Source organism: Coregonus clupeaformis, chromosome 2 (assembly GCF_020615455.1).
Source record: "Coregonus clupeaformis isolate EN_2021a chromosome 2, ASM2061545v1, whole genome shotgun sequence".
Taxonomy (NCBI): Eukaryota; Metazoa; Chordata; class Actinopteri; order Salmoniformes; family Salmonidae; genus Coregonus; species Coregonus clupeaformis.
This window is the reverse complement of record NC_059193.1, coordinates 15,398,049-15,470,137: the sequence shown is the minus strand read 5'-3', so window position 1 is coordinate 15,470,137 and position 72,089 is coordinate 15,398,049. Positions and strand designations below refer to the sequence as shown.

At 44.7% G+C, this 72,089-nt stretch overlaps 1 protein-coding gene across 1 annotated transcript; it reads left to right on the top strand.

Moving 5' to 3' along the window:
* The first annotated feature begins 44,448 nt into the window (after nt 1-44,448).
* LOC121536341 (solute carrier family 25 member 48-like) lies at nt 44,449-56,812 on the top strand. Its single transcript, XM_041843618.1, has 7 exons — nt 44,449-44,587; nt 45,857-45,900; nt 46,711-46,782; nt 47,523-47,775; nt 49,268-49,558; nt 55,005-55,138; nt 56,175-56,812. Exons 1-7 carry the CDS (start codon nt 44,542-44,544, stop codon nt 56,277-56,279), a joined length of 945 nt encoding a protein of 314 aa, XP_041699552.1. The 5' UTR covers nt 44,449-44,541; the 3' UTR covers nt 56,280-56,812.
* Nucleotides 56,813-72,089: the final 15,277 nt, after the last annotated feature.

Below are 72,089 nucleotides of genomic sequence, written 5' to 3'. Positions count from 1 at the left end.
CAATTTTGTGAAGAATTGCGCCCCGTGTAATGACTCCGTCATACTAGCTATCAGAGGGAGAGGATAGCTGTATTTGATGGTGATCTGATTGAGACCACGGTAGTCAATACACGGGCGTAAACCCCCATCTTTCTTCTTCACAAAAAAGAAACTTGAGGACGCAGGGGAAGTGGACGGCCATATGTATCCCTGTCTCAGCGATTCGGCGACATATGTTTCCATAGCCGCCGTCTCCTCCTGAGACAGAGGATACACATGACTATGGGGAGGCGCAGCGCCTACTTGGAGGTTTATCGCACAATCCCCCTGTCGATGGGGTGGTAATTGAGTCGCCTTCTTTTTACAGAATGAGAGAGCCAAATCGGCATATTCAGGTGGAATGTGCATGGTGGGAACTTGGTTCGGACTTTCCACCGTCGTGGCCCCTATGGAAACACCCACACACCTCCCGACACACTGATCAGACCATCCCTTGAGAGCCCTCTGTTGCCATGCAATTTTGGGGTCATGAGATGTCAACCAGGGAAGCCCCAACACCACGGGAAACGCAGGAGAGTCAATCAAATACAACCAAATTATCTCCTCATGGCCCTCCTGCGTTTTCATCCTGAGCGGCGCCGTGACCTCCCTAATCAACCCAGACCCCAAAGGGCGGCTATCTAGGGCATGGATAGGGAAGGGCACATCCACTGGAACTATAGGAATCCCTAACTTATGGGTGAACTGGCGATCGATAAAATTCCCAGCTGCGCCTGAATCGACTAGCGCCTTATGCTAGGAATGAGGAGAAACCTCGGGAAACACAACTTTAATACACATATGCGCAACAGGGAGCTCTGGGTGAGTTGGGCGCCTACTCACCTGGAATGACTCATCAGTGCGCGGCCTACTGCCTCGATTCCGAGGAGACCCTCCCCAGCACAGAACAGCATTGTGTCCTCTGCGGCCACAGTTGGTGCAGGGGACGGCCTCTCTCCTGGTCTCTCTCCTAGTACCAGCACCTCCGAGCTCCATAGGGGTCGGCTCGGAAGTGCTGGGGGATGGAATGGACGGCCCCAAGTCCGGACGTCCGCGGGTAGCCAACAGGGTGTCCAGGCGAATCGACATGTCCACCAGTTGATCGAAGTTTAGGTTGGTGTCCCTGCAGGCCAATTCCCAACGCACGTCCTCCCTCAGGCTACATCTGTAGTGGTCGATGAGGGCCCTCTCATTCCATTCCGCGTTGGCAGCCAGCGTCCGGAAGTCCAGTGCGAACTCCTGTGCGCTCCTCCTCCCCTGTCGGAGGTGGAATAGACGTTTACCCGCCGCTTTACCCTCTGGTGGATGATCGAATACTGCGCTGAAGCGACGGGTGAACTCTGCATAGTTGACAGTAGTGGCGTCTATTCCCCCCCACTCTGCGTTGGCCCACTCCAGCGCCTTGCCGGACAGACAGGAGATGAGGGCGGACACGCTCTCGTATCCCGAGGGCGCCGGGTGGATGGTTGCCAGGTAGAGTTCCACCTGGAGCAGGAAACCCTGACACCCGACAGCTGTGCCATCATAAGCCCTCGGGAGCGAGAGCCGAATCCCACTGGACCCCGGAGATGAAGCGATGGGCATAGCTGATGGTGGTGGTATCGTCGGAGGAGGTGTAGGCCAACTTCTTCTTTCCCATCGCTCCACGGTTTTCACCACCTGTTCCATGGCGGTGCCGAGAGCCTGGATCATGGCCGCTTGTTGTTCTACACGCTCTTCTATTGATCCAGCTGGCACCACCGCTCCTGCTGACTCCATGTCTAATGGTGCGTAATTCTGTCACAGCGACGTGTATGCGGTAGGCGAAGTCAAGAGCAGGACACCGAGCTACTGGCAGATACTTTACTGGATACAGTGCAAATACAAAGTACAAAGGCAACCTCATACAGAGAGGAAATAATACGACCCACACACATGGGCAACTGCCGCAAAGACCAAAACAATTACGCACAATACACAATGAGAAACAGAGGCTTATAAAGGGAACACAATAAAACATAATGGGAAACAGATGTAAACAACAAAGACCAAACAAGACAAACACCGAGACATAGATCGGCAGCAGCTAGTACTCCGGGGACGACGAACGCCGAAGCCTGCCCGAGCAAGGAGGAGGAGCAGTCTCGGCTGAATCCATGACAGTACCCCCCCCTTGATGCGCCGACCCCGGCCTCGGGGACGGCCAGGAGGACGCGGAGCAGGGCGAGTCAGATGACTCCGGTGGAAATCCCTCAACATGGAGGGATCTAGGATGTCCCTCCTAGGGACCCAGCACCGTTCCTCCGGACCGTACCCCTCCCACTCCACGAGATACTGCAGGCCCCCCATCCGAAGCCTGGAATCCAAGATGGAACGGACTGAGTACGCCGGAGCCCCCTCGATGTCCAACGGGGGCGGAGGAGCCTCTCGTACCTCACTCAATCTCACAATGATCTTGGTTGCTGAACTAAACTCATCAAGATGATTCCAGTTTTCTCAACAAGGTATGCATGTAGACAGGTAGTAGTTTATTAACTCTTTTGACCTCACCCTTTCCCAGTCGCCTCCCACTCACAAGGCAGGCTATACGCTTGACCTCATCTTTACTAGAACCTATCATCCTTTCACTCCCTCCTCTCTACCTTCTCTTCCTCTGTATCAGCTGCTAAAGCCACGTTCTATCCCTCTAAATGTCAAGCTTCTGCCTCTAACCCTAGGAAACTCTTTACCAGCTCTCTGACGTCAAAAACTACGGACCAATATCTCTTCTTGCTTTTATTTCTGAAATACTTGAGCTTGCCAAGAGTGTGCAAATCACCCGACCTCAACAAAAAAAAATACAAAATTGAAATACCTTATTTACATAAGTATTCAGGCCCTTTGCTATGAGACTCGAAATTGAGCTCAGGTGCATCCTGTTTCCATTGATCATCCTTGAGATGTTTCTACAACTTGATTGGAGTCCACCTGTGGTAAATTCAATTGATTGGACATGATTAGGAAAGGCACACATCTGCCTATATAAGGTCCCACAGTTGACAGTGCATGTCAGAGCAAAAACCAAGCCATGGAATTGTCCGTAGAGCTCCGAGACAGGATTGTGTCGCGGCACAGATCTGGGGAAGGGTACCCAAAAATGTCTGCAGCATTGAAGGTCCCCCAAAACACAATGGCCTCCATCATTCTTCAATTGAAGAAGTTTGGAACCACCAAGACTCTTCCTAGAGCTGGCCGCCCGGCCAAACTGAGCAATCGGGGGAGAAGGGCCTTGGTCAGGGAGGTGACCAAGAACCTGATGGTCACTCTGACAGAGCTCTAGAGTTCCTCTGTGGAGATGGGAGAACCTTCCAGAAGGACAACCATCTCTGCAGCACTCCACCAATTAGGCCTTTATGGTAGAGTGGCCTGACGGAAGCCACTCCTCAGTAAAAGGCACATGACATCCCACTTGGAGTTTGCCAAAAGGCACCTAAAGACTCTCAGACCATGAGAAACAAGATTTTCTGGTCTGATGAAACCAAGATTGAACTCTTTGGCCTGAATGCCACACGTCACGTCTGGAAGAAACCTGGCACCATCCCTACGGTGAAGCATGGTGGTGGTAGCATCATGCTGTGGGGATGTTTTTCAGCGGCAGGGACTGGGAGACTAGTCATGATCGAGGCAAAGATGAACGGAGCAAAGTACAGAGAGATCATTGATGAAAAGCTGCTCCAGAGCGCTCAAGACCTCAGACTGGGGAGAAGGTTAATCTTCCAACAGGACAACGACCCTAAGCACACAGCCAAGACAACATTGGAGTGGCTTCGGGACAAGTCTCTGAATGTCCCTGAGTGGCCCAGCCAGAGCCCGAACTTGAACCTGATCGAACATCTCTGGAGAGACCTGAAAATAGCTGTGCAGCGACGCTCCCCATCCAACCTGACAGAGCTTGAGAGGATCTGCAGAGATAACTGGGAGAAACTCCCCAAATACAGGTGTGCCAAGCTTGTAGCGTCATACCCAAGAAGACTCAAGGCTGTAATCGCTGCCAAAGGTGCTTCAACAAAGTACTGAGTAAAGGGTCTGAATACTGATGTAAATGTGATATTTCAGTGTTTCTATTTTTAATAAATTATCAGAAATGTCTAAAAACCTGTTTTTGCTTTGTCATTATGGGGTATTGTGTGTAGATTGATGAGGGGGAAAAAACGATTTAATCAATTTTAGAATAAGGCTGTAACCTAACAAAATATTGACAAAGTCAAGGGATCTGAATACTTTCCGAATGCACCGTACATACAGCAATAGTTGAATAGGATGGTACTGACTAGAATACAGTATATACATTATTAAATGAGTAAAACAGTATGTAAACATTAAAGAGACCAGTGTTCCATTATTAAAGTGACCAGTGTTCCATGTCTATGTAAATAGGGCAGCAGTCTATAAGGTGCACATTAGAGTAACCAGGTGGAAGTCTGGTGACAGAAGTTCGGGGCAGGGTACTGGGCGGAGGCCAGCTAGTGGTGGCTATTTAACAGTCTGATGGCCTTGAGATAGAAGCTGTTTTTTCAGTCTCTCGGTCCCACCTGTACTGACCTCGCCCTCTGGATGATAGTGGGTGACATCGGGTGCTGTAGATGTCATGGAGGGCAGGCAGTGTGCCCCTGGTGATGCTTTGGGCAGACCGCACCACCCTCTGGATATCCTTGCGGTTTCGGGCGGTGCAGTTGTCATACCAGGTAGTGATACAGCCTGACAGGATGCTCTCATTGGTGCATCTGTAAACGTTTGTGAGGGTCTTAAGGGCCAAGTCGTATTTCTTCAGCCTCCTGAGGTTGAAGAGGCGTTGTTGCGCCTTCTTCACCACACTGTGTGTGTGAGGGTGGACCATTTCAGATTGTCAGTGATGTGTTCGCCGAGGAATTTGAAGCTTTTCACCTTCTCCACTGCGGCCCGTCGATGTGGATGGGGGCGTGCTCCCTCTGCTGTCTCCTGATTTGCCGAATGGAGGGCGGGGGAGGGCCTTGTAGCCATCCCGGAAAGGAGAGTAACAATGGTTGAGAGTTTTTGAAGTGCGAGTACTACATGCAATGTGTTGATAGAACACGTTTTCCTCATATTTGCTTTGTTAAAATACCCTGCTACAATAAATGCAGCCTCGGGATATGTGGTATACTCTCTCTGTGAGATATGTCTCACCACCATCACCTCTACTCTCTCTGTGAGATGTCTCACCACCATCACCTCTACTCTCTCTGTGAGATATGTCTCACCACCATCACCTCTACTCTCTCTGTGAGATATGTCTCACCACCATCACCTCTACTCTCTCTGTGAGATGTGAAGTGATGACACCAGCTTTGATTGGGCATGTCTGTACAGTAGCAGGCTATTCGTTAGTTGATGCAGTGTGTAGCGTGAGAGGCTAGCGGACACCAATTCAACACCTGCAGAGAGGCGTTAAGTGATCCGATCAATAGGCAGCGGCAATAGGAGTGGCTACGACACCCATTCAAACTATGCATGTTGAAGCAGAAGCACCCTTTCAAGCTATTTCCTTTTCAGGGGTAGATTTCAAGATATCAAGCTCTTTCTTTTTCAGAGAAGATTCACTCAGCCTTGTCTCTGAGCTTTAGACTAAAGTGAGTTTGTGAGATACTTTTTGGGATTCATTATATATAATCCATTTTGACTATAGTCAATATTAATGATGAACAATGATTCTGTTTACAATTTTAATCCAGTCCAATCCTTCTATAGTAATCTGTCCAACAAATTCTAATTGTAGCCTATGGTGTAGGAATGGGAAGAGGTTCAGGTTTTGTCCAGAATAGGTATAGGTCCATAATATCCTACAGTTACAGTGAGGGGAAAAAGTATTTGATCCCCTGCTGATTTTGTATGTTTTCCCACCGACAAAGAAATGATCAGTCTATAATTGTAATGGTAGGTTTATTTGAACAGTGAGAGACAGAATAACAACAAAAAAATCCAGAAAAACGCATGTCAAAAATGTTATAAATTGATTTGCATTTTAATGAGGGAAATAAGTATTTGACCCCCTCTCAATCAGAAAGATTTCTGGCTCCCAGGTGTCTTTTATACAGGTAACGAGCTGAGATTAGGAGCACACTCTTAAAGGGAGTGCTCCTTATCTCAGTTTGTTACCTGTATAAAAGACACCTGTCCACAGAAGCAATCAATCAATCAGATTCCAAACTCTCCACCATGGCCAAGACCAAAGAGCTCTCCAAGGATGTCAGGGACAAGATTGTAGACCTAGGCTGGAATGGGCTACAAGACCATCGCCAAGCAGCTTGATGAGAAGGTGACAACCTTTCTTCCATTTGCGATTTTTCGCAAATGGAAGAAACACAAACAAACTGTCAATCTCCCTCGGCCTGGGGCTCCATGCAAGATCTCACCTTGTGGAGTTGCAATGATCATGAGAACGGTGAGGAATCAGCCCAGAACTACGCGGGAGGATCTTGTCAATGATCTGAAGGCAGCTGGGACCATAGTCACCAAGAAAACAATTGGTAACACACTACGCCGTGAAGGACTGAAATTCTGCAGCGCCCGCAAGGTCCCCCTGCTCAAGAAAGCACATATACAGGGCCGTCTGAAGTTTGCCAATTAACATCTGAATGAGTCAGAGGAGAACTGGGTGAAAGTGTTGTGGTCAGATGAGACCAAAATCGAGCTCTTTGGCATCAACTCAACTGTTTGGAGGAGGAGGAATGCTGCCTATGACCCCAAGAACACCATCCCCACCGTCAAACATGGAGGTGGAAACATTATGCTTTGGGGGTGTTTTTCTGCTAAGGGGACAGGACAACTTCACCGCATCAAAGGGACGATGGACGGGGCCATGTACCGTCAAACCTTGGGTGAGAACCTCCTTCCCCCAGCCAGGGCATTGAAAATGGGTCATGGATGGGTATTCCAGCATGACAATGACCCAAAACACATGGCCAAGGCAACAAAGGAGTGGCTCAAAAAGCAGCACATTAAGGTCTGAAGGTTCGAGTTGCCAAATGTCAGCCTCGAAACCTTAATGACTTGGAGAAGATCTGCAAACAGGAGTGGAACAAAATCCCTCCTGAGATGTGTGCAAACCTGGTGGCCAACTACAAGAAACGTCTGACCTCTGTGATTGCCAACAAGGGTTTTGCCACCAAGTACTAAGTCATGTTTTGCAGAGGGGTCAAATACTTATTTCCCTCATTAAAAGGCAAATCTATTCATAACATTTTTGACATGCGTTTTTCTGGATTTTGTTGTTGTTATTCTGTCTTTCACTGTTCAAATAAACCTATCATTAAAATTATAGACTGATCATGTCTTTGTCAGTGGGCAAACATACAAAATCAGCAGGGGATCAAATACTTTTTTCCCTCACTGTATCTGTATCTAACAATTATAATGGTACACTGGAGGATTGGGTGGAGGTACACTAAATGACCAAGAGTATGTGGACACCTGCTTGTCAAACATCTCATTCCAAAATCATGGGCATTAATGTGAAGTTGGTCCCCCCTTTGCTGCTATTACAGCCGCCACTCTTCTGGGAAGGATTTCCGTTAGATGTTGAAACATTGCTGCGGGGACTTGCTTCCATTCAGCCACAAGAGCATTAGTGAGGTCGTGCACCGATGTTGGGCGATTAGGCCAGGCTCGCAGTCGGCGTTCCAATTCATCCCAAAGGTGTTCGATGGGGTTGAGGTCAGGGTTCTGTGCAGGCCAGTCAAGTTCTTCCACACCGATCTCGACAAACCATTTCTGTATGGATCTCGCTTCGTGCACAGGGGCATTGTCATGCTGAAACAGGAAAGGGCCTTCCCCAAACTGTTGCCACAAAGTTGGAAGCACAGAATCATCTAGAATGTCATTGCATGCTGTAGCGTTAAGATTTCCCTTCACTGGAACTAAGGGGCCTAGCCCGAACCATGAAAAACAGCCCCAGACCATTATTCCTCCTCCACCAAACTTTACAGTTGGCACTATGCATTCGGGCAGGTAGCGTTCTCCTGGCATCAGCCAAACCCAGATTTGTCCGTCGGACAGCCAGATAGTGAAGAGTGATTCATTGCTTCAGAGAACGTGTTTCCACTGGCAGTGTGGCCTACCACTTCGCGGCTGAGCCGTTGTTGCTCCTAGATGTTTCCACTTCACAATAACAGCACTTAGAATTGACCGGGGCAGCTCTAGCAGGGCAGAAATTTGACGAACTGCGACAGTGCCATGTTGAAAGTCACTGAGCTCTTCAGTAAGGCCATTCTACTGCCAATGTTTGTCTATAGAGATTGCATGGCTGTATGCTCGGTTTTAGGTGTGTGGCTGACATTTCCGAATCCACTAATTTGAAGGGGTGTCCACACACTTTTTATATATAGTGTAGGTAGTTATAGATATACTATAGGATTGGGAGGAGGTGGGTATGTATAGATATACTGTAGGATTGGGAGGAGGTGGGTAGGTGTATGCTGTACACCATGTCCTTGGCATGCTTGGTTGTTTCCATTTAGAACATCCTGGAAATAAATCTTTCGTTAAATAAAATCCCCAGGTATTTGCAATGGCGTATCACAGCAACCCATTCTGTCAGACGTTGTGTAAATGTCCATATGGTGGGGGGAGGCAGCATTGTGAGATCACAACCTCCTTCAGTTCCTTCCTGCTGATTCATAATTGGTTATCAACACAGATTCCAGGTACGTTAGGCATGGCTATTGCCGCATCCCAAACGACAGCCTATTCCCTTGTATAGTGCACTACTGTTGAGCAAAGCCTTATGGGCCCTGGTCAAAAGTAGTGAAATATATATGGGAATAGGGTGTAGTTTGGGACGCAGCCTGTGATAAAGCAGGGGGTGGAGAATAGCCTGCGGCCCTGATCATGATCTGAATTGCTAATGTTTATATTATGAGAAATCTTCCTGAGGAGATGATCAAGTGTCTGTAGACTCCACTGGAGTCTGCCTGTTTTCATTGTTCCAGCCTGCTCCTGAGGAGAAGCCAGAACAGTACGATCCATTACTGGATGGTAGTTATTCTCCTTTTCTTTCTCCAGCCAGCGGTTCTGAGTGAGAAGGCCTGTTCTAGGGTTTTTGCCCCGATAGATTGGAAGAGAGTGAGAGCGTACAGTAACTTAGATTAGATATTTCTTTGTTGTCAGATTTTCTTTACCTACAGGAAAATGCACTGTGATAAGGAGAGAGACATGGCACAGGCCAGACACAACATCAACCATACACATTCATGAAAAAACAAAGAAGAATGACAGCTTAAGAACTCTGACCCCTCCCTTCCACATTACATAGCTGTCCCTCTTCTACTCAATGTTACACATCCCCTTAATGTCGAAGGTCCCTGAGTGTTGCACATAATGTAATTGCACAGCCCTATCATTTCAATGTCCATGATTATTTTACACAGTTAGTTACATTTCGCTTACTTTTCACTATTGCCCGTTCCCAAATGGACGGCAGGCAGGCAGGCAGGCAATCACAAGCAGGCAGGCAGTCACAGGCTCCTTCGCCATCAAGTACATTTTGAGCAGTCACAACGATGCAAGACCTTCTCCGATCCTCTGTGGTCTCTTTATGACGATGCAAGACCTCCTCCAATCCTCTGTGGTCTCTTTATGACGATGCAAGACCTCCAATCCTCTGTGATCTCTTTATGACGATGCAAGACCTCCTCCAATCCTCTGTGATCTCTTTATGACGATGCAAGACCTCCTCCAATCCTCTGTGGTCTCTTTATGACGATGCAAGACCTCCTCCAATCCTCTGTGGTCTCTTTTAGCATTTTGTTAATGGTGGCTGTGTGGCTGCAGCAGTCCTGTCAAAATGTGCTTGATGGCGAAGGAGTCTGTGACTGCCTGCCTGCTTGTGATTGCCTGCCTGCCGTCCTGCCTCTACACTGCAGCATGAGACAAGACTAATGGTATAGCAGGTTGACTTCCATTTCCCTCCCTTCCTCTACTTCATTCTCTCACACACTCTCCATCTTCTCTCTCTCTCTCTCTCTCTCTCTCTCTCTCTCTCTCTCTCTCTCTCTCTCTCTCTCTCTCTCTCTCTCTCTCTCTCTCTCTCTCTCTCTCTCTCTCTCTCTCACACACTCTCCATCTTCTCTCTCTCTCTCTCTCTCTCTCTCACACACTCTCCATCTTCTCTCTCGCTCTCTCTCTCACACTATCCATCTTCTCTCTCTCTTTCTCTCTCTCTCTCTCTCTCACACACTCTCATCTCTCTCTCTCACACTATCCATCTTCTCTCTCTCACACACTCTCATTTCTCTCTCTCTCTCTCTCTCTCTCTCTCTCTCTCTCTCTCTCTCTCTCTCTCTCTCTCGCTCTCTCTCTCTCTCTCTCTCTCTCTCCTCTCTTTCTCATCCCTCTTTTCCCCTCCAGTTCTCCTCCTCCTCTCTCCCTTGTCAGACAGTTTGGCTCCACATAGTGATGATCCTGTGGTGCCATAATGAAGCTAGCTGCTTCTTCATATCCAAACCCCATTCTGTCACACTACTCCCGCCCCACACACCCGGCCCGGTGAAATATACATCAAACCTCCACAATAAAGAGTGTGTGCAGCCAGCATGGCGCTGCTATTGGCAGAACTATAATGGAGACAGAGATTTATGGTCGGGACCAGGTATGTTTTTGAATCCTACCTGATTTAATAGCTTTTCCCCTCCACCACCAAGCCAAGCCAACGGAGCCAAGCCAGTGGAGGAGGAGAGTAGCTCTGAAGGTGAGTGGAGGGGAGTGGAGGGGAGTGGAGGGAGTGGAGGGAGTGGAGGGAGTGGAGGGGAGTGGAGGGAGTGGAGGGGAGTGGAGGGAAGTGGAGGGGAGTGGAGGGAGTGAGGGAGGGAGTGGAGGGGAGTGGAGGGAGGGGAGGGGAGTGGAGGGGAGTGGAGGGAGTGGAGGGGGAGTGGAGGGAGGAGTGGAGGGAGTGGAGAGGAGGGGAGTGGAGGGAGTGGAAGAAGTGGAGTGGAGGGGAGTGGAGGGAGTGGAGGGGAGTGGAGGGAGTGGAGGGAGTGGAGGGAGTGGAGGGAGTGGAGGGAGTGGAGGGAGTGGAGGGAGGGAGTGGAGGGAGTGGAGGAGGGGAGTGGAGGGGAGTGGAGGGAGTGGAGGGAGGGAGGGAGTGGAGGGAGTGGAGGGAGGGAGGGAGTGGAGGGAGTGGAGGAGTGGAGGGAGTGGAGGGAGGGAGGGAGGGAGGGGAGTGGAGGGGAGTGGAGGGAGTGGAGGGGAGTGGAGGAGTGGAGGGAGTGGAGGGAGGAGTGGAGGGAGTGGAGGGAGTGGAGGGAGTGGAGGGGAGTGGAGGGGAGTGGAGGGAGTGGAGGGAGTGGAGGGAGTGGAGGGAGTGGAGGAGTGGAGGGGAGTGGAGGAGGGAGGGAGTGGAGGAGTGGAGGGAGTGGAGGGAGTGGAGGGAGTGGAGGGAGGAGTGGAGGGAGTGGAGGGAGGAGGGAGTGGAGGGAGTGGAGGGAGTGGAGTGGAGGAGAGTGGAGGGAGGAGTGGAGGGAGTGGAGGAGTGGAGGGAGTGGAGGGAGGGAGTGGAGGGAGTGGAGGGGAGTGGAGGGGAGGGAGGGGAGTGGAGGAGTGGAGGGAGTGGAGGGAGTGGGAGGGAGGAGGGAGTGGAGGGGAGTGGAGGAGTGGAGGGAGTGGAGGGAGTGGAGGGGAGTGGAGGGGAGTGGAGGGAGTGGAGGGGAGTGGAGGGAGTGGAGGGGAGTGGAGGGGGAGGGAGTGGAGGGAGTGGAGGGAGTGGAGGAGGGAGTGGAGGGAGGGAGGGAGTGGAGGAGTGGAGGGGAGGGAGGGGGAGGGAGTGGAGGAGTGGAGGGGAGTGGAGGGAGTGGAGGGAGTGGAGGGGAGTGGAGGGAGTGGAGGGAGTGGAGGGAGTGGAGGGGAGTGGAGGGAGTGGAGGGGAGTGGAGGGAGTGGAGGGAGTGGAGGGGAGTGGAGGGGAGTGGAGGGAGTGGAGGGGAGTGGAGGGGAGTGGAGGGGAGTGGAGGGAGGGAGGGAGTGGAGGGGAGTGGAGGGAGTGGAGGGAGTGGAGGGGAGTGGAGGGAGTGGGAGGGAGTGGAGGGAGTGGAGGGAGTGGAGGGGAGGGAGGGGAGTGGAGGGAGTGGAGGGAGTGGAGGGGAGGGAGTGGAGGGGAGTGGAGGGAGGAGTGGAGGAGTGGAGGGAGTGGAGGGAGTGGAGGGAGTGGAGGGGAGGGGAGTGGAGGGAGTGGAGGAGGAGTGGAGGGAGTGGAGGGAGGGAGGGGAGGAGGGGAGTGGAGGGTGGAGGGAGTGGAGGGAGTGGAGGGAGTGGAGGGGAGTGGAGGGAGTGGAGGGAGGGAGGAGTGGAGGGGAGTGGAGGGGAGTGGAGGGAGGGAGGGAGGGAGTGGAGGGAGTGGAGGGGAGTGGAGGGAGTGGAGGGGAGTGGAGGGAGTGGAGGGGAGTGGAGGGAGTGGAGGGAGTGGAGGGAGTGGAGGGGAGGAGGGGAGGGAGGGAGGGGAGTGGAGGGGAGTGGAGGGGAGGAAGGAGTGGAGGGGATGGAGGGAGTGGAGGAGTGGAGGGGAGTGGAGGGAGTGGAGGGAGTGGAGGGGAGTGGAGGGGAGGGGAGTGGAGGGAGTGGAGGGGAGTGGAGGGGAGTGGAGGGGAGTGGAGGGAGTTGAGGGGATGGAGGGGAGTGGAAGGGAGTGGAGGGAGTGGAGGGGATGGAGGGAGTGGAGGGGAGTGGAGGGGAGTAGAGGGGAGGGGAGTGGAGGGAGTGGAGGGGAGTGGAGGGGAGTGGAGGGAGGGAGGGGATGGAGGGAGTGGAGGGGATGGAGGGAGTGGAGGGAGTGGAGGGGAGTGGAGGGAGTGGAGGGGAGTGGAGGGAGTGGAGGGAGTGGAGGGAGTGGAGTGGAGTGGAGGGAGTGGAGGGGAGTGGAGGGGAGTGGAGGGAGTGGAGGGGAGTGGAGGGAGTAGAGGGAGTGGAGGGGAGGAGGGAGTGGAGGGGAGTGGAGGGGAGTGGAGGGAGTGGAGGGAGTGGAGGGGAGGGGAGGGAGTGGAGGGGAGTGGAGGGAGTGGAGGGGAGTGGAGGGAGTGGAGGGGAATGGAGGGGAGTGGAGAGGCTGCGACGGAGGTGACATTGACCTATTATACGGATACATTTCCCTGCTACATTATCATGGCACGGCACAGCCACCATCATGGAAACGTTATCCCTTCTCCTCCATTTTTATTCAAATAAAACTGCCTGCCTCCCTCTCTCTTTTGTCCCCCTCCTATCCTGGGTGCACCTCTGCTAGATGCCATGCAGAATACAAATCCTCTCTGCTTTAATGGCATGGTGGCTGTGACTGTGGCTGTGAATGTGGCTGTGACTGTGACTGTGGCTGTGACTGTGGCTGTGGCTGTGGCTGTGGCTGTGGCTGTGGCTGTGGCTGTGGCTGTGGCTGTGACTGTGACTGTGGCTGTGGCTGTGGCTGTGACTGTGACTGTGACTGTGACTGTGACTTTGACTGTGACTGTGGCTGTGACTGTGACTGTGGCTGTGACTGTGGCTGTGGCTGTGGCTGTGGCTGTGACTGTGACTGTGAATGTGGCTGTGGCTGTGGCTGTGGCTGTGTCTGTGACTGTGGCTGTGACTGTGAATGTGGCTGTGACTGTGACTGTGGCTGTGGCTGTGACTGTGACTGTGACTGTGAATGTGGCTGTGACTGTGACTGTGAATGTGGCTGTGGCTGTGGCTGTGGCTGTGACTGTGGCTGTGACTGTGAATGTGGCTGTGACTGTGGCTGTGACTGTGACTGTGACTGTGACTGTGAATGTGAATGTGACTGTGACTGTGACTGTGACTGTGAATGTGGCTGTGGCTGTGGCTGTGGCTGTGACTGTGGCTGTGGCTGTGACTGTGAATGTGGCTGTGACTGTGACTGTGACTGTGGCTGTGGCTGTGACTGTGACTGTGGCTGTGGCTGTGGCTGTGGCTGTGACTGTGACTGTGGCTGTGACTGTGGCTGTGACTGTGAGTGGGGAGTATATACTATGTAATATCATTATTAGGAGGGTTGGGGTATATACTATGTAATAACATTATTAGGAGGGTGGGGGGTAGATACTATGTAATAACATTATCAGGAGGGTTGGGGTATATACTATGTAATAACATTATTAGGAGGGTGGGGGTTTATACTATGTAATAACATTATTAGGAGCAAATTGAGAATTATAATACTGTAAAAAAAGATACATGTTTTTTTTGAAGAATCAAGTGTTGTTTTTTTTACAGTGTAGATTGATAGACTGTAGGATACACAGTATTCAATATAATTATCAGGTATGAGGGAGATTATGTGAGAAAAAAAAAAAAACGTCAATTGATACTGTTTGTTTGTTGAAACAAGAATAGATATTTAATGTTGTGGATGGATGGTCGGTCTGAGGAAGGAAATAAGCTGATTAACTGACAGGCATAACAGCCCCGTGACATTATTTGTAAGATATGTCACTACCATCACATCACAACGCTCCTTGACCTTCGTGACAGAGTCCTAACAGAGGACGGGGCTTTTGATAGATAGAAGTATAATCTGGTCATGTATTACTCACTTTGCCTCCGGTTTATGATATACTTTAAAAAAATATATATTTCCTTCTTTAAATTCTCTCTTTCTGTCACTCTCTTGCCATCTTTATGTATTTCAGTGTTTGCGTTACTTTTTCAAATTTCCCTTCAGTAACATTAGGTAGTAATCATTTGGTAGGTGCTATATTTGTCCTGTTTCACATGTACAAGTGTGTATTATACATGTGTGAATTGGAAATGTGCTTTTTTTTTTGCATATCCCAACTCCCACTGAGACACCCTCGGAGAGTGGGGTCATGGCCAGGGTCAGCCATTATCAATTTAGGGTTAAGTGCCTTGCTCAAAGGCACATCGACTTATTTTTTCACAAGACTCATATTACAGGTCAATCTCATACACTCCAGCAGGTTAACGCATACTACACGTCAATCTCATACACTCCAGCATGTTGAAATGAATGACCACTATTACCTACAATACTCTCCGTGACGTTTACTTAATTTACGATGACACCATTACAAAAGCCATCTCACCTAACCCATCACTGTACTGGCAGAGTGTGTAAGTATAAGCAGATTCTGACAGTCAAAACCTATTTCACAGTTCAGACCCCCACTTGACTTATCATACGCCTGGGGAGGTCAACCCCCCCATTGAGAACTAGGCCTGCATTTGGAATCGTATCCTATACCCCATGTAGTGCACTATACCTGCATAGGGAACCTGGTCAAGAAACACAGCCTTTTACAGTAGCCTCACTAATGAAGACCTTACTTTCATCCTTTCCTCAAGAGGCTGCTTTGATTTGATTGTTTCTCTCTCCTCGGTTCTACATAATCTCCAATCTGCATAGTTGTTACATTTCTACACAGACCACCTGATGGCTAAACTGTAAAACAACAGAACAGACCGGGGGTTTTGATGGCTAAACTGTAAAACAACAGAACAGACCGGGGGTTTTGATGGCTAAACTGTAAAACAGCAGAACAGACCAGGGGTTTTGATGGCTAAACTGTAAAACAACAGAACAGCAATAACACCCATTCCAAGATACTGTGACTGGATTCTTCTCATGTCCTCCTGTCCTAGCCATCTGTTCCTGGTAAACCAAGTGGATGTGTCCTTCCCAAATGGAACCCTATTCCCTACAAACTCCGTATATACCCTATGGGCCCCTGGTCGAAAGGACTGCACTATATAGGGAATAGGGTGCCATTTGGCACGTAGCTGATGTCTGCCTCGAACACGGGCCGCTTTCATTCCTCAAAATCTGTTTACAACACCTGCTTTACCTCAGCTGCTTTACCTCGGTACCTAGAGGAGAGTGAACCTGTTCTGTTTGAAGGTTGTAAAAGAGGTTCAGAAATTCAGCTGACGGACAGAAAATCTTAAATATATCATTTTTTACTTTGCAATCTTCAAGATAATTAATTAGGCCTTAATACTTGCATCATAAATGTCCCTATGAAAGTGATTGAGACCTTGGAGGACAGGGTAGTGGTAGGAGTGGTACTTGGTATTCAGAGGGATACAGGTAGCTAATGCTGACCTTTAAAATCAGAAACACTGGAAACATTTAATCATGCATTACTCTGTTCTTTGTTCACCACAACGACCTTGATAGATTCCTCTGTGATGTATGAGTTGAATTCTAATAGTATCGGCCAAAACAGTACGTATTGGCGAGGTTAACAAACAATAGCAAAGGTTTATGCGTGTAACATTTTGCATGCACTGTTGCACTATGATCATTTTTAAAGTATTTAATCAAGGTCAGTTATTGTCAAGGTCAGTTGTGTTTTTTTCCCTCACCCAAAAATGTTTACTAAGTGTATCCGATGTCAAATGGCTAGCTAGGGTTGGGGCAAGGAGAGGGACGGAAGCAACACTGTTACATAAAGATTGGCTTTGCTTACATCCTGACGTAATAAACATTTTAGTGTCCCTGTGTGCTCACAGGACAAATTTGTATAATGAACGTTTTTAATATGTTTCTCTCCTCTCGCCTCGAGTCTTTTCCCAATAAACATTGGTGATGTAATGATGTAATGGTCCAACGTTGTTTTGAGGCTCTAGCAAATCGTCTCTGCCCAGGTCAAGACTAGGTATGCATCCCAGACGGCTCCCTATTACCGATATAGTGCACTTCTTTTGACCAGGGCATATTGGGATCTGATCGAAAGTAGTGCACTATATAGGGAATAGGTTACGGTTTGGGATGCACCCTAGGTAATGGATAGGACATGGAGGATGCTGTGGCCGGATGCCAGGATGGGGATTCACTCCTACTTACAGCAATGACATTATCAAGTCAAGTCCCAAGGCCAGGAGAAGAGTGTGACTTTATTCATGAGACAAGGAACAGGTGTTTTTATGGCTGACTTACAGAGAACAGTGACATGGCTCAAAGGAAGCAGAACATACTGTAATTAACCAGTACGGACAGTGTACTAATTACCTGATGGAGCCAGCCGCAGACTAAACACATACAAACATTTACATAACTTGGCAGACTTACAGTAGTAATTAGGGTTAAGTGCCGCGCTCAACGACAGATTTTTCACCTAGTCAGCTATATTCTGATAGTCAGCTGTGAGCTCAAGGATTTGAACCAGCAATCTCTCAGTTACTGGCCAACGCTCTAAACCGCTGGGCTACCCTGCCGCCCCCGAAGACATCCACCCCGTTAAACTATGGGCCAACTGTCTTAGCGGACTGCACCACCAATCAGTCAGAGGCTTTGCTAGGCTGAGATCCAGACCATGTGGTACAACACCAGCTTATATACCCAATGGTAATGGTATTTAGCAAGTTTGGGGTCAATTCCATTTAAATGCCAGTCAATTCAGGAAGTACACTGAAATTGCAATTCCAATTCTCTTCAATGCTTTTCAATGAGGAAAATGTTGAATTTGAATTTTGTTTTGCTTTCTGAATTGACTGGAATTGAAATGGGTTTTACACCAACCGTGATATTTAGAGCATCTGGTAACGGCCAGGTGCAGGCTTTGAGGCTGATTTAAAATACAACACAGTGCCTGTGAACATGGACAGCTGCAGGGGGTGACATATCACCACAGATTGGACAAGACATCAACACAATTCTCAAACTGGTAAATTAGCAGGCAAAGTATTTGCTCTCTTTTGACAGACCCTAATACTAGGGAGGGGAACACTACTTTGCAGTCCAGATATTATCAAACAGAATGACCCATATTCCAGGTGGCAGATTCTCATAGTCTCGTGTGACTTGTAAAATGAGGCAGGAGCAACAGCAAGCTTTAATGTTCGTCTGTTTCAGTATTCACACTAGCTAGCACGCTCTGTATTGTGAAACAACATCCTGGGCATGCATTCTAACAAGTATGGACATCGGAACGCTTAACATCTAATGGAACCCACGAATGGAACCATTCGAACCCCATGTGAACAGAGCAGGCAAAGGTGGCTGTTCGGATAAGATTCCAGTGGGAGATAAATGCAGCCTTAATTTGAAACACTTTGCAGTTTGTTTGTATCAAATCATTAATGAACACGATTGACACGTAATCGTGTAGCCAAATGAGAGAAATCACTGGTGTTACATCACATCGATTCAACAGACCATTTAGAATGATCTGCTGCTCTGATAAGTGTGATTATAGTGTATGAATGAGTAAAAGACTTGTCAAAGGACTACAGTATGTGCCTAACAGTCAAGTCAAGTATGTCAAAAGATGAAGATAATGGTAGAGTCATCCTGATCCTGCAGATATATTTAAAATGATTGAGAAGCTCTGACAGCTCAGACACGACCAATGACTGTTCACTTTCAGGCGCTCTCCGCAACCGCTTGGCAACACTGCAAAGACCTAACCAGCAATGAATAAAGCCCTAAAGACAGACAGACTGGAGCATCACCTCAGAGGAAACACAGAATAGTCTGCTTTGTTTTTCCAAAGTTCAATACATCATCTGCTAATGTAAGTATTAATCGTGGTCTAGGCCGCACGGCTCCGTTCTCCTATTTGGCATTTTGACTTTGATATTTGGTATTTGAACACCGTGGCCTTGTCTATGAAGGCCGTCTACCTCAACCCCCTAATTGCTACAAAGACGTCAAGACTCTTCAAGACTGGGCGTGCGTCCCAAATGGCACCCTATTCCCTTTCTAGTGCACTACTTTAGTACAATATAAAGCTAGTAGGGTGCCATTTCAGATGCAGACACAGAGCAACTGAGAGTTGAACACACACACTCTGCCTGGAGAGAGCAGATGACATCACAGGGAGGCAGAACACATGGAAGAGAGCTTTAGTAAAACAACGCATCCCGCAGGAGTTCACATTGTTTATTTCTTTCTCCCGGGCGGCCGCTCGGGGTGAGAGGAGAGGGGGAGAAGAGGAAGAGGAAGAGGAAGAGCTGAAGGACTGCCTCCAGAGAGCAGACACAGGGCCAGGCGGCTTGTTGTCGGGGAAATGTGGAATCTTACCACCACATAGCAACAGAGAGAGAAACACTGTTTTATTCAGGGGCCTCATTCTAGAAACTAGTCTATAATATAGAGAAACATTTTAATAAAGCCACATGGAATCTTAGTAACACAGAGCAGAAGAAATAAACAGTATCATTCCATAACTCATAATAGACCCTCTTTCCAGAAACTAGAAAATAACCACCATATGGAATCACAAGATGCTGGTTCAGTTGCCTGGTTCAGTTTATGACTTCAGTTGGGGAAATAAGCTCTTGAAAAACATCCTTCCTCCTTCTACTTTCTTGTTTTCCATCTTTCAGAAGAATCCTTTAGTTTTCCAAGCTGCGGGCCAGGACAGGGCCAGTCAGAACCAGCATGGCCGGGCCTCCCCTCCCCTCTCCCCACGCCATGCCACACTCACAACTAGACTAGCAGCCCCGTGCTGTTTTATAACTGTCACTCCGCATTACGCTGCCTCACCCTCAACATGCAGCTGTAGGGTCAAATACAACCTTGCTTTACATAAAGCACCTCATTCTTGTTTAGACCTTAGCCAAGCACATCTCCCTCCCCTGGAGACAAGGAGGAGGAGGAAGAGGAGGAGGAAGAGGAGGAGGGTTTGGCCCTGTGTGACTGTCCTGGTCTCTGTGGTCTGTGCAGTATGGCCAAGCTCCATACCTGGTCTCAACTCGATTTGTATTTTGCATGTGATGTGTAACATTTTTTAACCTTTTAAAGTCTTGCACTATTTTCACTTGGCAAATACACAGATATAATGATGTGTTGTGTTTTGCATGTGTGCTTTCTGGACCAGGTGTACTTGAAAAAGGGATGAAATAGCAATTTAAGGGCCAGGTGGCAAACAATAATGCAGGTACTAGGGATGGAGGTGTGAACATGGAGACAGTAGGGATGGAGGTGTGAACATGGAGGTACTAGGGATGGAGGTGTGAACATGGAGACACTAGGGATGGAGGTGTGAACATGGAGGTACTAGGGATGGAGGTGTGAACATGGAGACACTAAGGATGGAGGTGTGAACATGGAGGTACTAGGGATGGAGGTGTGAACATGGAGACACTAGGGATGGAGGTGTGAACATGGAGGTACTAGGGATGGAGGTGTGAACATGGAGACACTAGGGATGGAGGTGTGAACATGGAGGTACTAGGGATGGAGGTGTGAACATGGAGACACTAAGGATGGAGGTGTGAACATGGAGGTACTAGGGATGGAGGTGTGAACATGCAGACAGTAGGGATGGAGGTGTGAACATGGAGACAGTAGGGATGGAGGTGTGAACATGGAGACACTAGGGCTGGAGGTGTGAACATGATGGAGGTACTAGGGATGGAGGTGTGAACATGGAGACACTAGGGATGGGGGTGTGAACATGATGGAGGTACTAGGGATGGAGGTGTGAAAATGGAGACACTAGGGATGGAGGTGTGAACATGCAGACAGTAGGGATGGAGGTGTGAACATGGAGACAGTAGGGATGGAGGTGTGAACATGGAGGTACTAGGGATGGAGGTGTGAACATGCAGACACTAGGGATGGAGGTGTGAACATGATGGAGGTACTAGGGATGGAGGTGTGAAAATGGAGACACTAGGGATGGGGGTGTGAACATGATGGAGGTACTAGGGATGGAGGTGTGAACATGGAGACACTAGGGATGGAGGTGTGAACATGCAGACACTAGGGATGGAGGTGTGAACATGGAGACACTAGGGATGGAGGTGTGAAAATGGAGACACTAGGGATGGAGGTGTGAACATGATGGAGGTACTAGGGATGGAGGTGTGAACATGATGGAGGTACTAGGGATGGAGGTGTGAACATGATGGAGGTACTAGGGATGGAGGTGTGAACATGATGGAGGTACTAGGGATGGAGGTGTGAACATGGAGACACTAGGGATGGAGGTGTGAACATGCAGACACTAGGGATGGAGGTGTGAACATGATGGAGGTACTAGGGATGGAGGTGTGAACATGCAGACACTAGGGATGGAGGTGTGAACATGGAGACACTAGGGATGGAGGTGTGAACATGATGGAGGTACTAGGGATGGAGGTGTGAACATGATGGAGGTACTAGGGATGGAGGTGTGAACATGGAGACACTAGGGATGGAGGTGTGAACATGGAGACACTAGGGATGGAGGTGTGAACATGGAGGTACTAGGGATGGAGGTGTGAACATGATGGAGGTACTAGGGATGGAGGTGTGAACATGGAGACACTAGGGATGGAGGTGTGAACATGGAGACACTAGGGCTGGAGGTGTGAACATGGAGACACTAGGGATGGAGGTGTGAACATGGAGACACTAGGGATGGAGGTGTGAACATGGAGACACTAGGGATGGAGGTGTGAACATGGAGACACTAGGGATGGAGGTGTGAACATGGAGACACTAAGGATGGAGGTGTGAACATGGAGACACTAGGGATGGAGGTGTGAACATGGAGGTACTAGGGATGGAGGTGTGAACATGGAGACACTAGGGATGGAGGTGTGAACATGGAGGTACTAGGGATGGAGGTGTGAACATGATGGAGGTACTAGGGATGGAGGTGTGAACATGGAGACACTAGGGATGGAGGTGTGAACATGGAGACACTAGGGCTGGAGGTGTGAACATGGAGACACTAGGGATGGAGGTGTGAACATGGAGACACTAGGGATGGAGGTGTGAACATGGAGACACTAGGGATGGAGGTGTGAACATGGAGACACTAGGGATGGAGGTGTGAACATGCAGACACTAGGGATGGAGGTGTGAACATGATGGAGGTACTAGGGATGGAGGTGTGAACATGGAGACACTAGGGATGGGGGTGTGAACATGATGGAGGTACTAGGGATGGAGGTGTGAACATGGAGACACTAGGGATGGAGGTGTTAACATGATGGAGGTACTAGGGATGGAGGTGTGAACATGGAGACACTAGGGATGGAGGTGTGAACATGGAGACACTAGGGATGGAGGTGTGAACATGGAGACACTAGGGATGGAGGTGTGAACATGGAGACACTAGGGATGGAGGTGTGAACATGGAGACACTAGGGATGGAGGTGTGAACATGGAGACACTAAGGATGGAGGTGTGAACATGGAGACACTAGGGATGGAGGTGTGAACATGGAGGTACTAGGGATGGAGGTGTGAACATGGAGACACTAGGGATGGAGGTGTGAACATGGAGGTACTAGGGATGGAGGTGTGAACATGATGGAGGTACTAGGGATGGAGGTGTGAACATGGAGACACTAGGGATGGAGGTGTGAACATGGAGACACTAGGGCTGGAGGTGTGAACATGGAGACACTAGGGATGGAGGTGTGAACATGGAGACACTAGGGATGGAGGTGTGAACATGGAGACACTAGGGATGGAGGTGTGAACATGCAGACACTAGGGATGGAGGTGTGAACATGGAGACACTAGGGATGGAGGTGTGAACATGGAGACACTAGGGATGGAGGTGTGAACATGCAGACACTAGGGATGGAGGTGTGAACATGATGGAGGTACTAGGGATGGAGGTGTGAACATGGAGACACTAGGGATGGGGGTGTGAACATGATGGAGGTACTAGGGATGGAGGTGTGAACATGGAGACACTAGGGATGGAGGTGTGAACATGATGGAGGTACTAGGGATGGAGGTGTGAACATGGAGACACTAGGGATGGAGGTGTGAACATGATGGAGGTACTAGGGATGGAGGTGTGAACATGGAGACACTAGGGATGGAGGTGTGAACATGGAGACACTAGGGATGGGGGTGTGAACATGATGGAGGTACTAGGGATGGAGGTGTGAACATGCAGACAGTAGGGATGGAGGTGTGAACATGGAGACACTAGGGATGGAGGTGTGAACATGGAGACACTAGGGATGGAGGTGTGAACATGGAGACACTAAGGATGGAGGTGTGAACATGCAGACAGTAGGGATGGAGGTGTGAACATGGAGACACTAAGGATGGAGGTGTGAAAATAGAGACACTAAGGATGGAGGTGTGAACATGCAGACAGTAGGGATGGAGGTGTGAACATGGAGACACTAGGGATGGGGGTGTGAACATGATGGAGGTACTAGGGATGGAGGTGTGAACATGCAGACAGTAGGGATGGAGGTGTGAACATGGAGACACTAGGGATGGAGGTGTGAACATGCAGACACTAGGGATGGAGGTGTGAACATGGAGACACTAGGGATGGAGGTGTGAACATGGAGACACTAGGGATGGAGGTGTGAACATGCAGACACTAGGGATGGAGGTGTGAACATGCAGACACTAGGGATGGAGGTGTGAACATGATGGAGGTACTAGGGATGGAGGTGTGAACATGGAGACACTAGGGATGGGGGTGTGACCATGATGGAGGTACTAGGGATGGAGGTGTGAACATGGAGACACTAGGGATGGAGGTGTGAACATGCAGACACTAGGGATGGAGGTGTGAACATGATGGAGGTACTAGGGATGGAGGTGTGAACATGGAGACACTAGGGATGGGGGTGTGAACATGATGGAGGTACTAGGGATGGAGGTGTGAACATGGAGACACTAGGGATGGAGGTGTGAACATGCAGACACTAGGGATGGAGGTGTGAACATGATGGAGGTACTAGGGATGGAGGTGTGAACATGGAGACACTAGGGATGGGGGTGTGAACATGATGGAGGTACTAGGGATGGAGGTGTGAACATGGAGACACTAGGGATGGAGGTGTGAACATGGAGACACTAGGGATGGAGGTGTGAACATGGAGACACTAGGGATGGAGGTGTGAACATGCAGACACTAGGGATGGAGGTGTGAACATGGAGACACTAAGGATGGAGGTGTGAACATGCAGACAGTAGGGATGGAGGTGTGAACATGGAGACACTAGGGATGGAGGTGTGAACATGGAGACACTAGGGATGGAGGTGTGAACACAATGGAAGTACTAGGGATGGAGGTGTGAACATGGAGACACTAGGGATGGAGGTGTGAACACGATGGAGGTACTAGGGATGGAGGTGTGAACATGGAGACACTAGGGATGGAGGTGTGAACATGGAGACACTAGGGATGGAGGTGTGAACACGATGGAGATACTAGGGATGGAGGTGTGAACATGGAGACACTAGGGATGGAGGTGTGAACATGATGGAGGTACTAGGGATGGAGGTGTGAACATGGAGACACTAGGGATGGAGGTGTGAACATGCAGACACTAGGGATGGAGGTGTGAACATGGAGACACTAGGGATGGAGGTGTGAACATGCAGACACTAGGGATGGAGGTGTGAACATGGAGACACTAAGGATGGAGGTGTGAACATGCAGACAGTAGGGATGGAGGTGTGAACATGGAGACACTAGGGATGGAGGTGTGAACACGATGGAGGTACTAGGGATGGAGGTGTGAACATGGAGACACTAGGGATGGAGGTGTGAACATGATGGAGGTACTAGGGATGGAGGTGTGAACATGGAGACACTAGGGATGGAGGTGTGAACATGGAGACAGTAGGGATGGAGGTGTGAACATGGAGACACTAGGGATGGAGGTGTGAACATGGAGACACTAGGGATGGAGGTGTGAACATGGAGACACTAGGGATGGAGGTGTGAACATGATGGAGGTACTAGGGATGGAGGTGTGAACATGCAGACACTAGGGATGGAGGTGTGAACATGATGGAGGTACTAGGGATGGAGGTGTGAACATGGAGACACTAGGGATGGAGGTGTGAACATACTAGGGATGGAGGTGTGAACATGGAGACACTAGGGATGGAGGTGTGAACATGCAGACACTAGGGATGGAGGTGTGAACATGGAGACACTAGGGATGGAGGTGTGAACATGCAGACACTAGGGATGGAGGTGTGAACATGCAGACACTAGGGATGGAGGTGTGAACATGGAGACACTAGGGATGGAGGTGTGAACATGCAGACACTAGGGATGGAGGTGTGAACATGCAGACACTAGGGATGGAGGTGTGAACATGCAGACACTAGGGATGGAGGTGTGAACATGGAGACACTAGGGATGGGGGTGTGAACATGATGGAGGTACTAGGGATGGAGGTGTGAACATGGAGGTACTAGGGATGGAGGTGTGAACATGCAGACACTAGGGATGGAGGTGTGAACATGCAGACACTAGGGATGGAGGTGTGAACATGCAGACACTAGGGATGGAGGTGTGAACATGATGGAGGTACTAGGGATGGAGGTGTGAACATGATGGAGGCACTAGGGATGGAGGTGTGAACATGGAGACACTAGGGATGGAGGTGTGAACATGCAGACACTAGGGATGGAGGTGTGAACATGATGGAGGTACTAGGGATGGAGGTGTGAACATGCAGGCACTAGGGATGGAGGTGTGAACATGGAGACACTAGGGATGGGGGTGTGAACATGGAGACACTAGGGATGGAGGTGTGAACATGATGGAGGTACTAGGGATGGAGGTGTGAACATGGAGACACTAGGGATGGAGGTGTGAACATGGAGACACTAGGGCTGGAGGTGTGAACATGATGGAGGTACTAGGGATGGAGGTGTGAACATGGAGACACTAGGGATGGAGGTGTGAACATGGAGACACTAGGGATGGAGGTGTGAACATGATTGAGGTACTAGGGATGGAGGTGTGAACATGATGGAGGTACTAGGGATGGAGGTGTGAACATGGAGACACTAGGGATGGAGGTGTGAACATGGAGACACTAGGGCTGGAGGTGTGAACATGATGGAGGTACTAGGGATGGAGGTGTGAACATGGAGACACTAGGGATGGAGGTGTGAACATGGAGACACTAGGGCTGGAGGTGTGAACATGATGGAGGTACTAGGGATGGAGGTGTGAACATGGAGACACTAGGGATGGAGGTGTGAACATGATGGAGGTACTAGGGATAGAGGTGTGAACATGGAGACACTAGGGATGGAGGTGTGAACATGATGGAGGCACTAGGGATGGAGGTGTGAACATGATGGAGGTACTAGGGATGGAGGTGTGAACATGATGGAGGTACTAGGGATGGAGGTGTGAACATGGAGACACTAGGGATGGAGGTGTGAACATGATGGAGGTACTAGGGATGGAGGTGTGAACATGGAGACACTAGGGATGGAGGTGTGAACATGATGGAGGTACTAGGGATGGAGGTGTGAACATGGAGGTACTAGGGATGGGGGTGTGAACATGATGGAGGTACTAGGGATGGAGGTGTGAACATGGAGACACTAGGGATGGAGGTGTGAACATGGAGGTACTAGGGATGGAGGTGTGAACATGGAGACACTAGGGATGGAGGTGTGAACATGGAGACACTAGGGATGGAGGTGTGAACATGGAGACACTAGGGATGGAGGTGTGAACATGATGGAGGTACTAGGGATCGAGGTGTGAACATGGAGACACTAGGGATGGAGGTGTGAACATGCAGACACTAGGGATGGAGGTGTGAACATGCAGACACTAGGGATGGGGGTGTGAACATGATGGAGGTACTAGGGATGGAGGTGTGAACATGGAGGTCTGGTTAGAGGAGATGTAGTCGTTGTTTGTGTGTGTCTGTAAGTTGGTGTTCGTATGCGTATGTTTGTATCTGGTGTGAAAAATAAATAAAACATAAGAAATTACTTTAACAATTAAAGTACTGGCTAAACTCATTCTCCCTGGATGTCTTATTGATTAAATAATTAACTGGCTAGACTATTTTACCCTTGAGTTATTGTTGTTATTGAAACATTTTCCATTTTCAGTGGTTTTGGACATTGTACTTTTTCTCCTCAAAAACAATCTATTTTTACAGTAAACAATATAAATGTTTCCACAATCACCACAGAGCTTCTCTTGTCACAGCCTGAACTGAGATTCCTTTACCATACACGTGCAGTACAACCAATCAATATGACCTGTCTGATCGTCTGTTACCATAACAACGTAGGCACATATTTTCATCATGTTATGGTAGTAGTTGTCTGTTCCATCCAATAATACAATATGCACAGTGGAGTTATTATACAGCTAAAGTGGGGAGAACAAGTATTTGATACACTGCCAATTTTGCAGGTTTTCCTACTTACAAAGCATGTAGAGGTCTGTAATTTTTATCATAGGTACACTTCAACTGTGAGAGACGGAATCTAAAACAAAAATCCAGAAAATCACATTGTATGATTTTTAAGTAATTAATTTGCATTTTATTGCATGACATAAGTATTTGATCACCTACCAACCAGTAAGAATTCCGGCTCTCACAGACCTGTTAGTTTTTCTTTAAGAAGCCCTCCTGTTCTCCACTCATTACCTGTATTAATTGCACCTGTTTGAACTCGTTACCTGTATAAAAGACACCTGTCCACACACTCAATCAAACAGACTCCAACCTCTCCACAATGGCCAAGACCAGAGAGCTGTGTAAGGACATCAGGGATAAAAGTGTAGACCTGCACAAGGCTGGGATGGGCTACAGGACAATAGGCAAGCAGCTTGGTGAGAAGGCAACAACTGTTGGCGCAATTATTAGAAAATGGAAGAAGTTCAAGATGACGGTCAATCACCCTCGGTCTGGGGCTCCATGCAAGATCTCACCTCGTGGGGCATCAATGATCATGAGGAAGGTGAGGGATCAGCCCAGAACTACACAGCAGGACCTGGTCAATGACCTGAAGAGAGCTGGGACCACAGTCTCAAAGAAAACCATTAGTAACACACTATGCCGTCATGGATTAAAATCCTGCAGCGCACGCAAGGTCCCCCTGCTCAAGCCAGCGCATGTCCAGGCCCATCTGAAGTTTGCCAATGACCATCTGGATGATCCAGAGGAGGAATGGGAGAAGGTCATGTGGTCTGATGAGACAAAAATAGAGCTTTTTGGTCTAAACTCCACTCGCCGTGTTTGGAGGAAGAAGAAGGATGAGTACAACACCAAGAACACCATCCCAACCGTGAAGCATGGAGGTAGAAACATCATTCTTTGGGGATGCTTTTCTGCAAAGGGGACAGGACGACTGCACCGTATTGAGGGGAGGATGGATGGGGCCATGTATCGCGAGATCTTGGCCAACAACCTCCTTCCCTCAGTAAGAGCATTGAAGATGGGTCATGGCTGGGTCTTCCAGCATGACAACGACCCGAAACACACAGCCAGGGCAACTAAGGAGTGGCTCCGTAAGAAGCATCTCAAGGTCCTGGAGTGGCCTAGCCAGTCTCCAGACCTGAACCCAATAGAAAATCTTTGGAGGGAGCTGAAAGTCTGTATTGCCCAGCGACAGCCCCGAAACCTGAAGGATCTGGAGAAGGTCTGTGTGGAGGAGTGGGCCAAAATCCCTGCTGCAGTGTGTGCAAACCTGGTCAAGACCTACAGGAAACGTATGATCTCTGTAATTGCAAACAAATGTTTCTGTACCAAATATTAAGTTCTGCTTTTCTGATGTATCAAATACTTATGTCATGCAATAAAATGCAAATTAATTACTTAAAAATCATACAATGTGATTTTCTGGATTTTTGTTTTAGATTCCGTCTCTCACAGTTGAAGTGTACCTATGTTAAAAATGACAGACCTCTACATGCTTTGTAAGTAGGAAAACCTGCAAAATCGGCAGTGTATCAAATACTTGTTCTCCCCACTGTACCTTACGCTACTTCCTATATGCAGTGGTGTACCTCAGTTTCGTGGGGCCCCCACAAGGTCCCAGTTTTATACAAAAGTATGTGGACACCCTTTCAAATTAGTGGATTCTGCTATTTCAGCCAGACCTGTTTCTGACAGGTGTATAAAATCAAGCACACAGCCATGCAATCTCGATAGACAAACATTGGCATTAGAATGGCCAGTACTGAAGAGCTCAGTGACTTTCAACGTGGCACCGTCATAGGATGCCACCTTTCCAACAAGTCAGTTCATCACATTTCTGCCCTGCTAGAGATGCCCCGGTCAACTGTAAGTGTTATTGTGAAGTGGAAACGTCTAGGAGCAACAACGGCTCAGCCGCGAAGTGGTAGGCCACACAAGCTCATAGAACGGGACCGCAGAGTGCTGAAGCGTGTAAAAATTGTCTGTTTTTCATGGTTCGGGCCCCTTAGTTCCAGTGAAGAGAAATCTTAATGCTACAGCATACAATGACATTCTAGACGATTCTCTGCTTCCAACTTTGTGGCAACAGTTTGGGGAAAGCCCTTTCCTGTTTCAGCATGACAATGCCCCCGTGCACAAAGCGAGGTCCATACAGAAATGGTTTGTCGAGATCTGTGTGGAAGAACTTGCCTGGCCTGCACAGAGCCCTGACCTCAACCCCATGGAACACCTTTGGGATTAATTGGATCACTGACTGCGGGCCTAATCGCCCAACATCAGTGCCCAACCTCACTAATGCTCTTGTGGCTGAATGGAAGCAAGTCCCCGCAGCAATGTTCCAACATCTAGTGGAAAGCCTTCCCATAAGAGTGGATGGAGGCTGTTATAGCAGCAAAGGGGGGACCAACTCCATATTAATGCCCATGATTTTGGAATGAGATGTTTGACGAGCTGGTAGTGTAGCTAATCTCATTCAATTTTACACATTTTGCCATGAGGCTGAGATAAAAATATATATATATATATATTTAAGCTGGAACATCTGACATAAAAAGAAGAGGGGACCGTTTGATGAAAAAGCTTTAAATAAAGGTTAAAATCCAGGTCGTGTCACATGATTAACCAAAACACAGGGCCCTAGTCTAGTTTATTACCATCTGAGCTCTGCAACCTCCTCATAAGTAATATGATACTGTGGGGGTATTCCCTGGTCAAAAATCATGGCTTATGATGTGTTCATATGCTATCTGGGGGACCTGCAAGTGGACCCCAACCTGTGACTTTGAGAAGTCTTCACGAAGAACAAAGATTGAACTAATGGCAGAGTCCTCTATATCCAAACATTGACGTATCCTGCCCCCTAGTGGAAGGAAATGAATCATAAAAGATTTCTCTAAGACTTTCCATAGAACAGAATGAGTGACGAGTCTAGACCTGAACATTTAAAAAAATACAGAAGGAAAACATATAGTCTTTGATTATCCAAATGGCACCCTTTTCCCTATATATAGTCTACTACTTTTGACCACTTGGTCCACGGGGCTCTGGTCAAAAGTAGCACATTATACATGGTGTGGGTGTCATTTGGGATGCGTCCACACTGTGGATCCCTTCTTCAACCAGGACAATGTGTAATTCTTCAATGAAATCTGAATCTGAAATCTGAGCGCTTCTCTCTCGTCTCTTTTGATTTGACGTGCATTGTGAATGTGCACAATAAACATCTTTGACCAAGGAATACCCCAACAATATAATATTACTTATGAGGAGGTTATAGAGCTCAGAGGGTAATAAACTAGACTAGGGCCCTGTGTTTTGGTTAATCATGTCACACGACCTGGATTTTAACCTTTATTTAAAGCTTTACATCAAACTGTCCCCTTTTATTTTCATGCCAGATGGTCCAGCACTGTCCTCAGACAATTACTTATATTTTTGGTCTAATTCTCATTTCTGGAAAAGGCTTAAAATGTAAATAAAGGTTAAAATCCAGGTCATGTGAAATGATTAACCAAAACACAGGGCCCTAGTTATAGCACAATGCTCCTCGGGGAAATTCTTTGTGTTAATTGTTATACTTTTACAAACCAGCTAGGTTGCAATCACAAATCTCTTTAGCCAATAGGTTATGCTAATTCCTAATGTATGGTTGTTGTTTTTTTACATTATGATATGTATAAGAAACAATATCAATACATAAGGAAATAGCATAGCCTATTGGCTAAACTGATTATTTTTTTCTAAGAATGAAATATGTATTTATTCCTCATAGCATAGGCTATTTGACCTCTGGTCTAATCTGTCCCTCAATGAATTCTATTGGAATCACATGGTCCGTGACATAAATCCATAGCCAGTGGGTAAAGGCTGGCCATAATTTAAATTGTGACGTTGAGAAGTCTTTAACCAAGAACAAAGGTCTGAATTAATGGAAAGAGGTCCTCTATCTACAAACGCTGAACTCTCCTGCCCCCTAGTGGAAGGAAGTCAATCATAAACGATTAATCCAAGACTTTCCAAAGAACAGAATGAGCTGTGAGTAAAGACATGACAAATTGCAAAAAATACAACAGGAAAACATAAAGTCTTTCATGATGTTTATGATATTTATGCTGATGTCTGCATAAATGAGAGAACTAGTGATCTAGAGCTAGTTTTTGTTTATCTTTGAACTTTCTGAGAGATTTGCTTACAGATGTAGGATCTTATATTCAGCCAGTTTGCGACAGCATGAAAAGAATCCTGCAGCAACAGCAAATGTGAATTATTATGTGTATTATAATTCATTAATATTTTGTATAGGGATTTATTTTCTTTTTCGTTACAACAAATCAAGTCTGACATTTTAAAGTGGAAATTACAAACTTTAGAAGCCTTTTTAAACCTTGAACACACTACAAGTTTGCATTTCCTGCCGTGCAGGAAAATTCTCAGCAACAAAAGAGTGATCAAATTAAGATCCTACATATGTATGTTTATTAAATGTAAAACAACACTGTTTTCACCGCTCCTTTGACTCCAAGTGTCTTATTTCCTCCAGAAAAGGCAGTCAGACCAACACTTTGGCACCCTGTTCATAGAAAAGTCTAAATGTTTCAAGGCTGATCACATTTCACTGCACCTATCTGGTGTACGTGACAATAAAACATTTACTATGTGTCCTTAAACTGCCTTTCAGACAGTCAGCTAGTTTAGGCTACAGAAGGAGTACTAAAGATTTAAAAGCACATTAATTCATTAATTAAATCATTCATTAATTCATTCACTTATTAAATAATTGTAAAATATATTGGTAAAATGACCATACACTATCCCTAAGAAAAGCTAGTGATGGGTTCCTTATTCACTATTTGTAAGTATGTAGGTAGACGGGCATGAGAAACATGGCCAAAATACATATGATGCCTGGGCACGACTTGTGCATCAGCTATGCCATCTTATACCCACCATGTGCTTTTAACTGAGGTCTGTAAACGTCTGTGAAAAGTAACCCCAACCCACTGGGCACAAACTGGTTGAATCCACATTTTTTTCAATGTAATTTGTCAATGTATTGTGATGTGGAATCTACGTGGAAAATACATTGGATTTGGAGAAAAAAACAGTAATCAACTGTTGTTTTGAGGGTAAAATTTAAACCACAGGTTTGTCATCATGGTAAGCAATTTTCTACATAGACAAACCTTGTGTAAAATATATTTAATTTATACTTTTAAAACAACATCAGATCTTCAACGTTATATCCACTATCAGAAGAAAAACAGTCTGGGCAGCGCCTCCTTCGGTCTCCCATCCAGGGTGTTAACCAAGCCCAGCTTTGATATATTTCTCTGACTATTATACAGTGGGGAAAAAAAGTATTTAGTCAGCCACCAATTGTGCAAGTTCTCCCACTTAAGAAGATGAGAGAGGCCTGTAATTTTCATCATAGGTACACGTCAACTATGACAGACAAATTGAGGAAAAAAATTCCAGAAAATCACATTGTAGGATTTTTAATGAATTTATTTGCAAATGATGGTGGAAAATAAGTATTTGGTCACCTACAAACAAGCAAGATTTCTGGCTCTCACAGACCTGTAACTTCTTCTTTAAGAGGCTCCTCTGTCCTCCACTCGTTACCTGTATTAATGGCACCTGTTTTAACTTGTTATCAGTATAAAAGACACCTGTCCACAACCTCAAACAGTCACACTCCAAACTCCACTATGGCCAAGACCAAAGAGCTGTCAAAGGACACCAGAAACAAAATTGTAGACCTGCACCAGGCTGGGAAGACTGAATCTGCAATAGGTAAGCAGCTTGGTTTGAAGAAATCAACTGTGGGAGCAATTATTAGGAAATGGAAGACATACAAGACCACTGATAATCTCCCTCGATCTGGGGCTCCACGCAAGATCTCACCCCGTGGGGTCAAAATGATCACAAGAACGGTGAGCAAAAATCCCAGAACCACACGGGGGGACCTAGTGAATGACCTGCAGAGAGCTGGGACCAAAGTAACAAAGCCTACCATCAGTAACACACAACGCTGGCAGGGACTCAAATCCTGCAGTGCCAGACGTGTCCCCCTGCTTAAGCCAGTACATGTCCAGGCCCATCTGAAGTTTGCTAGAGTGCATTTGGATGATCCAGAAGAGGATTGGGAGAATGTCATATGGTCAGATGAAACCAAAATAGAACTCGTCGTGTTTGGAGGACAAAGAATGCTGAGTTGCATCCAAAGAACACCATACCTACTGTGAAGCATGTGGGTGGAAACATCATCCTTTGGGGCTGTTTTTCTGCAAAGGGACCAGGACGACTGATCCGTGTAAAGGAAAGAATGAATGGGGCCATGTATCGTGAGATTTTGAGTGAAAACCTCCTTCCATCAGCAAGGGCATTGAAGATGAAACGTGGCTGGGTCTTTCAGCATGACAATGATCCCAAACACACAGCCCGGGCAACGAAGGAGTGGCTTCGTAAGAAGCATTTCAAGGTCCTGGAGTGGCCTAGCCAGTCTCCAGATCTCAACCCCATAGAAAATCTTTGGAGGGAGTTGAAAGTCCGTGTTGCCCAGCGACAGCCCCAAAACATCACTGCTCTAGAGGAGATCTGCATGGAGGAATGGGCCAAAATACCAGCAACAGTGTGTGAAAACCTTGTGAAGACTTACAGAAAACGTTTGACCTGTGTCATTGCCAACAAAGGGTATATAACAAAGTATAGAGACACTTTTGTTATTGACCAAATACTTATTTTCCACCATAATTTGCAAATAAATTCATAAAACATCCTACAATGTGATTTTCTGGATTTTTTTTTCTCATTTTGTCTGTCATAGTTGACGTGTACCTATGATGAAAATTACAGGCCTCTCTCATCTTTTTAAGTAGGAGAACATGCACAATTGGTGGCTGACTAAATACTTTTTTTCCCCACTGTATCCAATGTGCTATAGTGAGAATGATTGAGAAATCTCCACTTATTAGATTCACTGTTGTTATCAAAGTTATTCCAGAGGGTAGGTTCAACAGAGCAAATGAAATGTAACCATACTTTATCAATATATCATCAATGATACTATTTAGGCCTATATAACATTATGGAAGAATTCAACAGCTGTTGTTTCAGTTCAACCCAGGATTCAACTAAAAACAGACAATGTATTTACAGTTGAAGTCGGAAGTTTACATACACCTTAGTCAAATACATTTAAACTCTGTTTTTTCACAATTCCTGACGTTTAATCCTAGTAAAAATTCCCTGTCTTAGGTCAGTTAGGATCACCACTTTATTTTAAGAACGTGAAATGTCAGAATAATAGTAGAGAGAATTATTTATTTCAGCTTTTCTTTCTTTCATCACATTCCCAGTGAGTCAGAAGTTTACATACACTCAATTAGTAGTTGGTAGCATTGCCTTTAAATTGTTTAACTTGGGTCAAATGTTTTGGGTAGCCTTCCACAAGCTTCCCACAATAAGTTGGGTGAATTTTGGCCCATTCCTCCTGACAGAGCTGGTGTAACTGAGTCAGGTTTGAAGGCCTCTTGTCGCACACGCTTTTTCAGTTCTGCCCACACATTTTCTATAGGATTGAGGTCAGGGCTTTGTGATGGCCACTCCAATACCTTGACTTTGTTGTCCTTAAGCCATTTTGCCACAACTTTGGAAGTATGCTTGGGGTCATTGTCCATTTGGAAGACCCATTTGTGACCAAGCTTTAACTCCCTGACTGATGTCTTGAGATGTTGCTTCAATATATCCAAATAATTTTCCTTCCTCATGATGCCATCTATTTTGTGAAGTGCACCAGTCCCTTCTGCAGCAAAGCACCCCCACAGCATGATGCTGCCACCCCCGTTCTTCACGGTTGGGATGGTGTTCTTCGGCTTGCAAGCCCCCCCTTTTTCCTCCAAACATAACGATGGTCATTATGACCAAACAGTTCCATTTTTGTTTATTCAGACCAGAGAATATTTCTCCAAAAAGTACGATCTTTGTCCCCATGTGCAGTTGCAAACCGTAGTCTGGCTTTTTTATGGCGGTTTTGGAGCAGTGGCTTCTTCCTTGCTGAGCGCCCTTTCAGGTTATGTCGATATAGGACTCGTATTACTGTGGATATAGATACCTTTGTACCTGTTTCCTCCAGCATCTTCACAAGGTCCTTTGCTGTTGTTCTGGGATTTATTTGCACTTTTCGCACCAAAGTACGTTAATCTCTAGGAGACAGAATGCGTCTCCTTCCTGAGCGGTATGACGGCTGCATGGTCCCATGGTGTTTATACTGCGTACTATTGTTTGTACTGATGAACGTGGTACCTTCAGGCGTTTGGAAATTGCTCCCAAGGATGAACCAGACTTGTGGAGGTCTACAATTATTTTTCTGAGGTCTTGGCTGATTTCTTTTTATTTTCCCATGATGTCAAGCAAAGAGGCACTGAATTTGAAGGTAGGCCTTGAAATACATCCACAGGTACACCTCCAATTGACTCAAATTATGTCAATTAGCCTATCAGAAGCTTCTAAAGCCATGACATCATTTTCTGGAATTTTCCAAACTGTTTAAAGGCACAGTCAACTTAGTGTATGTAAACTTCTGACCCACTGGAATTGTGATACAGTGAATTATAAGTGAAATAATTGTCTGTAAACAATTGTTGGAAAAATTACTTGTGTCATGCACAAAGTAGATGTCCTACCCAACTTGCAAAAACTATAGTTTGTTAACAAGACATTTGTGAAGTGGTTGAAAAACAAGTTTTAATGACTCCAACCTAAGTGTATGGAAACTTCCGACTTCAACTGTAGGCCTAGGGTTTCAAGCTTTGGTTGATTTAAAATGGAATCTACAAGTTATATTTAATATGTTAATGTTGTATTCATGTCTCTATCTCAACCAAAAATAAAAGTTAAAGAATATGATAAAATCAACATATCAATTATTAATTTGTAGACAAACCGGAATTAAAGCCAGACTCAGGTGGCACCAATGGAAATATCCAAGCCGAAGATACGTCTCCCTCAAAAGTAGATATTTGCTTGCATTCACGACCAAACACAATTCAATATCAGATTTGCAATAGGGTAAATAGCCTATCATCCCTCTACAGGTTATTTAACGTACTGAGTCTGGCTTTAATTCCAGTTTGTTAACAAATTATATGTTGGATTCACGTCTCCATCTCATCCAAAAATAAAAGTTAAAGAATAGGATTAAGCCAGTGGCTCGGATGGAACTATCCAAGCAGTAGATTTGCAAGCAGTTTAACCAAGAACAATTCAATATTACTTTTCTAAGACAGTAGATAGCCTAATGTTAAGGCCATCTCACAAACTAATGTAAAATTCTACCTTAAAATGAGTAACACATCCATGGTCACATTTTGAGGTTACTGTAACAACAAATGTCCTCTAATGTATTCATAGAAAGCATTAATGTTCAGATCAGGGTCTCAAGTCTGTGTAAACGTTCACAATCCCTATAATAGCCTGCACAGAACCCCCCTTTTTTTTTGTTGACATTTTAGTCATTTAGCAGACACTCTTATTCAGAGCAACTTGGGTTAAGTGCCTTACTCAACATCAACGTATTTTTTACCTAGTCGGCTCGGGGATTCAAACCAGCAACTTTTTGGTTTCTGTGCCAACGTTCTTAACTGTTAGGCTACCGGTTCCCTTAAATGGCATTGATCACTTGCACCATGTACTTACATTTACATTACATTTACGTCATTTAGCAGACGCTCTTATCCAGAGCGACTTACAAATTGGTGCATTCACCCTATAGCCAGTGGGATACCCACTTTACAATATGTATTTATTTTATTTTATTTTATTTTTTGGGGGGGCGGGGGGGTAGAAGGATTACTTTATCCTATCCCAGGTATTCCTTAAAGAGGTGGGGTTTCAAATGTCTCCGGAAGGTGGTGAGTGACTCCGCTGTCCTGGCGTCGTGAGGGAGCATGTTCCACCATTGGGGTGCCAGAGCAGCGAACAGTTTTGACTGGGCTGAGCGGGAACTATGCTTCCGCAGAGGAAGGGGAGCCAGCAGGCCAGAGGTGGATGAACGCAATGCCCTCGTTTGGGTGTAGGGACTGATCAGAGCCTGAAGGTACAGAGGTGCCGATCCCCTCACAGCTCCATAGGCAAGCACCATGGTCTTGTAACAGATGCGAGCTTCAACTGGAAGCCAGTGGAGTGTGCGGAGGAGCGGGGTGACGTGAGAGAACTTGGGAAGGTTGAACACCAGACGGGCTGCGGCATTCTGGATGAGTTGTAGGGGTTTAATGGCACAGGCAGGGAGCCCAGCCAACAACGAGTTGCAGTAATCCAGACGGGAGATGACAAGTGCCTGGATTAGGACCTGTGCCGCTTCCTGTGTAAGGCAGGGTCGTACTCTCCGAATGTTGTAGAGCATGAACCTGCAGGATCGGGTCACCGCCTTGATGTTAGCGGAGAACGACAGGGTGTTGTCCAGGGTCACGCCAAGGCTCTTCGCACTCTGGGAGGAGGACACAACGGAGTTGTCAACCGTGATGGCGAGATCATGGAACGGGCAGTCCTTCCCCGGGAGGAAGAGCAGCTCCGTCTTGCTAGGGTTCAGCTTGAGGTGGTGATCCGTCATCCATACTGATATGTCTGCCAGACATGCAGAGATGTGATTCGCCACCTGGTTATCAGAAGGGGGAAAGGAGAAGATTAGTTGTGTATCGTCAGCGTAGCAATGATAGGAGAGGCCATGTGAGGATATGACAGAGCCAAGTGACTTGGTGTATAGGGAGAATAGGAGAGGGCCTAGAACTGAGCCCTGGGGGACACCAGTGGTGAGAGCACGTGGTGCGGAGACAGCTTCTCGCCACGCCACTTGGTAGGAGCGACCGGTCAGGTAGGACGCAATCCAGGAGTGAGCCGCGCCGGAGATGCCCAGCTCGGAGAGGGTGGAGAGGAGGATCTGATGGTTCACAGTATCAAAGGCAGCAGACAGGTCTAGAAGGACAAGAGCAGAGGAGAGAGAGTTAGCTTTAGCAGTGCGGAGAGCCTCCGTGACACAGAGAAGAGCAGTCTCAGTTGAATGACCAGTCCTGAAACCTGACTGGTTTGGTCATTCTGAGAGAGATAGCAAGAGAGTTGGCTAAAGACGGCACGCTCAATAGTTTTGGAAAGAAAAGAAAGAAGGGATACTGGTCTGTAGTTGTTGACATCAGTGGGATCGAGTGTTGGTTTTTTGAGAAGGGGTGCAACTCTCGCTCTCTTGAAGACGGAAGGGACATGGCCAGCGGTCAAGGATGAGTTGATCAGCGAGGTGAGGTAGGGGAGAAGGTCACCGGAGATGGTCTGGAGAAGAGAGGAGGGGATGGGGTCAAGCGGGCAGGTTGTTGGGCGGCCTGCAGTCACAAGTCGCAGGATTTTATCTGGAGAGAGAGGGGAGAAAGAAGTCAAAGCATAGGGTAGGGCAGTGTGAGCAGGACCAGCAGTGTCATTAGACTTAACAAACGAGGATCGGATGTCGTCAACCTTCTTTTCAAAGTGGTTGACGAAGTCATCCACAGAGAGAGGAGGAGGGGGGAGGATTCAGCAGGGAGGAGAATGTGGCAAAGAGCTTCCTAGGGTTAGAGGCAGATGCTTGGAATTTAGAGTGGTAGAAAGTGGCCTTAGCAGCAGAAACAGATGAAGAAAATGTAGAGAGGAGGGAGTGAAAAGATGCCAGGTCGGCAGGGAGTTTAGATTTCTTCCATTTCCGCTCCGCTGCCCGGAGCTCTGTTCTGTGAGCTCGCAATGAGTCATCAAGCCACGGAGCTGGAGGGGAGGACCGAGCCGGCCGGGAGGATAGGGGACACAGAGAGTCAAAGGATGCAGAAAGGGGAGGAGAGGAGGGTTGAGGAGGCAGAATCAGGAGATTGGAGGGAGAAGGATTGAGCAGAGGGAAGAGATGATAGGATGGAAGAGGAGAGAGTAGTGGGAGAGAGAGAGCGAAGGTTGCGGCGGCGCATTACCATCTGTGTAGGGGCAGAGTGAGTAGTGTTGGAGGAGAGCGAGAGAGAAAAGGATACAAAGTAGTGGTCGGAGACATGGAGGGGAGTTGCAGTGAGATTAGTAGAAGAGCAGCATCTAGTAAATATGAGGTCAAGCGTATTGCCTGCCTTGTGAGTAGGGGGGACGGTGAGAGGGTGAGGTCAAAAGAGGAGAGGAGTGGAAAGAAGGAGGCAGAGAGAAATGAGTCAAATGTAGACGTAGGGAGGTTGAAATCCCCCAAAACTGTGAGGGGTGAGCCATCCTCAGGAAAGGAACTTATCAAGGCGTCAAGCTCATTGATGAACTCTCCAAGGGAACCTGGAGGGCGATAGATGACAAGGATATTAAGCTTAAATGGGCTAGTGACTGTGACAGCATGGAATTCAAATGAGGAGATAGACAGATGGGTTAGGGGAAAAATTGAGAATGTCCACTTGGGAGAGATGAGGATTCCTGTGCCACCACCCCTCTGACCAGATGCTCTCGGGGTATGCGAGAACACATGGTCAGACGAGGAGAGAGCAGTAGGAGTAGCAGTGTTTTCAGTGGTAATCCATGTTTCCGTCAGCGCCAGGAAGTCGAGGGACTGGAGGTTAGCATAGGCTGGGATGAAGTCAGCCTTGTTGGCAGCAGAACGGCAGTTCCAGAGGCTGCCTGAGACCTGGAACTCCAGGTGTGGGGTGCGTGCAGGGACCACCAGGTTAGAGAGGCAGCAGCCACGCGGTGTGAGGCGTTTGTGTAGCCTGTGCGGAGAGGAGAGAACAGGGATAGGCAGAGGCATAGTTGACAGGCTGTAGCAAATGGCTACAATAATGCAGAGGAGATCAGAATGAAATGAACTAAACATCTGGGAAAGGATAGAGTAGGGCCTCCCTCACCAAAACTTCCACCTCAGAAACTATAATTGTTTCACTGAACCACCCGAATAAAAACTCTCCCAACTTCCACTTTAGAAATTAGAATTGTTGTGAACTACAGCGGTTCAATGTTTCAAGGAATAGACTCAACTTACTTTATTCAGCTAGCTAACTATGACGCCATAGCTAACTAGCATGCTAGCATCCAATAACACACAGTTTAGCACCAATACTTGGTTACAACAAACTACCAATAGTGTGTTAACACACTAAACAGATAATTCGTGTCCGTGTCTAGTTCCTTTCATAACGCAGCAATAATTAAACGTTGGCTAGCTAGCACAAATATATTGTATTTAGCTGCTACAGTACAGTTAGCTGGTCGTGTTGGCTAGCTAGCAATGGCTACTGTGTTGACTTTGTTTGAAAAATGGCTAGCTAGCTAGCTTCGTGCTACACCCGGCACCGCCGAATACAATGCTAACCTACAATAACTACCCACAACAGCCCACGATGCCTAACTATGACGCCATAGCTAACTAGCATGCTAGCATCCAATAACACACAGTTTAGCACCAATACTTGGTTACAACAAACTACCAATAGTGTGTTAACACACTAAACAGATAATTCGTGTCCGTGTCTAGTTCCTTTCATAACGCAGCAATAATTAAACGTTGGCTGGCTAGTACAAATATATTGTATTTAGCTGCTACAGTACAGTTAGCTGGTCGTGTTGGCTAGCTAGCAATGGCTACTGTGTTGACTTTGTTTGAAAAACGGCTGGCTAGCTAGCTTCGTGCTACACCCGGCACCGCCGAATACAATGCTAACCTACAATAACTACCCACAACAGCCCACGATGCCTACCTACAATACCTAACTACAATCTAAATACATAATTAAGCCTTACTCGACAAAGCCCAAGCTATGTATAAAGCCAAACTTACCCGACGCCAGCTGACTGGGTGGCAGACAAGAAGACATTACTTGAATGTAATCTCAACTAACTTCAAAACAGGTCATTAGGTTGTGCTATTAGATGAAGCACAGTGTTAACACATTAAGTGGTTGAATAAATAAACAAAATATCTGAAATTGTGTTGCCATTTGAACTTTGGTGTGCTTTTAAACAGTTGAAAGCTCAGTGATAACACAGTTAGGTGACTACTAAACCAAAACTTAGACATTGATTTTCCATTGGAATTTGGTTGTGCTTCTAGATGGTTGAAAGCATAGCGATAACACATTGGGAACTCAAAAAAGTACCACTCTTCATATTTTCAAGCATGGTGGTGGCTGCATCATGTTATGGGTATGCTTGTCATCGGCAAGGAGTTTTTTTTTAGGATAATAAGAAACGTAATAGAGCTGAACACTGGCAAAATCCAGGAGGAAAACCTGGTTCAGTCTGCTTTCCAAGAGACACTGGGAGACAAATTCACCTTTCAGCAGGACAATGACCTAAAACACAAGGCTAAATACACTCACCGGCAAGTTTATTAGGTACACCACCCCGTTCACAAAAACTGACAGTCTCTAGGGTTTACTGAGAATGGTGCGACAAACAAAAAACATTCAGTCAGCGGCAGTCCTGTGGGCGAAAACAGCTCATTGATGAGAGAGGTCGATTGAGAATTGCAAGAAACGTGCAAGCTAACAGGCGGGCCTCAAACAGACAAATAACAATAGTGGATGCAGAACGGCATCTCGAAACGCACAACTCGTCGATCCTTGTCACGGATGGGCTATTGCAGCAGACGACAAAGCCGGATTTCACTCCTATCAGGTAAAAACAAGAAAAAGTTGGCACGCCATTCCAGTTGGCACGCCATCACCAACACTAGACAAAACATAGCCTGGAACATGACATTGATTTCAGGTCTGCGCAGTCCCCAGACCTCAACCCAATAGAGCATCTTTGGGATGAGATGAAACAGGCTGTTCACAGCATGATTGTACCACCATCCAATCTGCAGAAACTGTGTGATGCCATCGCGTCAGCATGGAACAACATCCTTGTGGAACGTTTCTGACTCCTTGTAGAATGCCCCAAAGAATTCAGGCTGTTCTGGAAGCAAAGGGGGGGTCCGACCCGGTACTAGTTGGGTGTACACTGAAGTTGCTTACCAAGACGACGTTGAATGTTCCTGAGTGGCCTAGTTACAGTTTTTACTTAAATCTGCTTCAAAATATTTGGCAAGACTTGAAAACGGCTGTCTAGCAATGATCAACAACCAACTGGATAGACATTTTTTGTCATTTAGCTCTTATCCAGAGCGACTTACAGGAGCAATTAGGGTTAAGTGCCTTGCTCAAGGGCACATCGACAGATTTTTCACTGAGTCAGCTCGGGGATTAGAACCAGTAACCTTTCGGTTACTGGCACAACACTCTTAACCACTAAGCCACCTGCCGCCCCAGAGCTTTAATACTTTTTTAAAGAATAATGTGCAAGTATTGTACAACCCAGGTGTGCAAAGACTTGACTCCGGGGTGTGAATACTTATGTAAATTAGATATTTTGTATTTTATTTTCAATACATTTGCAAAAATGTCTAAAAACATGTTTTCACTTTGTCATTATGGAGTATTGTGTGTAGATGGGTGAAATATATATATATATATAATTTTTTATTCAGGTTGTAACACAAAAAAATTGAATGAGTCAAGGGGTATGAATACTTTCACTAAATGCACATGCTAATAAAAGTGTAGGTTTTTATAGTAATTGGGTTTTTCTGAATGAGTCTTGAGGTCCAGAGGTGCAAGCAAACAGAAAATGTGTCTGTCCCACTTCTGGCACCATGTTTTGCTTGTAATTTCCCATCCTGCAGTGCAATGGTTTCTTATCTTCGAGTGTTATCTGTGTGTTTTTCTATGCAATACTTCTAGGGTGTGTCTAAAACCTTGTTATCTCCTCTTTCACAATATATATATGGTTAGTTTGGTATATTTCCATTTACGTCATTTAGCAGACGCTCTTATCCAGCGCGATTTTCAGGAGCAATTAGGGTTAAGTGCCTTGGTCAAGGGCACATCGACAGATTTTTCACCTAGTTGGCTCGGGGATTAGAACCAGCGACCATTCGGTTACTGGCACAACGCTCTTAACCACTAAGCTACCTGCCGCCCCAGAGCTTTAATACTTTTTTAAAGAATAATGTGCAAGTATTGTACAACCCAGGTGTGCAAAGACTTGACTCCGGGGTGTGAATACTTATGTAAATTAGATATTTTGTATTTTATTTTCAATACATTTGCAAAAATGTCTAAAAACATGTTTTCACTTTGTCATTATGGAGTATTGTGTGTAGATGGGTGAAATATATATATATATATAATTTTTTATTCAGGTTGTAACACAAAAAAAATTGAATGAGTCAAGGGGTATGAATACTTTCACTAAATGCACATGCTAATAAAAGTGTAGGTTTTTATAGTAATTGGGTTTTTCTGAATGAGTCTTGAGGTCCAGAGGTGCAAGCAAACAGAAAATGTGTCTGTCCCACTTCTGGCACCATGTTTTGCTTGTAATTTCCCATCCTGCAGTGCAATGGTTTCTTATCTTCGAGTGTTATCTGTGTGTTTTTCTATGCAATACTTCTAGGGTGTGTCTAAAACCTTGTTATCTCCTCTTTCACAATATATATATGGTTAGTTTGGTATATTTCCATTTACGTCATTTAGCAGACGCTCTTATCCAGCGCGATTTTCAGGAGCAATTAGGGTTAAGTGCCTTGGTCAAGGGCACATCGACAGATTTTTCACCTAGTTGGCTCGGGGATTAGAACCAGCGACCATTCGGTTACTGGCACAACGCTCTTAACCACTAAGCTACCTGGCGCCCCTATAGCCTATTAAATAGGAAAATAATTTATTAACGACTAAAAAAATAAGAAAAAATCTATGTTGCACAACGTTTATGGAGTTTATTTGTTTTGCCCAAATAAGTTGATAAAGTAAATGTTTTGTGATATGATATAGCCAAGACCACGTCCATTATGCATTTGTACTAAAATGCTGGCTTTATACATCAGTCTCCTTCCATGTGGCTAATTATGTAAGTGGCAAATGAAGCTTATATTTTGTTTACATCCACATTCCTCTTGGTTTACAGTATTTATGACGTTTTTTATTCCCAACTGCACAAACAATTTAGGACCGCTTGAATGACTGCAGGGCAAGTAACTGGGCAAGTTTGTTTTGCATGGCCCGGTGCCCCGTTTGAGCAGCGAATGCACATTTTAGGCCATCCCATTTGTCCTGACTTGAAATCTCTACTAAACTGGGGTACCGGGCCGTGCAAAACGAATCAGCCCATTGTTTTGAGACCGCAAGTGTTATACAGAAATCCTAGATGCTGATTGGTTTAGAGACGCCCAATCCCTCCAAACGTTAATATGTTTACAGACCCTCCTACACCTATCTAGAGGTTTACATAAAGATGCTAGGAACGTTACTTAGTTTTACTTTGTTTCTCAGATAGCCTACCCCGCGTGTCTGCATCGACTTTCAATTCCAGACAATTAAGATAACTGGTGACAGTGACAAAATAAAAGTTATTAAGAGCATCCAAAAATGAATGGTTTTCATTTAGATGACTTCCTTGCAGGGTGGATTGGAGGTGAGTGTCCGTTATTTTTCAACTAGTCAATTAGCTGTAGAATAACACGTTTTATGTTTGGATGAGTGGTTGGACTATTGCGTATATATAATATAACATGACATTTAGCAGACGCTTTTATCCAAAGCGATTTACAGTCATGCGTGCATACATTTTTACGTATGGTTGGTCCCGGGGATCGAACCCACTACCCTGGCGTTTCAAGCGCCACGCTCTACCAATTGAGCTACAGAGGACCACATATCGATTTTGTTGTTTGTTTATCATCATGTGTGTTAAACAAACAAACTTTTGTATGTTTTTTATTTTAATACATTTGCTATGTTTGCTATTTAGGCCTATGTCTAATCTATGTTCGATTAGAAATAAAAAATGAATAATTGGAACAAAGTTTAAACAATGCACAGATTTTCCAAATCTAATTGCCCACATAGAGCTTGACATTTGATCATTTTGATCAAACACTCAACATTTAACATGCAATCAACAGGTAGTTAATAATTAAATAACCAGTACTACATGTTTGACTATTTAGTTTGAGAAAAACTCTTCCTTTTACATATTCTACTTCTGCAAGGCGCGCTACCTGAAACGGCCAGTAGGGGGCTTTAGTAGTTGCACATTGCATAATGAAATATGTGGAATGCTGTAAGTCAGGGTTCTTCAATTCCGGTCCTGGAGGGCCGAAACACTTCTGTTTTTTATTTCTACCTTAAGTGATACATTTACGATATGAACATAATTAAAAAATAATAATGAAGATTGTCAACGGGACAATCAGTAACAACAATAACCAAGGGTCAAAATAACCATAGATTGAACAATAACAATAAGCATAGAGGACATGTGCAGGTCGGTTGGTCTGTCAGACACTGTCCCTCATCTTATGGAAGGCAGCAATGTAGTGCGCTGCCAACCCACAGCTCTCCGCGTCCTCCCCCAACAGGACGGGTAGCCTATTCTCATCAGAGAGGTCTTCGAAACCTTGAATAAGGGTTTAACATTTGGGGAAATGACACTCATTGTTTTATATTTTTTACATTTGGAGAGGAAATGCAGCTCTGTCTCTTTGCCATGGTGTACTGTCGATTTATGGCCAGATAGCACTGGGGGGGTTCAATGACACATTAAATTAGATTTAGCCAATTTTGATAGGTATTTGAATGCGTGCTCTCTCTCTCTCTCCTCTATCTCCTCTCTCTTCTCTCTCCCACCCCTATCTTCCCTTCTCACTCCTCTAAATGTTGTTTCCATCTGTTTTTCCAATAGGAGCGTCCAGTGTTATTGTGGGTCATCCGCTGGACACAGTCAAGGTACATATGAGGACACAGTTCAACACATAAAGGACTGGTTTCCCAGACACTGATCAAGCCGAGTCCTAAAATGCATTTTCAATGGAGATTCTCTGTTTATCTTGAGTTTAAGTCCAGGAATAGGATTAATCGGTGTCTAGGAAACTGTCCGATGAGGTTTAAACAGTGGAGGCTGCTGAGAGGAGGACAGCCCATAATAATGTCTGGAACGGAGCAAATGGAATGGCGTCAAACACATGGAAACCATGGAAACCATGTGTTTGATGTATTTGATACCATTCCACCAATTCCACTCCAGCCATTACCATGAGCCCGTCCTCCTCAATTAAAGTGGCACCAGCCTCCTGTGGGTTTAAATCAGGGATTTACATTAAGGTCTGAAAGGCACTTGCCCATCGGGAAAAAAATCCATAAAATGTCTCTTTCATTTAAACAATGGAGGGGAACCAGACAGATCAATGCTTGCAGTTTCGTTGTTGTCCGTAAAACATTTAAAAAAAGATATATAACAAAACTGCCCAATGGGGGCGACCTCAGAGCAGGCTCAACTTGTCCAACTGTTCAGTTCACTTGCTCTAGGCAATAGGTCACACCTTAATGTCAATCCTTGAGTTTTTACCAAACATGCAACATTAGTTTATCTGCACATACACAGTTACCATTTAGTAGGCTATAGGCCTGCAGTAACAGTAAAACGAGTTACCACGCATCACATCACCTAGCCTACATGTTGTAGATTGTGTAGGCCAATGTTTTAGGTAGAAATGTTGAAGTTCTTAACATTTCCCATTCTATGATTCTACCCAACAGACTCGTCTACAAGCTGGGAAAGGATACAGGAGCACCCTCCACTGTGTCCTCCAAATCTACAGAAAGGAAACTGTAAGTGGATATGTCACTGCTCTTGTAGTCTAAATGTAATACAGGCCGTTTAGCAGACACTTTTATCCAAAGCTACTTACAGTCATGCATGCATAGACATATTGTATGGATCCCAATGGGAATCGAACCCACAGTAATCCATGGGAGGCCATGGGATAATACTTGGCATGTGGTCCTCTGTAGCTGAATTGCTAGAGCATGGCGCTTGTAACGCCAGGGTAGTGGGTTCGATCCCCGGGACCACCCATACGTCAAAAAAAAATGTATGCACACATGACTGTAAGTCGCTTTGGATAAAAGCGTCTGCTAAATGGCATATTATTATTATTATAAACCATTTGTCATCATGGCATTGGTATGGTTTCCTAAAGAACTGTAGAGGCCTTGGACATTAAGTGTCAGCCTCGACAACTACTGTAAAAGTTCATTATCATATTCCTTTTACACAGTCATCTGTAGATTATACTGTAGACCTAGCTGTGACAGTTCTGGAAAGAAAAATGTGACTTTTGAAGCAACTGTGCTTTTGTTTTATCAATATCCTTGAGCCTTGCTGTGAATATTCCCTCTGTAGCCTCTCTCCGGCTGGGAGGGAGAACAACCTGGAAAGAAGTGGAGAGCGCTCTGGGAGGGGGGAAAAAATAAACCTTAAAGCTGCCAAAGACCATGTGGTATACTGGGACCCAGACCTTCTGCTAAACACACTGTTGCATAAAACGTCAAATTTTTCTTCCACCTAGGTTGCTGGCTTCTTCAAGGGTCTCTCCTTCCCCCTGGCCAGCATCACTGTGTATAACTCAGTGGTGTTTGGGCTCTTCAACAACACGCAGAGGGTTATAAGCAAGTTCCGCTATGGTGACGGGAGGCAGCCATGTGGTATGTTGGACATGACCCTGGCCAGCATGTTGACTGGGCTGATGTCAGTGGGACTCGGAGCTCCGGTCGACCTTGTTAAGATCAGACTGCAGATGCAGACTCTGCCCTGTTTAGCAGGTAAAGTCAAAGCCCAATACAACATTATAGACCATTCTAGAAGGTATTCCTTTAGTATAACTATCCTTCAGACCATTCTAGAATGTATTTCCTTTAGTATAACTATCCTTCAGACCATTCTAGAAGGTATTTCCTTTAGTATAACTATCCTTCAGACCATTCTAGAATGTATTTCCTTTAGTATAACTATCCTTCAGACCATTCTAGAATGTATTTCCTTTAGTATAACTATCCTTCAGACCATTCTAGAAGGTATTTCCTTTAGTATAACTATCCTTCAGACCATTCTAGAAGGTATTTCCTTTAGTATAACTATCCTTCAGACCATTCTAGAATGTATTTCCTTTAGTATAACTATCCTTCAGACCATTCTAGAATGTATTTCCTTTAGTATAACTATCCTTCAGACCATTCTAGAATGTATTTCCTTTAGTATAACTATCCTTCAGACCATTCTAGAAGGTATTTCCTTTAGTATAACTATCCTTCAGACCATTCTAGAAGGTATTTCCTTTAGTGTAACTATCCTTCAGACCATTCTAGAAGGTATTTCCTTTAGTATAACTATCCTTCAGACCATTCTAGAAAGGTATTTCCTTTAGTGTAACTATCCTTCAGACCATTCTAGCAGGTATTTCCTTTAGTATAACTATCCTTCAGACCATTCTAGAAGGTATTTCCTTTAGTGTAACTATCCTTCAGACCATTCTAGAAGGTATTTCCTTTAGCATAACTATCCTTCAGACCATTCTAGAAGGTATTTCCTTTAGTGTAACTATCCTTCAGACCATTCTAGAAGGTATTTCCTTTAGTATAACTATCCTTCAGACCATTCTAGAAGGTATTTCCTTTAGTATAACTATCCTTCAGACCATTCTAGAAGGTATTTCCTTTAGTATAACTATCCTTCAGACCATTCTAGAAGGTATTTCCTTTAGTATAACTATCCTTCAGACCATTCTAGAAGGTATTTCCTTTAGTATAACTATCCTTCAGACCATTCTAGAAGGGACAGTGCCGACAGTACCCATGGGTTTAGACAGCTCATTTTAGTGGGACTTTACTCAGAGGTCTAGAGTAGAACAGAACAGAAAAGGTTGACAACAGCAACTCAGACGAGCTAGTTTGAGATGATGCAGCCCATGGATCGTAACCAGTGCACTCAGAGGTTGATAAACTAAAGGCGTCATAATCACCTGTCAATGTCCTACACCAGTGATGAGTCACCAGTCACCGTTTTGAAGACGGAAATTGCTGCACCTTTTATATGGTGATGCACCACACGTCCTTGTGTGTTGCCTCATGGATCTTACGGTATAGGGCATCATAAAATACATGGGTTAAATGTTGACCATCACCTGTTGTTCTGGTATGTAGTTAAAGCCTCCTTCCGCATAAGAACCTTAATCCAAACTCTCCTCTTTCTGCCTCAGCGGTCAATAAAGTCAAGTACAATCTCATCTTTTATTGTTTGTATCCTTGTGTATTTTAGAGAACCTGAACATTGCCGGGACAACCGGAAACGGGAACGGTAACATCGCTGTGCGCTCCGTGACTCTCCAGGGCCAGCCGACCTACAGGGGGCCCATCCACTGTATCAGCTCCACACTGCAGACGGAGGGGATCCAGGGGCTCTACAGAGGGGCCGGGGCCATGGTCCTGAGAGACGTCCCTGGGTACACGCTGTACTTCATCCCCTACGCGTTGTTCCGTCGCTGGCTATCCCCTGAAGGGAGGTCGTCACCTCATCCCTGTTCTATATGGCTGTCCGGAGGACTGGCAGGTAACTGGAAGGTGTTTACGGATGAATGGTGATGTTACTGTTGCTAGTTGGTCTTGGTGGAAGCAAACAGAAAGCTAAAGGAGCGTTCTGTTGAACCCGCGGGCTGGTTTTGGTCTCCGCCAGGCCAGAGAATCTACTAGCTGAGGGTTATTAGGCCCATAAGTCAATCCAACCCTCAATCCTGACATTGCTAACAGGCTAACAGGGCCGTAACCAGGGTTTGAGTTTTAGTGAGGTCCGGAAGGGGGTAGACTGCATTTCTATACAATTAAAACAACTTTAAAATGCTATTTGGAGAACAGCAAGAATGACCCCAGCCATTATGACCTCGGCTGCTGTAGGTTCATTCACCTCAGTCCATCGATAAACACCTAGCCTATTAGCTATACAGCTGTAATGCTATACCCCTGAAATATGAGAAATGATACACACTGACACGTAGCATCAGCGACTGTTCAGTCAGTTGCAATGATGAATTGCATAAAATCATCAACTCTTTACATAGATACTGTATCTCTTTTGTCAAAATACATAGCATTCACATTTGTATTCATAGGCATTACTAATCAAGCTCCGTACAAACAGACATCAGTGGAGCACACAGATGATCGTATTATCACATTCACAATAATTATTAGAATATTACTTACGTTTCTGTATTATCAGTGATGTAGTGGTAAAAACTCCATCGATGGAGATGATAAGACGAACAACCACCGATATCAAGGAAATTGTATGACATTTTTAGAACTGTATTGTTTGAATGTTGATTGCATTTTAATGTCGGCCTATAGGGAAGATAGGTCCTGTGGAGATGTTCATACTGAAACATACAGTGGTTGTATTTTAATGTCGGCCTACAGGGATGATGGGCCATGTGAAGATGTTCATATTGAAACATATCATCTTTTTAAAAAGTTCCTGATAACATTAGTACTGATTTTCTCAGGGAGCCCCTCATGGGGCCCCGACCCCAAGTTTGGGAACCACTGTACTAACCTCTCTCTGCTTACGTCCCCTCTCTCTCTCTCTGTCTCCTCTGCTTCCTCCTGCATGCATTGCAGCCTGCCTCAGCCTCACCACTGAGCGCCACGTCTGTCTCTGTAGCCTTCTCTCTGTAAAGCAACGTTATTATGATAATTTAGTAGCCCATTTTTTGCACCTGCTGAGGTTCGGCTCCGTTTCACGTTAGCTTCGTACTTCATCCTTCTAGCTGGCTAAGTATACTAGCCAGAGCCCTTCAACGTTACTGTGTTGCCAAATACAACATTTCCTTTTGACACAGAGATCCTGATGAAATGTCAGATGATTCAGTTCTCAGTAGTGTTGCAAAGCTACCAGTAGTTTACCAAGGTTGCCGGAATCTTCAGTAATTTTGGTAATTAACTAATAGGAGTGGCAATATGGTCCGCTATTATCCTCAGTAATTTTCCATCCAAGTTGCTGGACCACGGTGGCTTGTCATTGTTGATAGACAACAATCACTGTTAAGCTCTTCCACACACTCACTTTACGGAATTCAAAATTACAACGCTTGTCTTTCATAATTTGGTCAGATATACTTGGATGTGTAGTGTCAGCATTTGTTGCTGGCATGTCATGCCTAAATTTGCTAATCTTACCAGTGAATGAAAAAAATTATGAAAGTAGTTGGCAATGTCAGTCGGTTTTGTGATGAATGAGCCATCTGATTCAATGAATGATGGCGCTGAGTTTGCCATTTTTCCCCAAATTTAATTGAAGGCGCTCCAAAGATTTTTACTATCATTCTTTATGTCATTTATCTTTGTTTCATAGTGTAGTTTCTTCTTCTTTTTATTCAGTTTAGTCACCTGAGTTCTCAATTTGCAGTACGTTTTCCAATCGGTTGTGCAGCCAGACCTATTTACCATTCCTTGTGCGTCATCCCTCTCAACCATAAAATGTTTCAATTCCTCATCAATCCACGGGGATTTAACAGTTTTTACAGTAATTTTCTTAATGGGTGCATGCTTATTAGTAACTGGGATAAGCAATTTCATAAACCTGTCAAGTGCAGTGTCTGTTTGCTCCTCATTACACACCACGGACCAACACATATTCTTTACATCAACAACATAGGGATCACTACAAAACTTATTGTATGACCTCTTATACACTATATTAGGCCCAGCCTTTGGAACTTTGGTTTTCCTAGAGATGGCTACTAAATTGTGATCACTACATAAGATGGATCTGGATACTGCTTTCAAGCACATTTCTGCAGCATTAGTAAAGATGTGCTCAATACATGTTGATGATTTCATTCCTATGCTGTTTGTAACTACCCTGGTAGGGTGATTGATAACCTGAACCAGGTTGCAGGCACTAGTTACAGTTTGAAGCTTTTTCTTGAGTGGGTAGCTTGATGAAAGCCAGTCAATATTTAATCACCCAGAAAATATACTTCTCTGTTGATATCACCTACATTATCAAGTATTTCACACGTTATCCAGATACTGACTGTTAGCACTTGGTGGTCTATAGCGCTCGTGGTCCTCTGTAGCTCAATTGGTAGAGCATGGCGCTTGTAACGCCAGGGTAGTGGGTTTGATCCCCGGGACCACCCATACGTAAAAATGTATGCGCACATGACTGTAAGTCGCTTTGGATAAAAGCGTCTGCTAAATAGCATATTATAGCAACTTCCCACAAGAATAGGCTTGAATCTAATCTTTAATTTAAGAGAACGATTATTTATGAATACTTGCTTCCGTTTGAGTCTTCGAGAAAGGTGTTGTTGATTTAATTAGACCATATGGTTCAAGCCTAATTAATGGAACAAAAATGTAATCAACAATGGCATTCATTTCAATTAACTATTTAACTAATTAGCAACTCTTCCTACTGTTGACTTGTTTCAAACCTGCCACCAGTTTGGCCCCAAAACATTGACAACAAAGACATAGTGACATGGTAAAATAAATACAAGAGTGTGAAAAATATATATACAGTGCCTTGCAAAAGTATTCATCCCCCTTGGCGTTTTTTCCAATTTTGTTGCATTACAACCTGTAATTTAAATAGATTTTAATGGACATACACAAAATAGTCCAAATTGGTGAAGTGAAATGAAAAAAATTACTTGTTTCAAAAAATTCCAAAAATAAATAACGGAAAAGTGGTGCGTGAATATGTATTCACCCCCTTTGCTATGAAGCCCCTAAATAAGATCTGGTGCAACCAATTACCTTCAGAAGTCACATAATTAGTTAAATAAAGTCCATCTGTGTGCAATCTAAGTGTCACATGACCTGTCACATGATCTTAGTATATATACACCTGTTCTGAAAGGCCCCAGAGTCTGCAACACCACTAAGCATGGGGCACCACCAAGCAAGCGGCACCATGAAGACCAAGGAGCTCTCCAAACAGGACAGGGACAAAGTTGTGGAGAAGTACAGATCAGGGTTGGGTTATAAAACAATATCTGAAACTTTGAACATCCCACGGAGCACCATTAAATCCATTATTAAAAAATGGAAAGAATATGGCACCACAACAAACCTGCCAAGAGAGGGCCGCCCACCAAAACTCACGGACCAGGCAAGGAGGGCATTAATCAGAGAGGCAACAAAGAGACCAAAGATAACCCTGAAGGAGCTGCAAAGCTCTACAGCGGAGATTGGAGTATCTGTCCATAGGACCACTTTAAGCCGTACACTCCACAGAGCTTTACGGAAGAGTGGCCAGAAAAAAGCCATTGCTTAAAGAACAAAATAAGCAAACACGTTTGGTGTTCGCCAAAAGGCATGTGGGAGACTCCCCAAACATATAGAAGAAGGTACTCTGGTCAGATGAGACTAAAATTGAGCTTTTTGGCCATCAAGGAAACGCTATGTCTGGCGCAAACCCAACACCTCTCATCACCCCGAGAACACCATCCCCACAGTGAAGCATGGTGATGGCAGCATCATGCTGTGCGGATGTGTTTCATCGGTAGGGACTGGGAAACTGGTCAGAATTGAAGGAATGATGGATGGCACTAAATACGGGGGGGGGTGAATAGTTATGCACGCTCAAGTTTTCAGTTTTTTTGTCTTATTTCTTGTTTGTTTCACAATAAAACATATTTTGCATCTTCAAAGTGGTCGGCATGTTGTGTAAATCAAATGATACAAACCCCCCAAAAATCCATATTTACCAGACGCTCTCATCCAGAGCGACTTACAGTTAGTGAGTGCATACATTTCCTTGATACTGGCCCCCCGTGGGGATCGAACCCACAACCTTGGCATTGAAAACGCCATGCTCTACCAACTGCGCTCTACCAACTGCGCTACAGAGGGCCGGGTTAACTCCAGGTTGTAAGGCAACAAAATAGGAAAAATGCCAATACTTTCGCAAGCCACTGTAAAGGATATTTCATGTTGAAACCCTTTTATTAAACATCAATGGTATTCATTAAGTTGGTGGTTTATATTTCAGGATAATGTTTTACAGCGTTGTCACTCTGTTTTTTTTTATTTTTAAATCATCTCATTTAATTATTTCATATTATATTACATGTGGTCACACAGAGGGCTAGAGATTATTACAAACATCTCTGATTATATGAAGTACTCAAAAGGGCCATCTTAATAATAATAATATGCCATTTAGCAGACGCTTTTATCCAAAGCGACTTACAGTCATGTGTGCATACATTTTTTTTTTGTGTATGGGTGGTCCCGGGGATCGAACCCACTACCTTGGCGTTACAAGCGCCGTGCTCTACCAGCTGAGCTACAGAGGACCACATCTTGTGATAGATTACATAAAATTCTTGAAATATAACAGAATGCTGGTAGTTTACCCTCCCTTTGCTACCGTAGTTCTCAGTAAGATGGGGGTCTGATGTTTTTGGTTAAAACAAAAAAAAATGGTGTGGAAAGCAACAAGGAGAGGACATTTGGCAATTTTTGAGATTTTAAATACATTAGAACAGAAGGAAAAAGCTTACATTCCCACTGAAAGGTAACTTCCTGGCAGTGTGTCTCAGGACAGTTTTAAAAAAAAAACCTGCCAGTTCAGTGTGTTTGAAGAAACATCTTGATATTACATGAAGTTTTCCAAAAATGTAATTGGCTGTTTTTAAGAATGTAACTGTAATCCGTAAAAAAAAAAAAAAAAAATAGTAATCTGGGTTGATGTAATCTGATTACGTAATCCCTGTTACAAGTACCCAACACTGGTTGTACCTCTGTGGTAGCTAAAACTCTGAACTGTAGTGACCTTTATTTGCGAGTACTGTAGTCTTCTCTACCACCAAATTATTCATGTATTATTTATTATTATTATTATTACATATAAAGCTTTGCCGACTTGAACATGCCCTGACTGTAGCCAAAATCCTGTTACAAGGACTTCTATAACATCATAGATCATCTCTACTGTTGCTACATGCTAATGTACGTCTCCTGACCTCTGACCTTCTCCTGTCTACAAGGTTCTATCTCGTGGGTCACAGCTACTCCAGCTGACGTGGTGAAGAGCAGACTACAGGCGGACGCCCTCCACACAAGGAAATACAGAGGGATTGTACACTGCATCGTCCAGAGCTACAAGACAGAGGGGATACATGTGAGCAAACGTACACTGGGCCTGTTTCCCCCGTACTCCGATTAAGCCCATAGACCTGGACTAAGCAGCGCTTTCAGTGAAGATCCCTTCATTGAGCATGCTTCTTTGTCCATGCGTAGGCCTAATCTTTGTACGGGAAACCAGCCCACAGTGTAGCAATTTAAAGATTGATTCATCAGTACATTTCATTTGGAAAGTAGTACAGTAGCCTATATGTGTGGTTTTGGTGTAGCTTTGTGGCAACATGGACAATTGCTGACAGTGCTAGTAGCTGTTAGCGTTAGTCCCTTCAGTTTAAAATTACCTCAACTACCTCAACTAGCCGGTGCCCACCGCACATTGACTCTGCACCGGTACCCCCCCCTGTATATATAGCCTCCCTACTGTCACTTTATTTTACTTCTGCTCTTTTTTTTCTCAACACTTTTTTTTTGTTGTTGTTTTATTTTTACTTTTTTTTGTTTAAAATAAATGCACTGTTGATTAAGGGCTTGTAAGTAAGCATTTCACTGTAATGTCTGCACCTGTTGTATTCGGCGCATGTGACCAATAACATTTGATTTGATTTGATTTGATTTAAAAGTTAAACTCGGGTGAACTCAACCCGACATGTCCTGTAAAAGTCACAAGGCGAGACAAGATCTGTTCCAAAAAAAAAAGTTATTATCAAACTACCAAGGTCGTTCCTGGGTTAAGGGGGAGTTCAAACAGGTTTTGGTCAGTTTGTGACGTAATAGAATAGTAGAAAGCCAATAGCGTTGTGTCACACCCCCCAATTCCAAGTGACCAGACTGATGATCTTGTTCAAATGTGTTTTTGGCAGACAGAGACTGAGCACGGATATTTGATCAATACCTGACAATCATTGACAAGATAGGTACTTGGCCTGAATGAGCTTGAATGGGCTTGAACCATGTGGTTTCAGCTAGATATTTGTTTTGGTTGGCTGTTATGAAAGTAGGATGTTACGTTTAATTGAATTCCTTTTTTAAAATTATACATTTAGTAATTATTTTCTCTCTCTCTCTCTCTTCAGGTCTTCTTCCGCGGAGCCTCAGTGAACGCTATCCGAGGCTTCCCCATGAGTGCCACCATGTTTCTGGGCTATGAACTCTCTCTGCAGTTCTTCAGGGGTCTCTAGTGTCTACACCGGTAATACACAGCAATATGATACAGTACAGTATGTCCACTGAATGAAACATTATCTTGACAGCTATCCTCTTGTCCTTGGACACCCCAAAGGTTTCACCTGGAAGATTATTTGAATCCTTACAGAATGAAAGTGGGGAGCGACTTGAGAACTATCTGCACTATTGCCATAATACAATGTATTTGTAAAGTGTAAATACTCATTTCTTAAATTAAGAAAATATCTTAATAAAGGTGCCTTACACAAATGCATACATTTAAATATGCTATAATATAGAGTAACCGTATGCTTAATGTTTCTAGCTCTACAGCATAAATTAACTAGTTAATAGTACCCAACAGTTAACCAGTTCTAACCTCAGTAATGATACACACATTAATCATTACATTTTATGTTGGAGAAATTAAATGTCATTCCATGAGGAGGCATAGTTTTGTACATAATTTGTTCTTAGTTATTTTTATGTTTTTTTTGGTGGGGGGGAATTCTTGTTACAGACTGTTTCTGTACACTTTTACTTGGAAAACCTAATAAACATATTGTTAAAAAATAAAATAATGGTATTCTCCTTTCTTTAAATCCTCTCCAAAGGTCAGAGTGACTGCATTAACCTTAAATATACTAGGCGTACTGACATGTAAAACAGGAAACACAGTAACAAAAACATTAGGGGCCCACAATGTTGGGCACGTGTTACTGAGCTGTTGGGGGCAATGAAGACGCCTTCTGAGGAACCTTATCTCAGGGCTGTGGCTGACTGATAAAGTCAGGTGGGGGGGCGCTTCTGTACAGCTGTCTTTACACTATACAGTAGCCTGATGCAGGGTTTCCCAAACTCGGTTCTGGGCCCCCATAACCCCTTTTTAATGAACTGTTGACTACAAACAACCTCCACTAGATGGCACTGTTCTAAAACAATAACTCAACCAGCTGTTATCCTAGAGCAGGGTTTTTCAACTTCTCTGGGACCCACAGCCGTTCCATATATTTGTCCTATTCTAAAGCTATCACACCCGATTCACCTAAATACCAAGCTCTTGATTAGGTTGAATAGTTTAGCTAGTACAGGGCTCCAATCAAATTGTGAAATGTCTGGGGGTCCCCGAAGAGAGGTTTGAAAACCACTGTCCTAGAGGACAATAATTACATGAAATATTGCTCTCTATATACACTACATGACAAAAAGTACGTGGACACCTGCTCGTCGAACATCTCATTCCAAAATCATGGTAATTAATATGGAGTTGGTCCCCACTTTTCTGCTATAACAGCCTCCACTCTTCTGGGAAAGCTTTCCACTAGATGTTGGAACGTTGCTGCAGGGACTTGCTTACATTCAGCCACAAGAGCATTAGTGACGTAGGGCACTGATGTTGGGCGATTAGGCTTGTACTAAGTGTGTGCCCTCAGGCCCCTACTCCACTACCACATATCTACAACACAAAACCCATGTGTACGTGTGTGTATAGTGTGTATGTTATCATGTGTGTGTGTATGCATGTGTCTGTGCCTATGTTTGTGTTGCTTCACAGTCCCCGCTGTTCCATAAGGTGGATTTTTATCTGTTTATTTAAAATCTGATTCTACTGCTTGCATCAGTTACCTAATGTGGAATAGAGTTCCATGTAGTAATGGCTCTATGTAGTACTGTGCGCCTCCCATAGTCTGTTCTGGACTTGGGGAATGTGACGAGACCTCTGGTGGCATGTCTTGTGGGGTATGCATGGGTGTCTGAGCTGTGTGCTAGTCGTTTAAACAGACAGTTCGGTGCTTTCAACATGTCAATACCTCTCATAAATACAAGCAGTGCTGAAGTCAATCTCTCCTCCACTTTGAGCCAGGAGAGATTGACATGCATATTATTAATGTTTGCTCTCTGTGTACATCCAAGGGCCAGCCGTGCTGCCCTGTTCTGAGCCAATTGCAATTTTCCTGTCCCTCTTTGTGGCACCTGACCACATGACTGAACAGTAGTCCAGGTGCGATAAAACTAGAGCCTGTAGGACCTGCCTTGTTGATACTGTTGTTAGGAAGGCAGAGCAGCGCTTAATTATGGACAGACTTCTCCCAAACTTAGCTACTGTTGTATCAATATGTTTTGACCATGACAGTTTACAATCCAGGGTTACTCCAAGCAGTTTAGTCACCTCAACTTGCTCAATATCCACATTATTTATTACAAGATTGGATTGAGGTTTAGAGTTTAGTGAATGATTTGTTCCAAATACAGTGCTTTTAGTTTTAGAAACGTATTCCTTGCCACCCACTCTGAAACTAACTGCAACTCTTTGTTAAGTGTTGCAGTCATTTCAGTCGCTGTAGTAGCTGACATGTATAGTGTTGAGTCATCCACATACATAGACACTCTGTCTTTACTCAAAGCCAGTGGCATGTCGTTAGTAAAGATTGAAAAAAGTAATGGGCCTAGACAGCTGCCCTGGGGAATTCCTGATTCTACCTGGATTATGTTGGAGAAGCTTCCAACAGGTAACTCTTTATCCACAATATTAAAGCCATAACACATTTTTTCCAGCAGCAGACTATGATCGATAATGTCAAAAGCCGCACCGAAGTCTAACAAAACAGCCCCCAATATCTTTTTATCATCAATTTCTCTCAGCCAATCATCAGTCATTTGTGTAAGTGCTGTGCTTGTTGAATGTCCTTCTCTATAAGCATGCTGAAAGTTTGTTGTCAATTTGTTTACAGTAAAATAGCATTGTATCTGGTCAAACACAATTCTTTCCAATAATTTACTACGGCTTGGTAACAGGCTAATTGGTCGGCTATTTGGGCCAGTAAAGGGGGCTTTACTATTCTTGGGTAGTGGAATTACTTTTGCTTCCCTCCATTCTAGTAGGCTTAAATTGAAAATAGGAGTGGCAATATCGTCTGCTATTATCCTCAGTAATTTTCCATCCAAGTTGTCAGACCCCGGTGGCTTGTCATTGTTGATAGACAACAATAATTATTTCACCTCTTCCACACTCACTTTACGGAATTCAAAATTACAACGTTTGTCTTTCATAATTTGGTCAGATATACTTGGATGTGTAGTGTCAGCAATTGTTGCTGGCATGTCATGCCTGAGTTTGCTAATCATGCCAATGAAAAAATCATTAAAGTAGTTGGCAATATCAGTTGGTTTTGTGATGAATGAGCCATCTGAACTGCGACCTGGCCAAGATAAAGCAAAGCAGTGCGATAAAAACAACACAGAGTTACATATGGGGTAAAAAAACATAAAGTCAAAAATACAACAGAAAATATATATACAGTGTGTGCAAATGTAGCAAGTTATGGAGGTAAGGCAATAAATAGGCTATAGTGCAAAATAATTACAATAGTATTAACACTGGAATGCTAGATGTGCAAGAGATTATGTGCAAATAGAGATACTGGGGTGCAAAAGAGCAAAATAAATAACAATATAGGGATGAGGTAGTTGGGTGGGCTAATTTCAGATGGGCTGTGTACAGGTGCAGTGATCGGTAAGGTGCTCTGACAACTGATGCTTAAAGTTATTGAGGGAGATAAGAGTCTCCAGCTTCAGAGATTTTTGCAATTCGTTCCAGTCATTGGCAGCAGAGAACTGGAAGGAATGGCAGCCAAAGGAGGTGTTGACTTTGGGAATGACCAGTGAGATATACCTGCTGGAGCGCAGACTACGGGTGGGTGCTGCTATGGTGACCAATGAGCTAAGATAAGGCGGGGATTTGCCTAGCAGTGATTTATAGATGGCCTGGAGCCAGTGGGTTTGACGACGAACATGTAGTGAGGACCAGCCAACAAGAGCGTACAGGTCACAGTGGTGGGTAGTGTATGGGGCTTTGGAGACAAAACGGATGGCACTGTGATAGACTACATCCAATTTGCTGAGTAGAGTGTTGGAGGCTATTTTGTAAATGACATCGCCGAAGTCAAGGATCGGTAGGATAGTCAGTTTTACGAGGGCATGTTTGGCAGCATGAGTGAAGGAGGCTTTGTTGCGAAATAGGAAGCCGATTCTAGATTTAACTTTGGATTGGAGATTCTTTATGTGAGTCTGGAAGTTGAGTTTACAGTCTAACCAGACACCTAGGTATTTGTAGTTGTCCACATACTCTAGGTCAGACCACGTCAGAGTGGTGATTCTAGTCGGGTGGGCGGGTGCCAGCAGCGTTCGATTGAAAAGCATGCATTTAGTTTTACTAGTGTTTAAGAGCAGTTGGAGGCTACTGAAGGAGTGTTGTATGGCATTGAAGCTCGTTTGGAGGTTTGTTAACACAATGTCCAATGAAGGGCCAGATGTATACAAAATGGTGTCGTCTGCGTAGAGGTGGATCTGAGAGTCACCAGCAGCAAGAGCGACATCATTGATATACACGGAGAAAAGTGTCGGCCCAAGAATTGAACCCTGTGGCACCCCATAGAGACTGCCATAGGTCCAGACAACAGGCCCTCCGATTTGACACACTGAACTCTATCTGAGAAGTAGTTGGTGAACCAGGCGAGGCAGTCATTTGAGAAACCAAGGCTATTTAGTCTGCCAATAAGAATGCGGTGGTTGACAGAGTCGAAAGCCTTGGCCAGGTCGATGAAGACGGCTGCACAGTACTGTCTATTATCAATCGCGGTTATAATATCGTTTAGGACCTTGAGCGTGGCTGAAGTGCACCCATGACCAGCTCGGAAACCGGATTGCATAGTGGAGAAGGTACGGTGGTATTCGAAAATGGTCGGTGATCTGTTTGTTAACTTGGCTTTCAAATACTTTCGAAAGGCAGGGCAGGATGGATATAGGTCTGTAGCAGTTTGGATCTAGAGTGTCACCCCCTTTGAAGAGGGGGATGACCGCGGCAGCTTTCAATCTCTGGGGATCTCAGACGTTATGAAAGAGAGGTTGAACAGACTAGTAATAGGGGTTGCGACAATTTCGGCGGCTAGTTTTAGAAAGAAAGGGTCCAGATTGTCTAACCCAGCTGATTGGTAGGGGTCCAGATTTTGCAGCGCTTTCAAAACATCAGCTGTCTGAATTTGTGTGAAGGAGAAGCGGGGGGGGCATGGGCAATTTGCAGCAGAGGGTGCAGAGTTGGTGGCCGGGGTAGTGGTAGCCAGATGGAAAGCATGGCCAGCTGTAGCAAAATGCTTGTTGAAATTCTCGATTATTGTAGATTTATTGGTGGTGATAGTGTTTCCTAGCCTCAGTGCAGTGGGCAGCTGGGAGGAAGTGCTCTTATTCTCCATGGACTTTACAGTGTCCCAAAACTTTTTGGAGTTAGTGCTACAGGATGCAAATTTCTGTTTGAAAAAGTTAGCCTTTGCTTTCCTGACTGCTTGTGTATATTGGTTCCTAACTTCCCTGAAAAGTTGCATATCGCGGGGGCTATTTGAAGCTTTTTTCCCAAAATGTCAGCAATTCAATTCATCCCAAAGGTGTTCGATGGGGTTGAGGTCAACACTCAAGTCAAGTTCTTCCACAACGATCTCAACAAACCATTTCTGTATGGACATCGCTTTGTGCACGGAGGCATTGTCATGCTGAAACAGGAAAGTGCCTTCCCCAAACTGTTGCCACAAAGTTGGATGCACAGAATCGTCTAGAATGCCATTGAATGCTGTAGCGTTAAGATTTACCTTCACTGGAACTAAGGGGCCTAGCCCAAACCATTATTCCTCCTCCACCAAACTTTACAGTTGGCACTATGCATTCGGGCAGGTAGCGTTCTCCTGGCATCCGCCAAACCCAGATTCATCAGTTGGACTGCCAGATGGTGAAGCGTGATTCATCACTCCATAGAATGAGTTTCCACTGCTCCAGAGTCCAATGGCGGTGAGCTTTACACCACTCCAGCCGACCCTTGGCATTGCGCATGGTGATCTTAGGCTTATGTGCGGCTGCTCGGCCATGGAAACCCATTTCACGAAGCTCCTGAAGAACAGTTATTGTGCTGACATTGCTTCCAGTGGCAGTTTGGAACTCGGTAGTGAGTGTTCTGTGAGCTTGTGTGGCCTACCACTTCACGGCTGAGATGTTGTTGCTCCTAGACGTTTCCACTTCACAATAACAGGACTTACAGTTGACCAGTGCAGGGCAGAAATTTGACGAACTGAGTTGTTGGAAGGTGGCATCCTTAAACGGTGCCACGTTGAAAGTCACTGAGCTCTTCAGTAAGGCCATTCTACTGCCATTGTTTGTCTATGGAGATTGCATGGCTGTGTGCTCGATTGTATACACCTGTCAGCAACGGGTGTGGCTGAAATAGCCGAATCCACTAATTTGAAGGGGTGTCCACATACTTTTGTATATGTAGTGTACTTTTTCAGACTTCTTCAAAAAAAAAAAGTTTTTCACACATTCTTTAAATCCAATGTTCCTCACTCGGCCCTCCTCCAATGAGCTTTGAGAATAATTGTTGAAATGGGGACAGCCGCTGTGTGGCGTTGTTGGCTCTAGCCCAGTGCAGCTGAATGAATGACCTAGTACCATGCTACCACCTTAACCCAGCACCATCTCCAGTCTCCACTCTGCCAGGCTCTCGCTCTCTCTCTCTCTCTCTCTCTCTCTCTCTCTCTCTCTCTATCTCTCTCTCTCTCTCTCTCTCTGTCTCTCTCTCTCTCTCTCTCTCTCTCTCTCTCTCTCTCTCTCTCTCTGTCTCTAGCTCTCTCTCTCTCTCTCTCTCTCTCTGTCTCTCTCTCTCTCTCTCTCTCTCTGTCTCTCTCTCTCTCTCTCTCTCTCTCTCTCTCTCTCTCTCTCTCTCTCTCTCTCTCTCTCTCTCTCTGCTCTCTCTCTCTCTGCTCTCTCTCTCTCTCTCTCTCTCTCTCTCTCTCTCTCCTCTCTCTCTCTCTCTCTCTCTCTCTCCCTCGCTCTCTCTCTCTCTCTCTCTCTCTCTCTCTCTCTCTCTCTCTCTCTCTCTCTCTCTCTCTCTCTCTCTCTCTCTCTCTCTCTCTCTCTCTCTCTCTCTCTCTCTCTCTCTCTCTCTCTCTCTCTCCCTCGCTCTCTCTAGCTCTCTCTCTCTCTCTCTCTCTCTCTGTCTCTCTCTCTCTCTCTCTCTCTCTCTCTCTCAATTCAATTCAATTCAATTCAAGCTGCTTTATTGGCATGAAAAACATTGCGTCAATATTGCCAAAGCAACAATGTATACAATATACATTGTAAAAAAATAAAAAAAATAATAACAAATAATAATAAAAATGGTAGTAAATAATAATAAATAAATAACAACAATAAAATGGTAACAGTCAATAGTATAAATATAATAAATATACAAATCTAAATATGGAAAATGAAACTATAACTAACTTATAACTAAATAACAATATTAAGTACGTTACTATTTACTATGCAGATGTTATTATTCAGTGTCCCTCAGGCTATGGCAGGCAAATACATATTTGGCTGCAAGAGGAGCCATAGCTCCTTCGCCCATGAGTATTTTTAGTTTTTCCTCTGGGTTTAATAAGTTAAAATTTGGAACAAATCTAGTCATTTCTGTGAATAATGAATGTCTTTGTGAGGAATATTTATCACAGTAAAGGAGAAAGTGCATTTCTGTTTCTACCTCCCTGTCGTGCAGTGACCACATATACGCTCCTCTTTGGGTAGCCATGTCTTTTTATGTCTGCCGGTTTCTATTGCCAATTGGTGGTCACTCAGCCTGTACTTGGTAAGGATCTGTCTCTGCTTCGTATCTCTGACAGAGTAGAGATAATCAGCCAATTCATATTCTCTGTTTAGGGTCAGATAGCAATTTAGTCGGCTTTGGGATTTTGTTTTGTTTTTCCAATGTTGTAAATATGAGTCCTTTGATTGGTTCATGATTTTGTTCATTAGAATTCTTTCTTTTGAAGCAGTGCTGGTGTCAGCTTGGTTGGTTAGGTCCAACACCAGCTGACTGAGAGGGCTCGTTTCTGGGCTCAGCTCTTGGGTTTGAAGTGCTTTAAATTGCAGACTTGAATTTGGACTTGAATTTAGATGTAGCCAAAATTTTAATGATCTTTTCTGTATTTTTATTACTACTGAAAGCGGCCCAATTCTGCCCTACATGCATTAGTTGGTGTATTTCTCTGGACTTTAAGAATATTCCGACAGAATTCTGCATGTAGGGCTTCAATTGGATGTTTGTCCCATATTTTAAAGTCCAGTTTATTGAGTGGCCCCCAAACCTCACTTCCGTAAAGAGCTATTGGTAGGATTACACTGTCAAATATTTTGGTCCAAATTCTAATTGGGATATTGATTTTGAATAATTTCATTTTTATTGCATACAATGCTCTGCGGGCTTTTTCTTTGAGTGCATTCACTGCCATATTAAAGTTTCCCGATGCAGATATGGTCAGACCAAGGTATGTGTAATTTTTAGTGTGTTCAATTATGGTGTTGTTCAGGGTGAATTTATATTTGTGTTTCTGACATCTGTTTTTTTTTGGAAAATCATGATTTTAGTTTTTTTGAAATTTACTGCCAGGGCCCAATTATTGCAATATTGCTCTAGAATGTTAAGGTTCTGTTGAAGACCTTCTTTGGTTGGTGATAGAAGTACCAAGTCATCAGCATATAGCAGGTATTTTACCTCTGTGTCAAATAGTGTAAGTCCTGGGGCTGGAGAATGGTCTAACATGTCTGCTAACTCATTGATATAAATGTTGAAAAGATTTGGACTCAAACTGCAGCCTTGTCTCACACCTCGACGTTGTGAAAAGAATTCTGTTCTTTGGTTTTAGATTTTTATTGCACACTTGTTTTCTGTGTACATACATTTTATTAAGTCATACACCTTACCACCAAGCCCACTTTGGAGAATTTTGTAGAATAGCCCTTCATGCCAAATAGAATCAAATGCTTTTTTAAAGTCAATAAAGCAAGCAAATATTTTGCCCTCTTTTTTTTGGTGTACGTGTTTATTAATTAGTGTATGTAAGGTGTATATATGGTCAGTAGTGCGATGGTTAGGGAGAAAGCCAATTTGACATTTACTTATTACATTTTTCTCTTGAAGAAAGGTTTGAATTCTTGAATTCAAAATGCTACAGAAAACCTTTCCCAAGTTGCTGTTTACGCAAATTCCCCTGTAATTATTGGGGTCTGATTTGTCTCCACATTTGTGGATAGGGGGAGATGAGCCCCTGGTTCCAGACATCAGGGAAGCAGCCAGAAGATAAAACTATGTTGAACAACTTAAGCACAGCATTTTGCAACTCAGGTGTGCTGTTTTTCAGCATTTCATTTCTGATGTTATCTAGACCACAAGCCTTCTTTGATTTTATAGATTTTAGCTTTTCATTTAGTTCTTGTTGGGTTATTGGGTAATCTAATGGATTTTGGTTGTTTTTAATGACCGATTCAAGGATGTTCAATTTTTCTTGAATTTCTAATTGGTTCTGTTGTAATTCTTTTTGTGGGATGTTTTTGTATAGATTATCAAAATAAGTTTTCCAAATTCCTTCATCTTGTATGGCTAATTCTTGTGGCTTTGTCATGCTTAAATTGTTCCACATGTCCCAGAACTGATTTTGGTCAATTGCACTTTCAATTTCATCAAGTGTCTTGTTGGTATAATTCAATTTCTTGCGTTTTAGTGTATGTTTATACTGTTTCAGAGTTTCAAAGTATTCATAGCGTAGATCTGGGTTGTTTTGCTGCTTATGTTTTTCATTTGAAATTTGTCTTAGGTGTTTTCTAATTGTTTTACATTCGTTATCAAACCATTTTTCAGAAACATTTTGTTTTTTGTTTCTGATGTTGCATTTCTTTGGTTTTCTCAAATTTGCTTTCGATGCTGCTTTTTGGAAAATGTTATTTATGTTTTGAGTAGCCGAATTGACACCTTCTTTATTGTTTTGGTATTGTGAGTAATTGAAAAACTGTATAGAGTTCATCATTTCATTTGAGTTCAATGTTTCAATGAATCTCTCTGCACTGTTTTGAGCCCATCTGTACGATTGGTTCATGTTGTAGAGTTTATTCGGCTGTTTTTTTGAATGAATATTGCCGGTTAATTTCTTCAGAAACACGTTGATCTGACTGTGATCTGACAATGGTGTCTGTGGTCTGACAGTGAATGCACTAATGGAGGAGGGGTCAATGTCAGTGATGGCATAATCGACTACACTTGTCCCAAGAGCTGAGCAGTAAGTAAACTGACCTAAAGAGTCCCCTCTGATTCTACCATTAAGCATGTACAGGCCTAAGGCTCGACAGAGATGCACTAACTCCTTCCCATTTTTGTTCAGTATTTGGTCAGGACTGTTTCTATTATTTATAATTGGGCTACTGTACAAGGAGGGGTGTCCCAATATGTGGTGGTTACCTCCCGCATCAGTGTAGTCAGGCTCAGAACCTGTTCTTGCATTGAAATCTCCACAAAGAAGCACTTTACCCTCTGCCTGAAATTGAATGATTTCTGTATGGAGATTGTCAAAAAACTGATCATCATAATATGATGAATCTGAAGGAGGAGCATAAGCTGCACATATGTATACATCATTGTCACAATAGATTGTACCTTTGTTAAGTTTTAACCAAATGTGATTAGTACCTTTTTTCATTTCATTCAGTGCTAAGTCCTGCTTATGCCAAATGATGATTCCACCTGAGTCTCGGCCCCGTTTAACATGTTTATGTTTGATTGATGGTAGTAAACTTTCTCTATAGCCTGAGGGACACTGAGTATCTATGTCTCCACGACACCATGTTTCCAGTAGGATTATGATGTCCTGTCCCTTGATGTTTTTAATCAATTCTGGATTTGTTGTTTTATAACCAAAATGTGAAGAGTACAGGCCCTGGATATTCCAAGAGCTGATAGTTAATGAACTCATTTATAATAAGTGATATTCACTGGTTTGAGTAAAGTACATTGAAAAAAATATATATAATAATAATAGTAATATATATATGTATATATATACATACATACATATATACACATACATACATACATACATACATACATACACACATACACATACACATACATACACATATACATACATATATATATACATATACATACATACATACATACATACATACATACATACATACATACATACATACATACATACATACATACATACATACATACATATACATACATATATATACACATACACACACACACACATCATTACACATCACTATTATTATAATACCAGTGCCAATAAAATAAAGGATAGTTGTAAACAAATTAATAAGAATGGCCCAAAAAATAAGTGCAATGCAATCTGCAACCCTGTGTGTGTGTGTGTGTGTGTGTGTGTGTGTGTGTGTGAATTAAAGGCTCTGTCTAGCCCAGTAGTCTGCATATTAGATGCAGTAGTTGGCGCACCTCTCCAATCTCTGATAGTTCTAGGTGTCTTTTGCCAGAGGTTACCTCAGCATATGTAGGCTGATGATCTGAATGATACATGGTGTGGACTGCATCATGTGGTGTACTTCTCTGAAGGACAGTGTTCTGCCCGACCCTGGAGTAGTGGTCAGTGCTGTGTTGTGATGGACCGGGTCCAGTAGAACTGTGTTGTGATGGGCTGGGTCTGGTAGAGCTGTGTTGTGATGGGCCGGGTCTAGTAGAGCTGTGTTGTGATGGGCCGGGTCTGGTAGAGCTGTGTTGTAATGGGGCGGGTCTGGTCGTGCTGTCCTGAGGCGGGCCCCGTCTGGTCGTGCTGTCCTGAGGAGGGTCTGGTCTGGTAAATCTATGCTGTGTTGGGCCCGGTCTTGTAGAGCTGTGCTGTAATAAGCCGTGTCTGGCTCTTCTCTCCTGGGGATGGTGGGGGTACTGTTGTTTCAGACGGTGGGGCAGGGGGGCTCTGCTGCTGGGGTGATGGGTGTGTGGGTCCCTGCCAAGTGTTGCATCCTTTAGGTCCTTAGCAAAAGTTCTGACACTGTCCTGATCAAGGTGTACATTATCGTATAAGTGTTCACATGTCAGAGTGGGATGGTGAGCCGTTCTGACGTTGAGCAGTGAGGCACAGTCCACAGTGATCTGTTGATTTATTTTGTCGATCAACTGTCCCGGGGAAGTCTTTTCTTGGTAGGAGGGTGGACACAACTATATTGGTGGTTGGGAACATAGCCTGTGCCCGTTCTGCTACGCTTCTCACTGCCCCAGATACATTTTCTCCTTTGACATGAAGGTCGTTTGTGCCAGTGTGGATGATGATGTTGTCGGGGGTGTCAATCCTGGTCTGACTGAGTAGCTGCATTGCACTGTCAGTTGTAGGACACCAGAACTTATACACCTGGTGTCTAGGGAATAATCTTTCCTGGACTAAGAACTTCCCATTTGAATCAATAAGGATTGCAGTTGTGGGTGACTGTCTGGGTGGAGCAGACTGGGAGACTGGTATTCTGACCTGGGCTGGAGCAGACTGGGAGGCTGGTTGGCTGACCTGGGCTGGAGAAGACTGGGTGGCTGGTTGGCTGACCTGGGCTGCAGACTTAGAGGCTGATAGGTTGACCTGGGCTGGAGCACACTGTGCTGGAGCAGACTGGGAAGCAGGTAGGCTGACTTGGTCTAGAGCAGACTGGGACGCTGGTTGGCTGATCTGGACTGGAGCAGACTGGTAGGCGGGTGCAGTGTCATCAGGCTGTGTGGTGGAGGCCATGCTGGTCTCAGGTTCTGTTTGTGTTGTACCAGGCTGGTGGACATGTTCTCTAGATGCAGAGGACATATTGACTAGCTGCTGGTTGAGGGTGTCAATGTACCTCTCTCTCTGCTCTAGCTCCTTTCTTGTTGTGCTCAGATGGTCTCTGAGGTCATCATTTGTCTGACTCAGTTTGTCCATTCTGCTTTCTAATTTAGCAATAGATGCTCTGCTCTCCTCCCTGAACTGTTTCATCTCTTCTTTTAGTTTCTGGACAGTGTTGTCCTCTTGAAGCTTGTTCTCTCTGAGTTCTATGACCTCTGCTTCGACTAGAGAGAGGGTGTTGTGGAAACGTTGCATAGCAGGTGTTCTTGGTGTTATAGGCATGTCCTTGGCTTTGTCTGCTGCAGGTGAGGTAGGTAGAGGGACATTGAGGGCTTCTTGCTGGGTCACAGAGACTGTTGGGGCCTGCTTTTCTCCATCTCCCTCCTTGACTTGTTCCTCAGTTTCTGAGATGAGTTCAGCTTCTGCTTTTAGGGTAGCAAACATATTCTCAAAAGCCTGGAGGCTTGAATCATTGCCTTGTATCAATACAGTTCCATTATTATATAAGTTTACTGTTTGATACGTGTTGCTCTGGTCAGCTTCTTCAAAAATGCTGATCTGACATCCTTGGCTGATGCCTCTCTTTTTTGAGAAAGGGAAAGTGTTGCAAATAACTCTTTTCCATATGTGCCCTCGTTTGGTATTAAATATTAAATTTGTTCTTGTTTTGCAACTGGTAAGATCTGCAAACAGGCATTCATGGTTCTGTCCCATCATCAAACCTTTGAAACTTTTTCTTAGCTTTCTCTGTCTGGATGCCTGGTGGGTAAACAATTTCCATAGCAACGCTGTACACAATGTTGCAATATAAGCGTTGTTTCTTGTATTATTCTTGTATTATTCTTGTGTCTTTTAGAGGACTGTTTTACTTTGATGTCCTTTGTCTTCTGTCCTTATTTTGTCTTATTTTGTCTTTCTTTTCTTCTGTTAACTAGATATTCTTTGTTAGCTAGCTAGCTTCTTCCAGGAGAGTCCCTAGCAACTGCTTAGCAACTGGTAAACAATTCAGCTAGCTAAGATAACTGTACAGTTTTATGAAAAATAGTTACTTTTTCAAAGCCTTTCTTCTTTGTTTGTTGCTTGTTTTGTCTCTTATTCAGTCTTGCAGTTTTCTTTAGTTTTTTTTCCGATGTACTTCACTCTAAAAACCATATAAATTTCAATATTTGTAGGAGCTCATTTTTCAGCAGCTGCTGCTCTATTTGGAATTCCGGACCTCTCTCTCTCTCTCTCTCTCTCTCTCTCTCTCTCTCTCTCTCTCTCTCTCTCTCTCTCTCTCTCTCTCTCTCTCTCTCTCTCTCTCTCTCTCTCTCTGTCTCTAGCTCTCTCTCTCTCTCTCTCTGTCTCTCTCTCTCTCTCTCTGTCTCTCTCTCTCTCTCTCTCTCTCTCTCTCTCTCTCTCTTCTCTCTCTCTCTCTCTCTCTCTCTCTCTCTCTCTCGCTCTCTCTCTCTCTGTCTCTCTCTCTCTCTCTCACTCTCTCACTCTCTCTCTCTCTCTCTCTCTCCCTCGCTCTCTCTGTTCTCTCTCTCTCTCTCTCTCTCTCTCTCTCTCTCTCACTCTCTCTCTCACTCTCTCTCTCTCTCTCCCTCGCTCTCTCTAGCTCTCTCTCTCTCTCTCTCTCTCTCTCTCTCTCTCTCTCTCTCTCTCTCTCTCTCTCTCTCTCTCTCTCTCTCTCTCTCTCTCTCTCTCAACCTCTCTCTCTCTCCCTCTCTCTCTCCCACTCTCTCTCTCTCTCTCTCTCTCTCTCTCTCTCTCTCTCTCTCTCTCTCTCTCTCTCTCTCTCTCTCTCTCTCTCTCTCTCTCTCTCTCTCTCTCTCTCTCTCTCTCAGCTCAGTAGCCAGTGACTGACTACTGTATAGATGGATAGCCTTAGGACACAGCAAGGGAAGGATGAGGGAAGTGACGTAACATTTACTTAAGATATCGGCCTTTTAAAGAGCGCTGTGCTGTGAACACAGATCACATAAATACTGTGATCCACCAAAAGGAACATGTTGTTTTGAAAAGGACAGAAAGGCCCCGCACACTGAATATGCTCCCAATTTACCACCTTTATTGACAATCTTTCGATCCAACACGTACCTTCATCAGGTCCCCAGGTTGGATGGAAACATTGTCAATAAAGGTGGTAATTGGGAGCTAATCAGTGTGCGGCCCTTTCTGTCCTTTTCAAAAGTACTTTATTAGCCCAGCACCTACGTTTTTAAGGACGTGCGTATGACCACTAACTTTTCTATAACATGTTGTTTTGACCCACCAACCAAACAAAGGTTACATTGTCCTTTCCTAAAATTACATTTTCCTTTCCTAAGGTTATGTTGTCCTTTCCTAAAATTACATTTCCTTTCCTAATATTATGTTGTCTTTTCCTAAGATGACACTGTCCTTTCCTAAGATTATATTGTGCTTTCCAGCACAGTTCCAGCAATTATGGTGGATATGTAACCAGACATGTCCCCCCCCCCCTGTATTCTGAAATTGCATTTTTGTCCTCCCACAGTTTTATCATTGGAATGTGATACAAACCGAGGCAATCGTGTGCTTTAGGACCATGCGGACGCCTCCAAGCAGTCGGGTAGAGTGTTTATCCGGCTGGAAAAAAATAACAACAAATAGTTTAGCAAAATATGTCCCCCCCCCACACACACTTCTAAAACCAAAGTTGCGCCCCCTGGTGGAAAGGGTATAAGGTTTCGGGTCATTCGGGACAGCACCCAAGAGGAATTACAAACTGGGACACACCAGACCAGACCAGTCTATATTGACCTACTGTTTGGAAAACACTGTCCTACCCATTGTTTGGGAAACACCCTATTTGATCTAATTATTTTTATTGTGCATAGCTACCATGTTGTATTTGTGTTGCTTGAGCAAGTGGACACTGAATTGCCTAGACATACGTTATGATGATAACGTTTCCCTGACAACCAGATGTAGGCCCTATCTAGGATCAGATTAACATCTGAGAGAAGGAAAACATCGGAGAAAATGTAAGATCCCAGTGGTTTCAGTTATTACAATGCCAAACAGCTGTAGCTATGGCGATCTGTTTGTTTTTTTATGGTAGCCTTGTGGACTGGACAAAGACACAAAGAGGACAGGTCATAAAACAAAATGTGAGGCAATAAAAGG

Excerpts from the sequence above, each read along its gene's own strand:
- LOC121536341 (XM_041843618.1), top strand. The coding sequence starts at position 44,542 with ATGAATGGTTTTCATTTAGATGACTTCCTTGCAGGGTGGATTGGAG. Across the intron at positions 45,901-46,710 it reads ATCCGCTGGACACAGTCAAG|ACTCGTCTACAAGCTGGGAA; the intron begins GTACATATGAGG and ends TCTACCCAACAG. Across the intron at positions 47,776-49,267 it reads GACTCTGCCCTGTTTAGCAG|AGAACCTGAACATTGCCGGG; the intron begins GTAAAGTCAAAG and ends TGTGTATTTTAG.